The sequence below is a fragment of the Thermobia domestica genome, chromosome 7 (assembly GCF_964235325.1).
Source record: "Thermobia domestica chromosome 7, izTheDome1.hap1.1, whole genome shotgun sequence".
In the NCBI taxonomy this organism is placed as follows: domain Eukaryota; kingdom Metazoa; phylum Arthropoda; class Insecta; order Zygentoma; family Lepismatidae; genus Thermobia; species Thermobia domestica.
In genome coordinates, this window is record NC_137460.1 from 197102284 (window position 1) to 197174372 (window position 72089).

The window sequence follows — 72089 nt, forward strand, 5'->3', positions numbered from 1 at the left end:
GAGGGTACGAAGTTAGAAAATCTTACACAAGAAATGAAACATTATAATCTAGATTTTAGTAATTGATGGAGAAAGTTGGTAATTTAATGAGATATTTTTAATACGAAGACATAAAATGTTTTATTCAAACAATCAAAGGGAAAGTCATACTGTGTAGGAACAATTCGTGGCTAGGGCTTAGAAAAAGAAGTTATTTAAAGTAGAGTATGTTGATGATAGAGTTGTGGTGCTAAGACTTGAAGGAGAAAAACAAGGATAGTAGTGATATAAACATACGCACCAACCACTTAACACACAGCAGAAAAACTAGAGGAAAACTACGAGAAAATAAGAGGAGTTACAGGCAGGGAGAAGAGTTTTTTTTTATTTGTTAGAATTTAAAGTCTCAAGTTTATGCCTGGTTGGCTAAATGGGACGCTGACATACTCAGTATAGTGGAATCCGAACTCCTTTTTTCTTTCAACTGTACCCGCAATGGGAATCGAACACGGGACCAAGCACACCAAAGACAAGAGTGCTAGCCACTAGGGGAAGCGGGGATCTAGGGAGGAGAGTGGTGATTGCGTAATTTTAATGGAAGATTTCAATATAGTTTGAAAAAAAGAGCAGCTTGGCACTATGCTATGAAAACATTGTTAAGGTGAAAAATATTAAAGAGCAGAGGGACTAGTCAAATTCTGTAGTTTCAATAGTATGGTACTTGTACCGATTATGGCCCGGGTCCCTAATATGGCAAACCGACCATATCTATGCAGATTTACGTTGGTGCTACTAGATGACAATATAAACTATGTCCTCTGACCTGAGCAAATATGGTTACGCTTGTCATGAGGACAACTTTTATACTATCATCTAGTAGCACCAACGTAAATCTGCAGAGATATAGTGGGTGGGCCATATTAAGGACCCGGGCCATAATCGGTACAAGTACCATATTTGAGAACACGTGATTCAATCAGCGCAAAAGAAGAAATATGTGTGGAAATCCTCGATAGGATATCTGATAGATTATATTATGGTTGAGGATAGGTAGAGCTGACAGGACAAATTTATAGCTAACCTACATGCGACATCATTCCATGTGTTATTTCTCAGTCTACACGTCCTGTTGCACACAAAAGTATACGATGCGGGACACGAAACATGAATGTTTTATTGATTTTTGTCATCCGAGATATACGAAGCTTTTCACACAAAAATAAATTAAATGTTGAAAATAAAAAATAAACCGTCTTTCAAAACAATCGATATAATTATCATAGTCACCACTAATACTTTCGTAGATGTAATTTCCTCGCCCATAAGTTTCAAAGCGATATCTAAACAAATACATGAATAAAATAAAAATAAAATAAAATAAAATAAAATATTATAAAATAAAATACTACTACTACTAATAATAATAATACTATATTTTTGCATGCAAATTTTTTTAAAAAGAATTCTTATATGTTTATTTAAAAGTAACTGGAACATATTATATCTATTGGGTAAAATCTCCGGTTTCACTTATTTCATAAATGACTTGAAAAATCATCTGAATTGGATAGTCACACAAACCATCGGTAGTTATTTATCATTTCTCAATCACATGTTATGTACATCTAGCTGAAAGAAACACGTTAAATTAATCACATCTAATAATATGCTTTTTCTTGAAAAAATGTTCGCTATTTTCTCATTTTTAAAAATTTTATTTGGCTATTCATTTCCATTTTTCAAATAATTGGTTTTGCTCAATTCTACTCATCTTTTGAAAAAAGTCAATATTATTTATTTACAACTGTTATGGATATATTTCCAAATAGGAAAATAAATACAAACATGGTAATACACACATTTAAAACTCTTCAATTATTTTCTCACTTTTCGGATCATAAGTAAAACTATTCTGTGCAGTGAAGTCGCAAAACAGTTTGTATTTTCCGCTTCACCTTCTGTAACATTCAAATCAACTTCTATGTTTGCTTTACAGATATGTCTCTTCATATCGCTATATTGAATATTAGTCTCAGATAATGATTCCCTATTGTGACTTTTCTTTCCTTCTTTTGTCATACTGAAAATAATAATAATAATAATAATAATAATAATAATAATAATAATAATAATAATAATATACGAAGAGAAAGAAGAAGAAGAACGACATTTTTTCGGAAACTTGTGATTTTACAGTCTATAGTCTAGAAGATTGCCGACAACACACTGGACATTGCTTATATAAAAAGACCGATAAATGCTATTTATTTGCTCATTATCCATGTCTTAATTGCAAGGAATGAAAGTGTTTATTTTAGCTAATGCGCCTGGAATAGTTAAAAGATATATTTATGCACAATTTACTCTTCTTATATAACTGGATTATTAGAAAAAAACTTTTATTCTTGGAAAGAAAACAAACTATAGACTTCAGCGGGAATAGACTGAGGACCCCATGCCCTTCAGCTCACGTTGTATCTATTACCTTACTGAGACGCTGCTTTCAATGGGAATGATATATTGAGTGATTTGTCCTAGAATGCAAACAAATTTACATAAAATCTTCCTTTTATCGCTTTTTTTATTGTCTTCACTCTTTGTGTTTCTCGTATAATGCATCAAAAGCAAGTACAGTGTCTAGGAATACTAAAAACAAAAAAAAATCGATACAAGAAGTGATATGAGTTAATGTATTCATACCATCAAAATCTGCAAGGAGCATGATGCTATGTCGCGAACATCATATATTTAGTTGTTTGCCAGATAGTACACGGCTTTGCGTTTTCTTAACCCGAGATTACAAACCCTATTTTTTACCTCTTATTAATAACTATGCGTAAAACTGACGCATATATCCAAAAATGGGTTGAATATAAGGAAAAATGGAATAATAAAAAGATATTAATATTGAATGCATTTTATTGCGTTACAATACTAACATAAACAACTTACTATGAGATATGCATAAGCAGTTTCTTTGATTTATGCTTTACACTATGTTGCCATACATAATTATGTGCTAAGTATAAAAGCCAATTTAATTTTATGCTTATATCACGTACACAAAATTTTCTACGAAAACAGAAATATTTGTCTTTCATTAAAATGAAGATTTTCAGACTGTCCACACATTGTTATCAGTTTCACTCACTCTTCACGATAATTTTAACAGTTTGGACAACATTTCCTTTGATCCTCACCACTTGCATTTGCATTGGCTTCTTGCATTTTGTACAGTATGTTGTAGTGAATCGCCGTTTCGAGTAATGACACAGAAAACAGTATTTGAGGTTTCCTTTTCCAGTGACTGGCTCGGCTTACAGTTCTTCTGTTATCCAGAAGAGCTTCTTTGTTGTAACTTTAAGTTCTCTGCTTATCAGCATACGAATTATTCGTTTCTTCCTCACTCATAGTCATTCGGTAATGTAAAAAGTTTATAATGGAAAGGCCTCATAATTATAGCATTCTTTTCAACTTATGTGTGGATGTTGCGCCTGTTTTGCGCAGAAAGGTTCACAGTTAATCATATACTTGCATAAACATTACGTATTATTTATAACCTCTTAATACTAACCACGAGTAAACTATACGTACAACATATTTCTATAAATACTAACCATGCGTAAAATCGACGCACTAATTTATAAATAAGCACCTGTTGCGAGCTGTCCCGCTGCAAAAATGAACCATCACTTGCACGAACAGACAGCCAAATGCACGGAGCTAGCACTGCTAGTAGGTTACTAAACTGTGACATCAGGGTGGAAACAACACTAAAATTTTAGTGACTATGCGTAAAATTTACGCAGTGTTAGTAATCTCGGGTTAAACAAAGATGTTCTTTCATTCCATCATTACATCGGGAAACGTTGCCAAATTTTAATGAGGGTTCCTGAAAATGAAGGAGGAAGTCCGTTTTACACAACCATTTACCTTAAAGGAGATGAGGGAAAACACCTTTATCTTCCCTTAGACACAGTGGTACCCGTCACTCGATCTTCGTTGCATAATTCCTCAATGTATTCTGAATGATGTTTGCAGTTTAAGTCTAATGTTTGCTCGCAAGTGTTCCCGTTTTCATTGGTTATCATGGTACAGATGATCCTTCAGATCACTCCATAAGAAGTATCCTGGATAGTTAATATGACGAAACCTCGGACACCAAAATTTCCCAGAAATCATCCGATCACGGAAGTAACTGCTGATGATGAACGTGCATTAATGAGGCATCAGTTGCATCAATCGCGCTGATAATAATTTTCTATTAGTTCAATTTCGTAGAGTTGTTTTAGAAATGAATGAATAATGTTCATATATCGAGCTGTGTTCAATGCCTCTTCAAAACAACAAATAACTCAAGTCGCCCGTATAGGGAATGCATCACACACAATTTAAATTTTAGGGGCGTTGAGGGAAAGCTACCTGAATTAGGATATACGAATTTTCATATTTCCACATGCATATATTCTAAGAATCCACTAAGCCAGTGGAACCATCGTTCTCAGTAAGGGTTAATTCAGATGAAGTGGTCCAGAGCAGGTTGCTCGACCATCTCCGAAAATTATAAAAAGTGGAATGTGATATACTTTGTGTATGAGAAGATCAATAACACGAGGCACGTTTTCGGAGGTTCAATTGTTCCTGAATGGCGGCCATCTGAGTGCCATTTTCTCCAGTTGCAAGCATCTACGAAAACCACATTTCCTCGGACTTACTAATCAGAGAAACATAAACAAAATCGAATGTGTACAGAAGGGACCAAGGTACAAGGAGAATATATAATCGTGCGCCCAAATGAAGATTCAGGGTTGTAAACTAATACATTGTATCACCAGAAAAAGTACAGAAAGTGCACGTTTCAAGAGGCCGCATTTTGGAATGGCATAAATGTAGTAATTCAGAATTTATGGTGTGAATACTAAGGCATGTACAAGTTCTTCAGAAACATTCACAGCTTTGATACGACTGCTGCCACAGAGTTATAGGGGTTCAAAAGTTAGTATTTGATATTTTATGGCATTTTTGGGGCTTAATATCTCAGGATAGCAAACTGCTAGAAAGTTGCTGCTGCTGCTACCAAGCAGTTCTGTATGTTAATAAAATATTACAAAAAAAAATTATAACTGATATTACATGGAGAACAAAGTTAGGACAATGTTCAGAAAGCACGTGCGAGACGATGCCAAGTCGGTGTATGAATCCCTTTTACGTTATTATCGGATGGATATTCATTCTACTTTACAGTTTGAGGAAACAGACAGCAGGCGGCAGTGAAATCACGGCCCAAATCGTTCACGTTGGAGTTACCCATCTGTATTCTTTTTGGTTATCTATGGAGTTACCCTCTAAATGTCAGTCAGCCGCTTCGAGTATCCGTCAGTCGTTTTGCTACAGCCACAGTGGAAGGTTGTTTCGATGTGCGCTGAAAATGACGTCTCAGTGTTCTGCGGGAAATGCAACTAATGAGGAATGCCATAAATCTACTTATGGTGTTTGTGCAAAAGAACTAAAGTATATTTCGGACTTGCAAACAGAAAGTTAGGAAACGCTGCTTCGTCTGCGAATTGGCTGTGAACCTGTGACAGTGTGTAAGTACCATGAAATAAGTTATTTAGAGCAATATAACCATCTGTTCGGTCGTGTGTGTTGTGACCAAATGAACATTCATAAGAAGTCTATTGAAAAGGAGCTTCGAAAAATTCTTGTTGAATACATGCTACAAGGAAGGAAGTCTGGTGTTCAGTCAATACCAGGAAAAGCACTTTGTTCCAATTGTTACTCCGCAGTGTTTGCATCCAGTAAAATTAACATGGAAGATCCAAACATAAACAGCGATGTTGAATTTGTTCCGTCAACACCCGTCTTAGAAACATGAGATTCAACATGTTGTACGTGAGGATTATCGCCACAATCAAAAATACGAGACCTCAGTGTCGAGAAAAGGAAACCTAAGCTTAAACGCAAAATAAACCAAGTGTCCATTGTAGATGAAAACGACAGCGTACAAGTGTCCTGATATGAAATCCTGATACGTCAATTAAAAGAGAAATGTACAATTGCTACCAACCAAGAAAAAGTAAAACTCTTAACCCTTCGTGGTCACCCTGGTGTCTGACAGACCCCAGATAAATTAATTTTTGATCTGATGTTTTTCTGTTGTTTTTTTGAAAACTATTCCGAGCGTAAACTGCGTCAAATGCGAGCTGTGTGCTGTACAAGATGGTTGCGAAGTGTGTGGGGGTGTCCAACAGACCCCGGTGTGACCGGCACGTAAGCGTTTGTTTCTTTTGTTCGCTTTCTAATTCCAACCACTTTCCTTTATTTCTGACATTTATGTTCATGAAATATGGCTCAGAGTAAGTTAAAAGAAGATGAAATACTTGAACTTTTGCTGGCCAATAATGATGGTGACAGTGGTGTAGAAGATTTTAGTATTTTCTTAAAATACAATTACCAAAGCGTTAACGTTTTAGGACTAACGGCTCAAGTGCTGAGCCACTAGTTTAAACATCCGTAGATCGGCTCATAATTAACGATTTAGGTGTCTATCTCTTCAGGAGGGACAAAACGTTCCAATACTGTGATTTCATCCACATAAAGTGTCTCGGAACGGAAAGTTAGGGGGGAAATTGGATGTTTTCGTTCCCCTCTCCCTCAGTAATTAGGGGGAAAACTCTCTCCCCAAAGGAGCTACAAGTATAAAAAGTGGCATCAACAAAGATAGATGAATATACCAGCTAGTGATATCCTGTGTATGGCCATTGGGTTTCAAATGGATGAATCAGAGGGATATTGAATTTACCACTTTTCAGTGTTTATTTTTTTACACCTGAAATTTGTGGGACGCTGCCAACACAGTTATTTGCGTACGCCAGAAAAATAATATGGCATGTACGTCGTCTGTATATATATGTACGTGTATGTATATATAGTCGTCTACCCTGACGTTGGTAGCCCTAGCGACGTCCCTAATTAGCACAGAGATATGAACTATACCTCGTTGAAAAGCTTATGAGACACAGATTCTAACAAGGTAACGTTTGTGCCTGTCGTACCCAATCCGTATAAGAAGAAGAAAGTAAAATGTTATGAAAAATACAATTTTTGAAGTTAGTGGGGCTCTGGTAACACCAGGGCCGCCCACAGGGGGATGAATGGCCTGCGCCATTGAGAAAAATTTTGGGGGGGATTTTACCCTACTTTCGAACTAGCAATTTTACTGTCGGAATAGCATTAAAACACGATTTTGAGAAGCTAATTTTCAAAAATTTTCCGGGGTGAACCTCTGTACCCCCTGCTTCGATACTCGATGAATGAAGTACCGCGCAAGTAGTCATATGAAAGGAAAGGTTGGTTCGTTTTAAGAGAGAAGGGCCGCCCACAGGAGGGATGAATGGCGCAAGTTGTGCCATCGAGAAAAAAATTGGGGGGAATAAAAAATTGGGGAAGAATTTTACTCTAATGTCGAATAAGTAATTTTGTTTCGTCAGAATAACATTGGAATACGATATGATTTTTTTAAATCTCGAGAATGAATCCCCCTACCCCCTGCTTAGAACCTCTATGAATGAAGTACCGCGCAAGTTGCTATATGAAAGGATGGCGCCAAGTTCTGGTGAACAACAGTTACAAACACTCAAGGAATCACTTTCAAATTTAGATTTGAAACTTGCCTATGTTGTCTGTTGAAAATTATAAAGTAGTTTGACATAATTGTGAGCTAGTGGTAACCATACAGACAACAGCCAAGTTTCAAATCTAAATTTGAAAGTGATTCCTTGAGTGTTTGTAACTGTTGTTCACCAGAACTTGGCGCCTATATTTGTGATTTCAATTCTTTTTAAGGCTACTCGTTCTTGGTTCTTTTACAGGAATGTTTTTTGTTGTATATCACTTCTTTTTGTAGGCTGATTTCGAGAATAACCTTTTCTTTTGGTATCAAACTCAATCACTTGTAACTTGCGTCTTACTTTTCATGAACAAGGGAATTATATCAATATTTTGTAAAGAAAAAAAATAATACTACTAATTGTAAAAAAAAGAATACCTGTGCCATACACAGTGTGTAGAAGTTTTTATACCCTTCAATATCCTTACAGAACATATTTAGTATTGTACACTACCAAGACTACTAATAAAAGTAATGCCATTTTTATAATTACTACTGCCCCTACTACTACTACAAGCATTCTATAATACTACTACAGGAAATAAAAACAACAACAAAAATAACAACTACTAGTACTATAAAAACTACTGCTACACTGGGCAATTGTTTTTAGGGGACTTGAGTTTTGAGGAGGAAAGAGATTATTAGTTTTGGGGGGAGTGCGACATCAGCTTTGGGGGGGATGGGCACCCCTGGGTAACACTGATACTTGTCGCACTCACGGTAACACAAGAGTTATCTCGTTGAAATCTGTGTTCCATGAGCTTTCCAATCAGGTATGTTTATATCTCTGTGACAATTAGGGACGTACCTAGGGCAGCCAACATCAGGGTAGACCAAAATATTTCATAAAATATATACAAGATAATTCTCTTAGGAAACACGTTCGGAATTTTTTCTCACTTGGTATTCAATTTTCGCCCTTCATTTTTTACGTGATTGTATCCAATGTCTGGTGTACATGTGAATGTTTCCCTCCGCCCAACAAGTAACAGTGTTGCCAGCCTTTAACAAATTTCCAGAAACAAATAAATTCTCGTTTTAAAAATATTCTTCTTTTTCTTCTAAGGGTTTGGCACGGGTGGCACAAATGTAGCTGATTGAAGTATGTGTTACATAAGCTTTACAACGAGGTATCTCTGTGACAATTAGAAGGAGTACTAGGGCCGCCGACGTAAAGGTCTGTGATTTTTTTTGAAATCCCTGTCGGTCCTGAAAATGTTAATTTTACCGCCCTTCGCAAGATAGTGTATGAGAGTGTTTTCTTCCATATTTTGTGTAACACGTATTTGTTATGTTGGTATGTAATATGCATATATTGTGTTACAAATGACCCTAAAGTGTTCAGATTTTTAGCTTTTATGATAGAGTGAAAAAAACGTAGTTTTCCTTCAGATTGTTAATGAAAACTGTAATAAAAGTAACCAAATAGCTTATAAGTGCAAATTTATTGCTTATGGTAAATAAAACGTATCACAGAACAGTACAAAGGAAAACAATATTGCAAAAATATATTTCAAAAAATAAATATGATAGAAAAGGTGGTGGGATCCTGTGGATCCCAGTGTGACCTCCGTGTCACAAAAGAATAAGTGTGACCACGCAGGGTTAAGTATGCTCCCAACAACATGTCCTCGTAAGAAGATTGCAACTGAATTTGATGTGTCCGAACATCTTGTCAAGATTACTAGGAAACTGGTGAATGAGCAGGGAATTTTACTAGATCTGGGTACAAGAAGGGAGTATCAGTGTCACCAGAGACAACAGAAAAGATTCTCCATTTTTATGAAGACGATGATTACAGCCGTTTGTGTCCAGGCAAGAAAAATTATAGACCAGTACGTGAAGGAAGTGTGAAGGTTCAGAAACAGAAACAACTGTTATTATGTAACCTGAACGAGCATTACTTGACATTTAAACAGAACCATTCAGAATGCACAGATATTAACAGGGTTAAGTTTTGTGCCATGAGATCTAAATGGTGCATTCTTGCTGGTGGTGCGTGTGCATGCCTGTGTATGCATGTAAAACCAAAATATAAAGTTTATGATTGATGGGGCAAAACTAAACGTTGAATAAAAGGATCTTATTGTGTTACTCGTGTGTGATATTAACAGCAATGCCTGCATGATGCAAACATGCAAACACTGTCCACAAAAAGCTGCCATTCTGTCGATGTATGATGATGCCATGGAAAGTGAAGTTTTCCCTGACGTAATTCATACAAGCAATGGGTTACAGTTGATAGAACTGAACTGATTACGGTGTCAAACATGCGGATAAATTTCTTTTGAACATTATGTGAGAAACTCGAGGATCTGGAAAAGCATCTCTATATTTCCAAGGTTCAAGCACAATACCTAAAACATAAGAAAGACAATCTCAGTGATTCTAAGTGCTGAAGTTTCTCTCACTCAGTGATTCTCAGTGAAGTTTTGGCTGATTTAGTTGAAAACTATACATTCATCATCCAAGAGGCCATACTGTCCTATCATTGGGTAAATCAGCAAGCCACTCTGCATCCTTTTCTCTACTACTACCAACAGGGTGGAGAACAGAAGCACTCTTGTCTCTGCGAATAAGTGATCGTTAAGCGCATAAGACTGTGGCAGTTCACGTGTTTCAGCAACATCTTATCAGTCACATTCGAGAAAATTTACCACACGTAGCAAAGATTACATAATTTTCTGATGGTGCGTTTAGCCAGTACAAGACAAAAAGAACTTTGTCAATCTGTGCCACCATCAGGCAGACTTTGGGCTCGAAGCTGAATGGCATTTCTTTGCTAAGTCACACGGTAAAACTGCATCTGATGGTGTTGATGGTGTGGCGAAGAGAGAGGTTGCAAGGGCTAGTTTGCTGAGGTCAGTTACTGATCAGATCCTTACACTTTACGATATGTTTCAGGTTTGTTCAGAACACATCAAGGGGATCACGTATGTCTTTGTTTCCACTCAAGTCGTGTCTCAATATGAAGGTGAACTGAAAGATTGATTTGCGAGCTGTCAGTCCATTCAAGGCACTAGAGGCTTCCATCGCTTTACCCCCATTTCTGAACATACCTTGCGATGTTATGTTACATGATTAAGTGACGAATTTCAGGAGTTTCCTGTTGCCAAATGTGTGTTCGTAACACACTGAGAACTAATTCTGTTTTTTTGTACTGCTTTGTTGCTCGGTCAGTACTAACACACTAAATACCATCGTCACGCAAGTGCTTTCTTAACATTGTCCTAACTTTGTTCTCCATTTGGTATCAGTTATGATTATTTCTAATAGTTTATTAACATACAGAACTGCTTTGTGGCTGCAGCAGCAAATTTTAGCAGTTTGCCATCCTGAGATATTAAGCCCCAAAAATGCCATAAAAATGACAAACTACAACATTCGAACCCCCATAACTCTGTGGAAACAGTCGTATCAAAGCTGTGAATGTTTCTGAAGAATCTGTACATACCCTAGTATTCACCCCATAAATTCTGAACCACTACATTTATGCCATTCCAAAATACAGCCCATTGAAACGTGCACTTTTTCTGTACTTTTCTGGTGATAGCAATATTAGTTTGCAACCCTGAATCTCCATTTAGGTGCACGATTACATATTCTCCGTGTACCTTGGTCTCTCTTGTACACATTTCGATTTAGTTTCATGTTCCTCTGATTAGTAAGTCCTGAACAAATGTGGTTTTCGTAAACGCTTGCAACTGCAGAAAATGGCACTCCACTGACAGCAAAGGTGGCCGCCTTTCAGGAACAATTGTACCTCAGAAAACGTGACTCATGTTATTGACCTTCTCATACACAAGTTTTATCACACTCCACTGTTTATAATTTTCGGAGATGGTCAAGCAACCTGCTCTGGACCACTTCATATAGGTTGGCCCGTAAACAATTTGATTTGTAAAATGTCTGAGTTACGCGGGATGGACTTAAGAATCAATTGACAGTAGATAGCCCGTTATATCCCCATCTATATAACGTAAGTCCAGTCACATTGTAAGGTCATAATCGTGCTGTCGTTACAGCTTTCCAGTACGTAGAGTAGCTTGTCCGTTTTCTGAGATAAACGAATAAAATACAGTTTTTTCTTTGTTGCTTTTAACACGAGAAGCGACGTTATCAAACAATTCCTTCACCTCCTGATATTTGCTTATTTATTTCACTGAGAAGCTACAAGGTCATTTGCAACGTCTTAATACAGCAAATATTGTGTCCTGTTTAGATGCACGTATAACATACTCACACTGGTATGGTAGTTGGGTGGCAATGATGGAATTAGTTTTCCAATAGCTTTCCACTTAAAACTCAAGTGTTCTGAAAAGTATGACATGGTAAACAATTCAGCTCATATCATACAGAAATATGGACGTAAGACGTCAATAGAAAACCTCTCTAAATTATTTATCGTGCCAGGCATATTCAATGAATATCGTAGTGACATTTGACACCTGTATGTAGAAGCATTTCTCTTATTTACCGATATTACTAGGCGGCTTAATGGATTACACCATGACTTTCATCCTCTTTTACTTAAGCGCTGAAGCATTTTCTAGGATTTCTTGTTTCCAACTTGCTTACGAAAACTGCACACTACCACGGCGAATATTGCTTAAACTGTTCATTGCGACAACCCGCATCAGAATTAGCTGCTCCTACACAGGTGGTAAGTAGAAAAAGATCCATACGTTCTGAGAGAAAAATCACGATATTTACTGACTAAAATTTCAGGAATATGTGATCAATATTTATTTGCATCAATAAAAATGTATAAATATTTAATATACTACTTTTACGGGAGGCTGCTTAATTGTTCGTGGTCCGTCAGCAAGGGGTGTATGTAAAATAAGGAAATTATATAAATATACAGAACACATCTGTGCATGTTAATAGCAAAATTCTTATTGTGTTTTTAGGATCCTAAAGTAATTACGTGTGATCAATCAACAAAAGGTCTTTCCTACTAACAGTGAAATCGGCCCTAGATCCAAATATGGTCGTTATTGACCCAAAATGTTGCCATTGAACTGAAGCTACCTCCAGAAAATATTTGGTCCTCTACCAACACTTACAAAATTATCGTAGCAAACATGCTCAAAATTGAATATCTTTTGGTGAGAGTTTTTCGAAATATTTTGGACGTTTCACAGATTGTAAGTACTATGTAAGTTTAAATGTGCATTTTTTTTAAAAAAAAACAATGCTCATTTTCTGACTTTTTTCGTGTTTAAACTTGAAAAAGTCTTTAACCATGTGGTGAACACGTCACTGTTTCTTTTTTTCTTTTTGTTTTTTGTTTTGCAATACCCTTAGGTACAACATGTATTTCTTTCTCAGGGCCTGAAACTGATGACAATATTGTCACAAAGAAATACCCCTAAAAATAAATGTGTTCCTCGCACAGTTTTTTCACTATTCTTCGGTCATCAAGACAAACTTCAAATATTTTCTTTGCCAGAGTTCACAATTTTCCTTTCTGTTGCTTGACTTTGGTTTTCATCGATTGAGTCCCTTTCGTAACAAAAGCGCCAAATATATCTCCGTTCCAATTCAACTGTCCCTTGCACGAAAAATACAGACACTTCCTATCGCCTCCTCATATCTACCCGTTCTTGCTTAACATGCCGCATTCAGTAGTGGTCTCTGTTACGTGCATCAGGAAACGGCGTCTCACTACCGACGAACACTGTTTTCCCGCAACTAACTTTTTGAATATGTATTACCGGCAGCGAAAAAGCAAGCTGTACCTTCCATTTGTATGTTTTGTCAGGAATCGAAGTTACTCCACCTAACTTAATATTGAAGTAGGACTTGCAATTATTTAGACAATTATTAGAAAACAAAAGACGGGTTCTATTTTACATTTTCTTTTTACCCTATTTACCAAATTACTTTTTTGTTTCTTTTTTGATGCTGAAAGCTGTATTTCGTTTCTTCTTTTACAAGTATGTACACTAATGTCCAAAATTATTGTCGCATGTCTATAAAGATGTTGTTGTAGGAATATAATTTGATAATGAATTCACCGGGTATTACTTATAATGTTAGTATGTGTATAATCGGCAATGGTATATATGTGGCAAATTTCATGGGAAAAGAGCAGTACCGGTAAATAAGAACAACAAAACGAAAATAAAACTTTCTTGTCCATTTAGCAACATTTTGTTTTACTTATTCTAATTTACGTATTTATAATTATTTTCCTATAAAATTTACCACAAATATACATTACCAGATTATACACATAGTGTCAGTATTAAAAGTACCCTCAAAAATCATTTTCAAATTATATTGTTACAAGAAGGCAGTTATAGATATGCGACAATCATTTTGGACATGAGTGTACATCTTATTCCAGAAAAGTTGAATTATGATTAGTTTGAGGCAGAACTCTTCTAATTCCAACTTCAGGTATCTTCGGAAACATTTAATCAAAGATGACAGATTCGAGCCCCAAGGCAACCTTCGCAACCACGAAAATTTGTGCAAATTTGGTTTTCTTCTTTTAGGTATAACAAAACACGTCGAAATGTTACTAAGAGTAGTAAAATGTAATATTAATTGATATTTCTATTTCACAATATTTTGAAAATATGTATACATGTAAGCACATGTTTGCTTTTTCATTTATGTTTCTTTCACTAATTTTCGAATGCTTCCCAGTTTGATAAACATTTCCATTTGAAATTTTTTAATTAACTTCTGCTTTGTGGAATCACTCACTTATCATGAGTTCCTCAAATATTGAGCCTCCGTGGTACATGCACAATGTGATAGCACAAATCTCTAACTCCGAACTCTTTCTGAAAGAGATGACCTTGGGTCTTAGCAAAATAAATTGAAATTGTAGTTTTCCGTGCCATCATTCGTGACCTCTTTGGTGTATCAGTATGGGATAAAAGTTACCATTCGTTATTTCCTAAGAGCTTTTGAATGTTAGCCAATTTGATATACTTTTAAATTTCAAAGTTTTCACTTCCTTTTCTTTCCTTGGAAATGTTCTTTTACGTATGGAAACAAACAAGGTAAATCTGGCATATGCTCACATGTATCCGCAGTTTTGAAATATTGTATCATTTTTTTTTAATCAATGGCAGTCTTTCTACTCTTAATAACATTTGAACATGTCATCTTATACCTAAAAGAAGCAACATCACATCTGCACAATTTTTCCCAATTGTAAAAGTTGGCTTTAGGCTCGAACCTGACATCTTTGGTTAACTGTTCTCAAAGATATTCAAAATGGTACTTAGAAAAGTTTTGCTTCAAACCAAATACAATCAATGCGCTCAACTTTTCTGGAATAAGGTATACATACTTGTAAATGAAGAAACGAATTAACAACGAAACACAGCTGACATCATCAAAGAGAAAACAAAACAAACAAGTAAGTTGGTAAATATAGTGCACAGAATATCTGAAACGAAACGCGTCTTTTGTTATCAAATAGTTATCCAAATAATTGCAGGTCCCTCTACAATAACAAGGTAGGTGAAATAACTTCGATTCCTGGTGAAACATGCAAATGGAAGCAATATTTTGCTTTTCCGCTGCCTGTAATACATTATTTATGGGAAAATAATATTCATCGGTAGAGAATCGCCGTTTTCCGATGCAGGTAACAGAGAGCGCCACTGCATGCGGCCAGAAAAGCAAGCACTGGTAGGAAGGATGAAGCGGCACGAGATGTGTGTAATTGTTGTACAAGAGTCGGTTGAAGTGGAAGCACTGTTAGGAGGATATATTTCGCGCTTTTTTTTCGTAATAGACACAATCAAAACAACCGAGGAATAAAAGAAGCGGAGGGAAAACAAAAGAAAGGAAAATCGAGGACTCTCTCAAATAAATTTGACGTTGAGACTCATAAAATGGTGGACAAACTTTGTGAAAAAAAAACACATTTTTTCTTTCAGTTTTACTTCTTTTTGACATTTTTGCCATAACTTTCAGACCACGAAAAACTAAGTTGTACCTAAGCGTATTACAAAATTTGTAACAAAAAAAGAGCGACATATCCCTCAACAAGTAAAATGTGCATCGCTGTTTTTGAGAAAATGAACTTCTACACCTACATTGTGTCTGCAATTCTGGAATTCATGAAATTTTCAAAATATTTCGACCACTCCTACTAGAATTTAAATATCTATCTATCTACCTATCTATCTATCTATCTATCTATCTATCTATCTATATATATATATATATATATATATATATATATATATATATATATATATATATATATTCAACTTTGTTCAAGTATGTTACGAAAATTCGGTAAAGGATGGGGTAGGTTATCAAACATTTTTTTGACGTTGTTTTAGGTGAAGGGTAACATTTTTGGTCAATAACAAAGCTACTTGGAAGAAGGGCCGATTTCACTATTTTACTTGTACTAAGAAGGGCTATTTTACGAACGATCATTTCTGTTTTCACCAAGGAAAGCCACCGAAACGAAATTACGAATGAGGAAATCAATGAAATACTAATGGAATGTACTCCATCAAAAGCAATGACGAAGAAATGGGTGATAGAGTCTGGGGTAAGGATGGAGTCGTGCAAATGAACTAGCTTGATCATATAATGCAGAATAATACTAAGAAAAGTGAAAAATAGGTTAAAAGAACAATGCAGCGAAATAAAAAAAAATATATGGAATTCCTTCTATCAGGTTAATGTCCCTTTCCATCGAGCATTGCAAGGACAAGTGACACTGCACGGTCTAGGAATTCAATACTTAGATTATGATTATTCCTCATATCTAGCAAGTGATTATAAACTGCACTATCACGCGTCGCTACTTGTGCTTTCTATGAGAGAGGTTCATCGGTTATGCTACGATGCAGGCAATTCCTAGACTCAAAACTATTGTTATCTCCAGCAGGCAGAACTTTTGCGTGCTCCATTAGTTATTATAAAATATGAGCTGTAAGTTGATAATTCTATTAGAAACACGCGCAACTTAGACGAAACAGAAGAGTTCTAGTTCAGAAAATAATATTAATGATACCCCTTTCTCAACAGTATATTTAAAATTACTAACAAACTAATGAACTTATATTTGAAATGCCTCCTTGAACATTTTTTTAAAAACAAAAAAACGCTTACTTAAGGTTTCAGTATGGAAATAAACCTCCGAAGCCATAAAAATAAGGTTGAAAAGGACCTATAGACTTTACGAATATAGTGTTTTATGTAACATAGATATATATTATTAATATTTTCTTCTGAAGGTACGCTAATCACTTTACGTGGAACTAGTAATTATGCATAACGAACTGTGATTGTATGTTGCTAGTACGTTAAGAAAATTACCCTTATGTAATTAGCTATAAAATTACAATATACTGGAACGTCTTAGAGTGTTTGTTATCCATAAGTTTAATGACATTCTAAGTATAATGAAGGATTGTCTAGTGTAGCATAGTATTGAAGAATATGGTCTCTAGTGTGTAGTAAAGGGACATTTGTAATTCACTTCCAGCAATAGAAAAAAGAAGCGCTAAATATACGAATACAGCGAAGCAAAACACACGAGTTTGTATATGCGTGTGTGTGTGTCTGTTTCGCTTCATTGTATCATAAATATATTTTATTTACCATTGTAGATTATAGTTTAAATTTAACAAGATGAGGTAACTTATTATTACATATTATTGACATTATTGTTATTATATTTACACAGATCAATTATCGATAACTTCCACATCAGATGGTATAGGTCTTCAATGTGATTGCCAATTATTGTGCACTAAAGCTTCCGCTACCATCCTACATTCAACGTAAGTACAACTTCTATGAATCATAAAGTCGTAAAATAAATGAAATGAAATCTTTGAGTTTTACGTCCCACGGTTATGCCGGTTAGGCTAAAGGACACGGTGATGATGAGTAATGAATAAAATGGTGGAATAAAGAAAGTGTGAGGAAACGGTGGAACCCCGAAAATCCCACGCACACGGTGTTTGTCCACCACAAAATTCACTTGGCGGGGGCTGGGATCGAACCCGGGATCCCAAGCACCAGAGGTGAAAGCTCTACCACTGGGCCTCCGCGGCCCCTCATAAAGTTGTAATAGTGTTAATTGCTCTCACGTTGCTTATCGAGAGGTTAAACAAAGAGGTGATACGTCTGAATAAGTGTTATATTTAATATTTTTTAACGTAAGTTAGTAACTTTTGGGAAGCTAGTACTTATTGTAAAGGAAATTTGTTAATTCGACAATATTTAAGATCAAAATTAACTTTAGCTAATTAGCCGGAGGATTCCTATGTATTGGAAGATCAATTTTTTTTATGTAATTCCTAACAGAATTCACATTAATTAGTACACGTGGATAAATAGTTACCTGGCACATGCACGCTCTGTAATATTAAAAATTTACTTGGTTATCCTCTTCTCTTTAAATTTATTACACGATGCGTAAAATAAAACTTCGTGAAGTACGGTCAAGTTCGATATTTCGTCAAATGGATGGCAATATTTAACTTACATTAGAATGAACAATATTACAAATCCCCAGAAATAGTAAGCATACATATTTACTTTATTATGCCATTTCAAATTCTTAGCGCGATGATTGAAATATAACATTTTTTTCCAAATTTTTAGAATTATGATTTATTAAATATGGACGGGTTTATATCGAGATTCATATGGCTTAGTTATCTGAATAATCAAAACAAGGAATAACAAACACTGAAAAGAGGAGATATACATATTCGTCCTCATTGTATTTTAATGAAGAAATGTAATATGTGTGCTGCGTGAGCTTCAGCTGATTCAAATAATTAATGTATTTACAAATCTTAAACACGCTAATAGGATAATACGTAACTTAATAAACGAAATGAGTGTTGGATTCTACATAGATAAAATATGAGTATCGTGGAGGATACTATGTGTTTCTTAATTTTGTAATCATTTGCATACTCATGTATAAACATATCAGATATGCCATTTATATTCGTACATCCTTGAAATATTAAAACTAATAGATCAACTAATAGATAGGCTTCGTACGACATATAAATTGAGAGGGGGCAGTGATTGTTTTTTAATAGAGTACAACGTAGCATATATTTTTCATGTGGCATTATGTAGGTTTTATAATGATAGTGTTTGTCCCGGAAGTGCATTTATTGTTGTGATTCAGCTCCTACAAACTATCACGCCTTTCTGCTTCCTATCAATTTTGTGATAGGCCAAATGTTTATAACTCAATTCACTATTCAATCTCAGTTCTTAACCACAATCACGTACAAATCAACTGGAATACTTATTCTATAAATGAAAGCAAATAAGACAATTCTAGGCAGTTCATTAAATTATAACTTACTAGAATTGACTGAGATATAACATTCAACACTTCAAAGTTCTGGACAGACTAGGCTTTGAATTAAACTACTCCTTAAAGTAGCAAGATTTTGCAGTACTAGTTTCTCCAATCTTCATTAAATGTGTCTTACTGTGATTAATAATTAGTGTATTTCTCAACAGAGTGTACACGTGTAACAATATTCTGAAAGAAAGAATTTCGAAGTCCGATACTATCTTCACTAGCACATTGAGGTAAACATTTCATAAAATTGTCGAAAATCATACCTTGTGAAACATCACGTATAAAATACAGTCTATTTGCTATTGAACAGAAATCTATTCAAGGCTAGAGAACGCAATGAGTATATTTCATCGATTCCCTAAACTGGAAGGAAATTGCAGGGATTAGAATATAGGAGGAGAGAAAGAAACACGAAGATAAAATTTCTACAGCTCAGTACCAAGGTGACAGAACGTGTGAGAGATATACGTGATAGTGTGAGAAATATAAAGAGCAACTAAAGTCCAAGATATCTTTCAGTAAAGAATTCGAAACTAATAGGGCATACAAGGTGGCTAACTATAGCCAACCTTGTATTGAGATTGCATAATTCGGCGAAAGATTCTTCAGTTGAGCTGAACATTAGCAACATGCATTATAAAATCGTACGCATCATTTTGGTTTGCTTTAAAAACAAATTTATCTCTAAAATATGCTGTGAAACATGTGTTTGTAGTCATTAAGACATCACAATGTCTACCGGTACTCTGATTAGGAATTATCGATCTTTTAATATAGCGGAACCCGAAAATCTTTTTTTGGAATGGCGGTGCCTAGTCGTATACACATAAGAGAATTAGCTTCTAGAATATTGTAAAAGGTATTATTCACCCATCATTAAAAGATTAAAGACTTTTCAAGCCACTGACTGTACAGAATTGATATATTGGTAAACCTGTAAACTTTCTGTACTTCAAATAGTGGCTCATGTAACAACGTAGATTATTTTGTCATTTCTAAAGAAGTACGAAATGCCAGAGCTTGAATATGAAAAATGCCCATGCGACATGAAGTAAAGAGAAATATTCGTGAAATTTTAATCAGATCCTCCTATAAAACAGTACAGCTCCTTAAAGATTGATTATTGTATTAGACTACGCTCTTGTCTCGGTCTGTAATGCCAGATTTCAGTAAGCAGTATGACTCAAACTTATGACATAAATAGAAAAGAAACAAATTTGAAACGCTTTGAATGGTTGGTAAGGGTGTGTAACCATTAGAAGTGCAGTCACCTCCACTGCTTACTTGTGGATCATTTATAAGTTCAGAAATTAGCGAAAAGCTGTACGTGCAAATAAAATTACCAAATATGTTTTTTTTGTGTGTGTGTGTGTGTGTGTGTGTAAAGTTTTTGATTATTAAGTTGGAATGTGCGAACTGTAGTTACTTTCAAATTTCGAGTTTCCTTTCCTTGTGTGTACTGTCTTATACCCATGAAACAATGAAAGCCCTATTAGGAATATAAGAATTGAAATTTTGACCTCAACGCGAGAACTAAAGATACAATCAAATTTCGATTTTCGTTTCTCCTGTGTATTTTTCATTCCTCTGTAAAACGGACTGCTTTTTACAACTACGTACAAAAGCGAAACTGTATTTTGTACTCGGTGCTTGAAAAAGAGTACAATTTTTTTCAAGTTGACAATGCTGTGGTCTCACTGCGAGAACTGGAGATATTGCAGTTAAAAAAAATATATGTATACAGTTACATGTTTGGATAGACATTCCAACCTTTCCGCAATATTGGATTCAATTTTATCAAATCTACCTTCCCTGTTACTTGACTTAAAATATTCCATAAAAATAAAAAAATATACTGCTTGAAAATTATACAGAACATATTACACATCTCGTTGAATAATTAATAACTTTTCACAACGTAATAGTACAATTCAAACTGTACCACATGATTTGCCGGTAGCAAAACACCCTACCCGGTGTATACAAAAATGAAAATAACAAAAATTACAGTAATATGGAAGAAAATTTGGCCGGTGTATTCCCTTAAATTGTTTGGTGTTCTCAATTAATTTCAGACTAATTGTTACTGTTAGCGATGATGATTGATATTTTAATAAATATAAATTATATATTAGATATAGTATATTTTTACAGTTTCTACACATTAATTATCAAGCGTGAACAGCCCAGGGTATTACTCTTGTTCTTTGTTGAAACTTCAGTTACTTTCACTTTTAAATGTTCTGTATATTAATAAATTCCGTGTACTTCGCAAAAAGTACTTCTAAGCGATTAACATATAAAGTACTTATTTACTATTTCAAATTTTTAAACTGTTTGATATCATCAATTTTCTTCGTCGCTCTTCATAATTAACCCTTAACTGGACGGATGATTTTTATTACATAATTGGAAGTATGTGTCTGAGACGCACGGAACAACGACACTTTGGTTCCCTTGGCAAAGTATTTCATAAATTTATTCTTATTATCTAATAGTATGAAATATGTTTCAAAATAATACAAATGCAAGAGCAACGTAAGAAAAAAGAACTGTTATTAAAAAAAACTTATCTTTTTCATTAAAATGACATTTTGTAACACACTTTTTTCTGTGAACAAAAGTTTTCTTGAAAGGACAGTAAGTTTCAAAATTAGGTGCTTCTCGCAACCAAACACATCACCCAATCTTTCCTGGAACATTCGAGATACACTGGCTTTTCACAGTTGACGCACCTATGTGCTGTGTTTCTATTCTTCTGATAAGGACAAAGGCTACATTTTCCTTTGCGTTCCATTTTGTCACTTTTCCTCAACTGTTGCTCGTCTTCCTTGTTCGGCGTTGTCTTCCGGAGAACATTCTCGATTGTTGTTGCCAGGTGTATCCTCAAATTATGAATCTCCAACCTCCATTGAAGATGAGATCTGATTAGGTTCATGGTTAATTCTTTCACAAATGTGTATCTGGAAATATTGGCTTTTTTTAAAAATAGAAGTACAGAATGCAGCTGTTTATCGTACTTATATTTAATAACGTGAATATAATGTCATCAATGTTTTACATTTTCTGAAGATAATAGTAAATTAGATTACTTGCTATGTAAATATTTTGTTTACTCTAAAGCAACTTCTAGTATCGAACTAATTTCAAAATATTTGTCATATATGTTATGTATTTATTAGTAAGAATCAATTTAAAATTTTAAAAGGCGTTTTTTCTTATTCATAGATCAACAATGCAAATTATTTTGGTTTAGATACATAAGATATGTTGAAAACTCATCTTGGATATATCGCATTTCAAGGGGCCACATTTTATCATCTCTTTCAATCTTCAATAAGAAAGCAAAGGTCTTCGTTGTGCTCATCCAACCGAGGAATGTCGTTGGAAGCAATCAGATAAGAAATTTTGCAGATGTCCACTCAGCCGTGGACCTAACACTTCTTGTTATCTTTCCATCAGCGTTTTTCTTCTAAGATCACGAAATCACTAACTAGTTCATTTTTAAAATACTGATTCCATTTCACAGGTAGTTAGGTACATAAAGACACAATTATATAGGTATATTAATCTCCAAACTTCACTGCTATTCCAGTTAAAGTTGTCTAGTATATGTTTCAAATAAATATTCTTGCTTTGAATTTCTTATTGCTGATCATTGGGAATAGTTTATAAAAGTCTAGAAATGTATGGACGTTCAAGTTAGGGCTTTACGTAGATTGACATAGAACAAAAAACGATAATACATGGCTAGAAACTGTATTTTTAGAATTGAATCAAATTCTCAATAAAATATATCATCTCTACTCTTAACATTCTTCTAAAACCGAACGTTTTTGAAATTTACTAGTACCTCTGGTTTCATTATTGATTTCCATTAAGCAAAAACGGCGAGAGATACCGAGAAATGTTTTCCTGGAATCGATTAAACGTCCCAACAATAATACATGCTATCTACTCCGTTAACCTTCTATTGAAACCGGGAGTGTTAAAATCAAAAATTTCTAATTTTAACGTTGATAGTCGTACCATAAAAACGGTAATAGATAGGGACGAACGGTTTTTGGAAATCGGTTCAGCGTTTCAAGGAATCATATCATTTGCGCTCGTAGCACTCTACAAAACCGGAAGAGTTTAATTTTTCTTACTTCTTCCAGTTTAAAATTTGATCACCGTAGATCAGAAACTGTAAAATATAGCGAGTAATGACTTTCTAATACAGGGCCGTCATTTGGGAGGGCAGGGAAGCAATTGTTCCTACTTAAGTTTGAGAAATACATTTTTTAAAATGTAGCCTATACTAATATACAACAAAAAACGTCAGGCTCTTGTCGGAACATAATCTTGCCTCTCTGACAGAATATGAAATGCCGCCACTGTTCTCATATGGATTCAATGTCCCAAGAAAGAAACGTATTTATTTCTCTATCTTCTAACTTTTACATTAGTTATACTTGTCTATATGACAAGCTGTTGTGGGCACTGTAATAAGACAAAAATATTTACTTTCACAATTTATGCACGTTAATCACATCTCAGGTGTTTTAATCTAAATATATAATATGTATTGCACTTTCTAGAAATCAGTTTTCCTTAGTTTATTGCCAATTAGACTAGTGCATAAATTTTGAGTTCCTTTTTCAAATCGAACCATTGCTTTTTTTTTCAATGCCAACTTCCGTCTGCTCTTGTATTGTAGCTCCGGAAACTTGGGCCCTCTTTGATACTTCGTATTGCAATTCACATGCTTATGTCCAATCAAGTGCGAAAAGTCTTTGTTTTACGCTTCGCAGAATTTATTCGTACGTGATAGACAACATTCATTCTATGCTGGCAGATATAATGCCATTACCGTTCGGTTCCTCAATTAAATTTAGTTACTGAGTTCGACAAAAGACCTCCTCACATAAGTCAAAATAATCTATCAAGCCTATCTGCTGTTCCTCATTCTTCAGTATGCTCTGCAACACGTTCTACATTACATATAATTTATATCTCAGGCCACTTTCAACTTGGTTCACTGCTAGAAATGCTAAGCACAAATCATTCCACTACGTGTACGCACTGATTTATCTTCCTTGTAAACAGCTCGTAAATCTAATGCTTGAATCTTCCTCCACACAAACTGCGACAAAAGGTAGAAACAGCCTTTCACATTTACACTCGGTCCGAAACTTTTTTTAAAGCATTTATTATCGCCATTTCGAAGCCCATCCAATAGTCAAGGAGTCAAGTATTATACTTAGAGAAACATATTTTTGATACTATATATCTCTTATCTCTCTGAATAGTATAAATTTTAGCAATATTGGGTAGGGATGGCCAAAAATTTTCGGATCCGGATATCCCGGACCCAATGAGATCCGGATCCGAATCTTGTCAGATCCGGACCTAGAACCGGACCTCGGATCCAAATCTCAGATCCGGATCTCATATCAGGATCCGAAATTCGAATCTCAGATATTGATTCGTATCCAAACCTACATCTGAAATTGTGATGATAAAATTGAATATATAAAATTCGTAAAACTTTCTTTCGGATTCACTAATATAGTAGGTTGCTGTGCTTTTAAATGTTTCCATAACACGTCTGTGCTACCTTTGTTCTTTATTTTATTTTAACCTTGCAATGTTCTTTACATGTTGCACTTTCTGACGAAGTCTAGTAAAATGTTTCCAAGTTTGATTTCTCCCCATTTCAAAGTATAGTGAACTGTCTGAAAACTGATGTAAATGGTAACAAATTCTTCTGTTTAACTCCTCTTCAAAACTTAATGTTAGCTTCACATTGAAAATGTTTATTTTATTCTTAGAAAATAAACTTTACTATTTTCTCATATACGAATGAAATATCTTTTAGATAAGGCCCTTCTAATCGCAGGATTACTAGACAAAACAAACGCTTTATTAATTGTAGTTTCTGACTCACTAGAGTCCAACAAATGTAATAATGAATATCTTTCACTTCGAAGGTACAACAAAAAATAAGACTGGTTGGCGTGGAACAACAGTAGATTTTTAAACACACACGAGAATTTCAGGAAAGCGATATGGTTATGTAGTATTATTAGTATTAATAAGTGTTCGTTGTGTGACTTTATCGCGTACTTTATGGCTTGCCCTTCTGAGGTTGGGAGTTTGTTGAAGGAGTAAATGTAAAAGAGATTTCTATTATTTTTCTTCACCCTCAGGTTTCTTTTATCATACATGGCAGGACGTAACCAAAACATATTCATGCATCGTATCATTGAAGCGTTTTGTGTTTTGTATATTAAAGTGTTCTCAAAAATATTTAACATATTCGCATTTCTTCATGTGATCTCAGGTTCAATTCTCGGTGGAAACACACATGAGACCATTGGAAGCTAAAACAATATAAAAATAGTATTTAAAAGTCAGGAAATTGATATTAAAACTTGAGCTATCTGTTGGGACTGTAAGGCCGTAGTTAAATTAACCCACACGTTTCGTAAAGATATATTATGTCGTTATTATTTATTTACTATAAGCTACCAGATACATCCTCAGAGGTCACTTTACACTGTAGTAATCAACAGATGAAAACAACATTGGAAAAGGAATGAAAGGAAGGTCTCCACTCCAGAGCCTTAGATCAAGGTATTAACCTAGCATTTGCCAAGTATTTTGAAACGGAAAATTTTCCGATTCTTGAAAACATACTCCACTTATTCCTACATCGTTGTTTAGCCGTGATGTGAGGTGGAAAATTTTCTTCTATATTTTTCCGGAAAATTTTCCGTTAACAAATATCAGTAATAACAGGGCCCGGATCTTGTTGACCTAAAATTTTCTAAAAGGTGACCTATAAAATGACACTAAAATTCCTGTAAAATGATCCTAAAAATCACAAAAATTGACCTTAAAACTTGCGTTTTCTTAAACGTTTATTTCTTTAAACATTAACATTTTTTAATATCCATCGGATTTTTAATTAACATTTCTAACTCATATTCAAAAAAAATTCTTTCAGTTAGTTGCAGTCGATTGATCACTTATTTCTATTGATCAGTTCATTGTACGGCATTGTAGGTCCTAAGTATTGAAAGCGTCAATTCACTCCCGAGTTGAAATTAAGAACCACTCTTAAGCAATAAAAGTTCGCAAGTGTACACTACATGAGAATAATAGATAAAAACCTGTTTAGAAGCTGTGTACGCCTTCTAATCCATTTTAGTTATCCACGTGATCACATCCTTTGTGGTCAGCGTTGCCAGACTCACAGCTCGGAATTATTCCAAAACCTGATCGAATTTATGCTAGGTTTGGTCAAATTATGCTAGATCCTCATAATTACCACTTCAGGAGTTAAAAAAAAAAAGAAACGAAGTTGAGATACGATAACGTAACTTAAAATACGCAGAGCGCAACAATGCGTGGATAGAACTCAATACTTCACTCACAAAAGCTTTAACTCAACTAAACTAGTGCAGTCGTTACCAGACTCAATGACGTATATATCGTATAAATTAATGCAAAATGTTTGTTTACATATTTTGAAAGAAAATTACCTCGCAGCATAAGCGGAGTTGGGAATTGTCTGCTGGGGGACAGATTTTTGGTCGGTCTCGGACCTTTCATTTCAGGAATAAAGATGGTCATGAAGTCAGAAATAAAGATGGTGAAGTTGTCAAAAAGTTGGGGAGAGAATAGCCCCCATAGCTCGCCCATGCCTCGCAGTTAGAGGATTAGAAAACCCTGAGCGGAGCCAAAAAAAAATAAAAAAAGCCGTTTCTAACTTACTTCGGAAAATGAGACTGACTGTATGGTTTACCGACTGTACGAATCAATGAGAGAGGATACATTTCTGACGTTCTTTTGCTTACCACGACCAACTTCTTTCTCATCTCCAGGTTTTGCGGCTTTTTGATAAACTTGCTGAAATTATGCTAGATTTGGGCAGGATGCTAAAAGCAAGATGCTACATGCTAAAGACATGCAAATTATGCTAGATCTAGCATCATTATGCTAGATCTGGCAATGTTGTTTGTGGTCAACAACCCAAAACTATCTGTTTGGCCACCTACCAACCCCCACCTTTCGTTAACCAGCTACAGCTTAGTTTTCATTAGCTTGCTAACAATGCAGTTTTTCCACCCCAATAGTCAGGAAGCATGGAAAGAATTATTTAACTTCATCTTTTTCACACTCGTAGTGTTCATTTTAAGATTTGCTTATGAAGAAAAAAGAGAATAAAAAGACCATCATAAGTGACCTAAAAGTCACCTTAAAATGATCTGAAATTTCAAAACGGCAAAAAGTGACCAAAAGTTGACCCTAAAAATATATATTTTTAGAACCTAGAGTTGATGGATAACGTTTTTATTTGAACTTGCCTTGTCCTATGCGTAACAGAAAAAAGTTGACTTGTCAACAAGATCCGGGCCCTGGTGATCAAGTAACAATTCCTCAGTATTCATAAAATTGATTGAATTTATGTATAGAAATGTTAAAAATGGAAAGATCGTTTAAAGAATCTGAAAATTTTCATGGCTCACACACTTTTCAGTACTATGTAGGAACAAGTGAAACAATGTTTCATAAATCGAAATATTTTGTGTCTTGTATGGAAAAATTGAAGAAATTTTTAGAGTCGGAAAATTTTCATCATTTTGAAGCAAAAAGTAAAACAACTTTTTGTGAATCGGAAAGTTTTATTGCTCTGTAGAAGCAAATGTAGGGAATTTTCATGAATCGGAAAATTTTCATCACGATGTAGAAACAAGTGAAAACACTTTTCATAATCCGAACAGTTTTGGATATTATATATAGTGATGTTAGGTGAAAAATTTTCCACTATATTTAACTGCACATTGAGATATACAATTCCTGTAGAGGAAACTTAGACAGCAACAAATTATAATTTTCCAATTAGATTTCGGAAACCAGAAAATTTTCTAATATTTCAAGTTGGGAAGTAAAAATTTACATAGTGTTTCTCTCTCTCTCTATCTCTCTCTCTCTCTCTCTATTATATCTACTTATTTCTAAATGTTGCAGAGTGTAAATCTATAAAAGTAGTAAAGCTATGAGAAAACCGTCTTATGCGTATTAAACTGATGAAATCTAATATTGTAAGATCAAAGGTGGATTCTAAGGGAAGAATGCATTGAAGTTTTTGAAACATTCTTGAAATGAAGAATCATTAGATTTTCATTTCATGAAACTTTTTAAGACAATATTTATTACCAATAAATTCTACGGCTAAACAACGATGTAGGAATAAGTGGAGGAAGTTTTTATGAATCGGAAAATATTCATGACTTTTAATAAATTGAAATTTTAATTAATAGAATGGGATATTTGTACTCTACGAACTCATGTTCTCTGCTCTTTGTATGCACACACACACACACACACACACAGAGAGAGAGAGAGAGAGAGAGAGAGAGGAGTTGAATTGAGTTGGTTTTGAGTTTAACGTCCCTTTCACCAGCGAGACTAGATAAGACGGGACCAAGGGACCAACTGATTAACGTGAAATCCGAACTACATGAGCTCCCGCTGGGAATCGAAGCCAGGTCTTCCATGCCAAAGGCGCGTATGCTAACCGCTTAGCAACGAAGGAGCTCACAGATGAAGAGAGAGAAACACTGTGTAAAAGTTTACTTCCCAACTTGAAATATTAGAAAATTTTTCGGTTCCCGAAAGCTAATTGGAAAATTATAATTTGTTGCTGACTAACTTTCCTCTACAGAAATTTAGTTTTGTAGCTGAATGTGCAGTTAAATATAGTGGAAAATTTTCCAACTAACATCACTATATATAATATCCAAAATTCTCTGACTTATGAAAAGATTTTTCTACTTGTTTCTACATCGTGATGAAAATTTTCCGATCTATGAAAATTCCTTTCACTTGTTTCTACAGAGCAATAAAACTTTCCGATTCACAAAAAGTTGTTTTACTTTTTGCTTCAAAATGATGAAAATTTTCCGACTCATAAAGAGTTCTTCAATTTTTCCATATAAACAGAAAATATTTCGATTCATGAAAAATTGTTTAACTTGTTCCTACATACTACTGAAAATTGTGTGAACCATGCAAATTTTCAGATTCTTTAAACGATCTTTCACTTTTTTACATTTCTATACATGAATTCAACCAATTTTATGATTGCTGAGGAATTGTTACTTGATTACTGATATTTTTTTAGAACGGAAAATTTTCCGGAAAAATATAGCTGAAAATTTTCCACCTCACATCACTACATATATTGTTACAGATGGCTGTGAATGCTGTTGTTCACTCTGAGAAATGAATCTTCTTAATAAATCTCTGTTAGAAGCTCCATCAGAGTGAGTATGCTTTGCTGAGTGAGCGTCAGTGAAATGGACATACGATTTCGCCGTCTAAAATGAAATAAAAATCATAGTGTAAACTGGTAGTTAAGTCAGCAGGCGACAAGAAAATTGATCAAACGAGAAGACACCATTAGAGACACATGATCCTAGGTTTTAACCCCTATGGTCTCACTGGCCTCACTAACTGCCTCCAATAAGAATTAGATATATTAGTACAACATGTGGTTATTTTTGATCTCTTGCGTACTATTACATCCAAAAGTTTCTTTCCTTTTACTTTTTTAATTCAAAGCTTTAAACATACTAAATTTTAGTGTTCGATTCGTGAGAGGAAGGTTGGGATATATCCGCTTGTATTTTTAGCCTACTTCTGGTACTTGAACCACATTGAAAAATTGTATTTTTTGTCATCTAGCATCTCCTTTTCTAAATTCCATAAATCGTAAAGTATTCCAGTAATCTGTTGTATGTTTTCATTTGAACAATCTATTTATATACTTATTCTTTAACTCTGTTTTTATAGGTATTGCATTTATTTGAATCTGGTCTCTAAACTTACATTTAGATAATCAAAATTCAAAGTATATACATATATTCAAACGGATGTAAATGCTCCCCTAAGCCATCTCTTGGAAGCGAGAAACAGTAGTGAGAAAAATCTACCATATACTCATATAACATGATTTTTGATTTACTAATTGATTGTAGAGTTAATGGGCACATAATTATTGATGCATTTGTTCCCCGTTACGAGGAATTTGATTTTGTATGATTATTTATATTCGCACCAATTCCTCCGGATATAATTATAGATCAGTGTTAACCGGGGAAACAAACTTCAGTAGTGTTTCAGATCCACTTATGTCCCGTCTCGCATATAAAAAAAAGGAATATGTATTTATCATATATATTAGACAATTTGAATCGAAATAGCAACTTGAGCTTTTGTTGCTTACGAGTTTAAAACTCATATAAACGAATTTTATATAAATCTCAATGCACAGATTTTTTTGTTTTAAATATCTAATTTATAATTCAATTTTGGAGATTTATTGAGCTGAGCGAAGCGAAGCTCTTATACTCGGGTTAGCCGTTTGGTTGTCCGCAAACTCCTCCTAGACCGTTTGGCCGATCTCAACCAAACTTAGCACGCTGATAGAGTATGTCGTGCTGAGTGACAACATAGGTTGAAATCAAAAATCCGATGTACCATCGAGGAATAATCACCAAAAAACGCTTCCTCCTAGACCGTTTGGCCGATCTCAACCAAACTTAGCACGCTGATAGAGTATGTCATGCTGAGTGAGAACATAGGTCGAAATCAAAAATCCCATGTACAATCGAGGAATAATCACCGAAAAACGCTTCCTCCTAGACCGTTTAGCCGATCTCAACCAAACTTAGCACGCTGATAGAGTATGTCGTGCTGAGTGACAACATAGGTCGAAATAAAAAAATCCGATGTACCATCGAGGAATAATCACCGAAAAACGCTTCCTGATTACGTAGTTTAAGCTCGCTCAGCTCATTTCGTTGCAATCGGGTATATCCATTGCATTCCTAGTATATAATTGTGTCTTCATATACCTCCCTACCTGTGAAATGAAATCAGTATTTTCAAAATGAACTAGTTAGTGATTTCCTGTTATTTTAATGCGTGACAATGAATCACTTCCTTGAAGAAAAAGCTGATCGAAAGATAACGAGAGGTGTTGAGTCCACGGCTGAGTGGACACCTGCAAAATTTCTTATCTGATTACTTCCAAAGACATTTCTCGGTTGGATAAGCAAGGGAAGACTTTTTGCTCTCTTATTGAAGATTGAAAGAGATGATAAAATGTGTCCCCTTGAAATACGTTATATCCCTCATCTTTATGAAAATCTTCATGTATTTATTATTTGCTTTTACATGTATTTTACTACATTCTGAGATTCCCACTCGTATATCCTATTCTACAGTTAATACATTATTATACTAAGTAAAGGCTTTTGGTTTAATTGTATTCTCTTTTAATATTGAATCCCATGATTGACAGACCCAGTATAGTACAAAGCATGTTCTGGTCCATATCCATGTAAACACACATCTGTAAATTTCTCCAACATATCGCTAGAACAAGCAAATTTGTTCTTTATAACGTTGGTATATAATATTTGGTTCTAATATTGAAACTTTTCCAAATAATGTTGTTTTCTCATACATCTTACCGCTCATATAAGATTTTGTAAGTTTATTAATGATTTTTTTACGGAGGCAGTTCCATTTCTTTTGCTTTTGTATTTAGTCAAGGTAACCATACAGATACGAAAAAACATAATTAATACATCTAATTGCTTTTTTTGAAAATTATTTTTATGTCCGCTTAACTACTTATGATTTTAAAGTACTTCTTAACTCTGTTAAACTCTCTGACACAACCCCAGATGAATCTACAAACCTTTAGTGAGTTACATTATTTGTCATGTTTTTACATATACAGTATATATATATACATACATTGTTTAGTATTAGTTTTACCTTATATGTAACATACCCGAGTTCTAATTGAAAGACAAGAGTATCAAAACAACTTAATTCTAAATACATAGTGGAACCAAATTCGGATTTCTACATTTTAAGTGGCAATAGCTATCTAGTAAACCACTAAACTTTGCATTTACAGGATCATAATTTCTTACTTGTGATTTATTAATATTAACTTTGGTAATCATTTACATGATTCGTCTTTATATTTTTAATTTATGAACTGTGTCATTTTTATTTTTAAGCAGTGTACGTGTTTCGTCAACAGGCTTAGGTTTTAATGATAGGTGGCAAATGATTAAATATTTTCTGATAAATATGATAAGTATTTGAATTGGTATGAAAGTGTTTTTTTTTTTCGTTTTGGTAAGTAGTTTCGTTACAACTTTCATTTGAAAGGTTTTAATTTGAATTATCTTTATTCTGTATACTTAACTTAATCCCAAATGAAAACACGTGTAACCTTAAAAAGCTAAAGTCTTAATTTGTCTTTGATTAAAAGCTATTTAACTTTCAGTTTTTAAAAAGAAAACTATACTTAATTTTTATATCTGCACATGTTTTCAGTTCCAAAAAATTTTAATCATTAAAATCATGTTATTTGTTTCTACTTTAATGGGTGTATATGTTGTTTTTAGTAAGCAGAAACGTCTTTTTTAAGTGGTTGTATTTTTCTTCAAGTTTTGCTATGATTTGTTTAACTTCAAATTGTTTGTTACGGTCAATCATTTAAGTCTTCCTCAGTCGGAAATAACCTAGCATCACATTTAGTTTTTATTCTATTTACTTTAACTACAATATATTTGTTCATATTCTAGTATTCTACTTTAATTACTTTAATGGACTTTATCTTTAACTCCAATATTAGTAACATTATTATTAATTTTTCAAAATTCGAAACTATCTTATTTATTCTTTAGAAAATTTTTGTTTCGTGGTAAGTATAATACTATTAGGAAATTCTATTAGGGGATTTCAATGCGATGGTAGGTCCAGAGGATATTTTCAAACCGATTATAAGGAACATGTGTCTGCACAAGAAAAGTAATGACAACAGTGCTAGACTAGTGAATTTTTCAACATCCAAAAGCATGTCGTGACGAGTACAAAATTTCCAGATCGCAACAATCATAAATATACTTGGACCTCACCAGACGAAAAAAACGCATAATCAAACAGATTACGTTTCAGTAGACAGAAGAAGACAATATAGCATAATTGATGTTCGGTCGTTTAGAGGAGCTGATTGCGACAGTGATCATTATCTGGTAGGAGGAATATTTACAGAGAGATTATCGTTGAATAAAAGGAAATATTCAATCTGTGAAAACGGAGAGAGAAGAGAGTTGGATAATATAGGAATACCAAGTTGAAGTTCCGAATTGATTCTCGTGTTCAGAAAGTTCGGAGTACACTAGTGTTGAGCATACTTGCACTCAAATTAGAAATAGCATTAGAATTTAAGCAAAAGAAAAATTCGGACATGCGGAAATATGTAGGAACAAACCATGGTTAGACCAGGAATACATAAAACTAGAGTAGAAGAGAAAACAGGCAAAATTAAATTGGCTATAAACTCCGAATGAAATAATTTTACACAAAATTTCGTAGCCATCAGACAGGAAAAACTTACAAAAGTTTTAAAACAAAAAACGCGATTTTCTGGAAGCTATAATTATGGAAATTGAAGATAATGGTAAAAATAAAACATTTTTCGGGACATGTTTAAGGAAATCAAAGAATATAAGAACAGCTGTCAACTTCATGCCTATATATTAAATAAAGCTGATGGAACAATCTCACTGACATAGATAGTATCTGAAATAGATAGAAAGATTCGTTTGACGAATCGCTTAACAGCAGCCAAATGCTAATGTGTATGGAGAAAAGGAGATACAACCGCATAACCGTATATTCAAGAACCCAACCGAATAGAAGTAGAAAGCGCGTAAAGATTTTTTTTAAAGGACAAATCTCCGGTTGTAGGCGAAATTCGGTCTGAGTTAATTTTATCTGGAGACTAAAACTTGTGGAACAAGGTACACAAACTCACTCTTCTTATCGGGAATTTGGAAGAATTGCAACAAGAGTGGAAGGAAACTATCATTGTTCCAATTCACAAGAAAGACGACAAAACTGGCTGTAATAATTATCGAGGCATTTCTCTTTTGTCAGCGTCCTATATTATTCTCTGAAACATTCTATATGCAAGAGTGACACCATAAGTAGATGAAATTATTGGAGATTAGAGGACATCGAGGAAATTATTCAGTAGAAATTAATCAGCTATCGACCAACATTTATCATTCGACAAATACTTTAAAAGATGTGGGAATACAATAACCGGTACATCATCTGTTTATTGATTATAGAAAGTCATTGTTAGAATAGAAGCATTGTACAACATTCTTACAGAATTTGGGATACCAAGAAAGGCTAATTAGATTAATTAAGATATGTTTAAATGAATGCCAAAGTAAAATGCGGGTAGGCAAATTTCTATCAACGAGTTTTCACGTCTAGAATGGCCTGAAACAAGGAGATGAGTTGTTCCCATTATTATTCAACTATGTTCTGGAATACGCTATAAGGAAAATCAAATACAGCAACCAGGGCTTAGAATTGAGTGAGATTCACCAGGTTAGGGCATATGCTGATGATATAAAATTAATAGGAGATGATAGGAGAACAACACAAAGAAATACAGAGATCTTATTAAACGCTTGATGGGACGTTCGTTTAGAAGCAAATGTTGAGAAAACTAAATACTTAGAATTTAATCGGGATCGTCATACTTCAAATTGTGAATTCGTTAAAATGTCGACTAATACATTTCTAGTGGATACTTTCAAATATTTAGAATCAATATTAACGGAGCAAAATCATATTCACGAAGAAATTGAATGACGACAAAAAGATGGGAATTTGTGTTATTATTCAGTTAAAAATATCTTCTTGTCGCGAATTCTATCAAGGAACTTCAATCTTAAACTATAGAAAACGATAATCATGTATGTTGTTCTGTTTGGTTGCGAAATTTGGACACTTACTCGGAAAGTAAAACATAGATTGAAAGTATTTGACAAGAAGATCCTGAGACAAATATTTGGGTCCATCAGAAACGGGAATGTGGAATGCCGGAAACTTCATAACGAGGAACTAAATAATTTATAAGTTATACCAAACACTGTTACAAAGTTCAAGAGGCTCAGATGGGCAGGTCATGTAGCTAGGATGGAAGAAACTAGGAACGCTTTCATATTCTTAAGTGGGAGACCAACCGGAGAACGACCATTAGGAGAGCCTAGGTGCAGATGGAAAGATTATATTAAGATAAATCTTGCAGAAATAGGAGTACAAAATTGAGATTGGATCCAGTTGGCTAACAATAGAAATCAGTGGAATAGCTTTTGTGACCGCGGCATTGACTCTCCGGATTCCATAGGCCATAGGGCCACTTAATAAGTTAGTTAGGTGATATAGTCAATCAGCCGCTCTCTCGCTAGTAAAGAATAACCTAGAATACTTTTGTTTTATTTAACGTACTTCAAATTCGACTACATTGCACATTCAAGGTGTTCATTTATTATGTAGCCAATATCCATAAATCCCCCCATCCAAACAAATAAGAAAGCTCATATGGACATAAGTCCAAAACCGCGTTGTTTCAAATTTATACAATGCTAAAAACGAGGAAAATTTAACTTTGAGGCTGCTTAGCTCGAAAACTATAATTCATACTAAGGCGTTTAGTAGAGTGGGGTCACTTGGGCGAATTTTTTTCCTACTGCGCATGCGCAAAACCTTTACGATGATTGGCTGGCGCAGGTCACCTGACTCCGCCCCCGGTCACGGCCCCTTCATGCTGATTGGCTGGCGCCGGACACGTGACCTCGCAATCGCCCACGGCCACGCCTACTTTGGCCACGCCCCTGGCCAAGCCCACGGTCCAGCCCACCTTGAACCGTCCAACCACGGTCTTTTATGACTACCATTTTAGGAGTGCATTTGTTCCCTTTTATGACCTGCGCACCTCGGCTCATGCCGCGCTGATTGACCTTCGCCGCCCCCCGCCCACTGGACTCACGTACTGCGCACCTCCGGATATGGGGGTTTGCGAACTGGCCACATTGCAGTGGAGACTATGAACACATTCCATAGCAGATAATATATAAGATTCGTTCCCTTTTTTGAGCACTTTTAACATAGCAGAAATTACACAGAGACTACGAACACATAGCAGATCGATAACACATTCTCCAACCGCCTGTTTAACATAGCATATATTACATAAGACAATATAACATAGCAGGGGTGTACTCGTTCTCTTTTATGAGTACATTTTAAGGGGTGGGCTCGTTCCCTTTTATGAGCACTTTCAACATAGCCGATCGATAACACACCAGAGCTAATAAAAGAACATGGCTTATATTAACTCCTATCTTAACATTGCTGTGGAGACTACGAACACATAATAGAGCAGATAATCTTTAAGGGGTCTACTCGTGCCCTTTTATTGCCACTTTTAACATAGCAAATTTATAACACATTTTCCATCCACCTATTTAACATAGCAAATATTACGTAAGAATATGTAACATTATGGCTTATTTTTCAACCCCTGTTTGCGAATAGCAAAAATATAAGGGCCTGTATTCGTTCCCTCTTATCAACCGCTGTGTAACATAGCATTCGTCAGTTACTGCATGCCGCAAAGGTACTGATCATCGTAGTAAAAGGTCAAAATCGAAAACAGTTTTTTAATGGTACAAAAAATATAAAATTGCCCTTCTTTGATTTTCTTCTGATTGGTACAAAAATAAAATAGATTATCCAAATTTACTCTTTCGTTTATTTGGGGTGGTACAAAATTCTACATAAATATTGAACTAGTTAAAATGGTCCTTCTTCGTTTTTTCTACAAAATTAAATAGCTCACTCATATTTATGCCTTCGTTTATTAGACTAGTTTAAAATGATATGCAATTCGCAGCTAGTTAAAATGGCCTTTTTGCTTTTTCTGGTTAATATAAATTTATTCCTTTGTTTGTTGAAATAATACAAAATGGTATAAAATACTCAGCTAGTTAGGATCATCCTGCTTTTGTTTTTCAAATTAAATAGCTCACTCAAATGCATTGCTTCGTTTAATTGATTTTGAGTTAGTTAAAATGATCCTTTTGAGAGTTTACACAAATTATAAGTCACTCAAATTTATTCCTTTGTTTATTTGAATACTCCAAAATGGTGCAATTTCTTTGTTTTTCTCGGTTGTACAAAACTAAATACTGCATTGTTTATTTGAGTAGTAAAATTATATAAAATATTCCTTCTTCGCCTTTTTTTAGGTTGGTACTGAACAAAATATACCACTCAAATTCTGAGCCAGTTAAAATGGCATTTCTCAACGGTACAAACTTTAATAGGTCACTTAAATTTATTCTTTCATATATTTAAATAGTACAAGATGATATAAAATATTCAGGTAGTTCATTTTTTTCTGGTTGGTATAAAAAGTACAACAACGAAATTATTCTTTCGTTATAGAAATTATGAACTTGAGAAAATGATCCTTTTTGGTTTTTTTCTGATTGATACAGTAGTTCAAAAGTTACATAAATTCTGAGCTAGTTAAAATGGTCAATTTTCGTTTGTTTAAACAGTACATAAAGATATAAAATTCTAAGCTATTTAAAGTAGCCCTTCTTCTCTTTTCCAGTTGGTACAAAAGAAAATAATCCACCTAAATTTTATTCATTCTTCACATCTTTTTTGTGGTTGGTATAAGACTAAATACTCTATTCCTTCATTCATTGTAGTAATACAAAATGACATAAAAGTCTGAGTTAGTTAAAATTAACCTTCTTCGGTTTTTTGTTTATTTGATTAGTACAAAATGATATAAAATTCTTAGCTATATAAAATGGCATTTCTCGTTGGTACAAAATTGAATAGGTCATTCAAATTCACCCCTTCGCTTGTTTAAATATTAGAACATGGTCTAGAAAATTTAGAGAAGTTAAAAATGGCATTTCTCATAGGCACAAAATTGAATAGACGACGCAAACATATTCCTTCGTTTATTTAATTAGTACAAGAAGACATATAATTCTCAGCTAGTTAAAACAGACCTTAGCACAAAAAGACACATAAATTCTAAGCTAGTTGAAATGGCATTTCTCGTTGATAGAAAATTGATTAGGTTCCCTTTGTTTCTTTATATTCTCAGATAGTTAAAATGGCATATCTTTGCTTTGTTTTTTGTTAGTCCTTCCAAATTATTTTTTTGCTAATTTTAAATAACCCAAACAGGCACAGAAATTCTGAGCTTGTTTCAAATGAGATTTCTCGTTGGTACAAAATTCAATAGGCCACTCAAATTTATTCCCCTTCACTTTTTCTGCTTGGTACAAATTTTTTCCATCGCTCCGTTTACGAATTATTAAATATTTGAACTTTTTGGGGCATGGAGTAGTTGATGGCTTGTTACTAATTGTGGAAACGGTACCTCAATATGTTGCTTCGTTTACAAGTTTGATTTTTGATCTCCATGGTAAGTACCTTTAGGACATGTAGTAGTTGATGACCTGTCACTAAAATGTGGAAACCGCCCCTCAATATGTTGCTTCGTTTTGGAGTTTGACCTTTGACCTCGATGGTCAGTATTTTGGAACATGTAGTTGCTGGTGACCAATTACTAAGTGTGTAAACACCACCTCAATGTGTTGCTTCGTTTACGAGTGATTGAGTTTATGTGCCATACAAAGGGCGTATCTCACATAAACTATAAGAGCCAGGTAAAAATAAATATAATATTCGTAATCAGCATGGTCGAAAACCCCATATACCGACTTTCATCCAAATCCGTTAAAATTGCCATAGAAATGGCGTATCCTACATAAACTATAAGACCCGAGTAGAAATAAATATGATATTCGTAATCAGCATCTCTGAAAACCCCTATATACCGAGTTTCATCCAAATCGGTTTAAATTGTCATAGAAAGGGTGTATCCCACATAAACTATAAGACCCGGGTAAAAATAAATATCATATTCGTAATCAGCATGTCCGGAAACCCCCATATGTCGAGTTTCATTCAAATTGGATAAAATCGTTATAGGAAGGGCACATCCCTCATAAACTATAAGACCCAGGTCAAAATAAGTGTAGTATTCGTGATCAGCATGGTCGAAAACCTCCATATGACGAGTTTTTTTCCAAATCAGTTCAAAGGGCGTATCGAATCGGAAATGTAAATGTTTCTGCGCATGCGTGTTATTTCTACTAAATCGGATTTGGCATACGCAACCAAGTGTGTGTGAGTGTGTGTGTGCGTGTGTGTGTGTTTTATCAGAACCGGAAGTGGGGGGTAACAGGTGTGTATACTATGTTATTTAGGGGAAGTAAAATAGGTCATAGTCTTTTAAGAAATACTCGTTGCACGTCGTCTGCTCCGAGGGTGGAAACAGTACCTCAATACGTGGCTCCGTTTTCGATTTTGACCTATTACCACGATGGTCAACACTTTTGGGTAGGGATGGTATCGAGACGAGACGAGACGAGACTTTGTACAGTCTCGGTCTCGTCTCGGTTGATAAATAGCTGTCTCGGTCTCGGTCTCGTCTCGGTCAATAGATGCTTGTCTCGATCTCGGTCTCGGTCTCGAGGACCAAATCTCGGTCTCGTCTCGAAAGTCTCGAAAGTCTCGAAATAAACAGTGTGAAATTAAAATTGTGAAAGTATTATTATCGTACAGTTTGTCGTTTCCGCTTCTTATTTTTTGCCTTCATTCCTGACTATTATGGTACGCTGTACCTCTTCATAGCTAATTTGCTAGCGCTAATGTTTTCCATGCGTGTGTTCCAGGTTCAATCATCTGTGGGCAGTGACGGCGGTTGGACGTTAAAAGTGGGGGGGAGGGGCAAGACATTATATCAATGTTAGTTTTCCTGGTTGCTTGTAACACTTTGTTTGGCGAAGGTTGTATAACTAATAGGATACTATCTTTTTCAGTTAAAATACTGTATATCGTATTTCATATTTTATTAAGTAAATTGACAAGAGAAACGCAAGTAGACACTAGCCCTTTGTACTCTTAAACAACGAAGGTGTAAGAAGGGATTTGATTCCTTGCTCATGAATATCTGTGTGGAAAATTGTGTGATCAGATTAGAGGCATATTTAATAAATTTGCAAAACAAATAAACAGAAAGGATAATATTAATCAAATAATCATAGTAATGAATAATGGGGCTTGTTTTGCAAAAGTTATATTGAAACTGGAAATTAATGAACAACTTGTTTTTAATTCCACGCATGCTATTATATAGTTATTACTCTTAGAATGACAGTGAATACTACAAGCATATGCTACGACATTTAAAGAAATACTTTTGCAGCTTCCCGAAACAAGTTCGCTGCCATTAAGTACAGTTTTCACTTTATTGGAATATATCAAAACTCAGCAATACTTAGTGACTCCACATTTCAGTTATACAAAATAATTCTAAAATCTAGAATTATGCTAAATTTAATAAATTGAATTGTATATACAAAACTGTATATGTACACCCCTAAACTCCTATATTATACTGCAAAATTAATATTCCTTACTGAGCTCCTTCGTGGCTAAGCGGTTAGCGTACACGCCTTTGACGTGGGAGACCCGGGCTCGATTCCCCGGGGGGAGCTCACGTGGTGCGAACTCCACGTTGATAATTAAGTCCACGTCTCACATAACTTTGCTGCTAAACAGAATGTTAAACAGAAAAAAATCAAATCAAAATGTTCCTTATTATTAGAAAGAACAAAATACATTTTAGGAACTGTCGATTTTTGTGCAATTAAAGAATAACTTGTGAAGGACTTCTTTTCTTGCGAAATGTTATCTCAATTAGTAGCTGACTAACATATCGAGCCCTTGCAAGAAGAAATTAAAGTACGCTCTAATTGTGGCGCTCCAATAGGTTAATTTTTGGTCCATTTTTAGTAGCAGTTCAAACGCAATTCCTGTAGCTTTCTTAATTCTACGGGAAGACAACCAATAAGTACTCATGGAACGACAAATATTTTATGGCACCATTTTTATTCTATGAACCAATAATACATACAAAACTTTATATTTCCAAATGAAACTATATACATTAATGGGTAATTTCGAAAAAGTGGGGGGACAACTGCCCCCCTTTGTCCCCCTAATCGCCGCCCATGTCTGTGGGTATATCATATCTGGGATAAAACCCTAATAGTAACCCATATTTCACTTTCTAGCAATAGACTTTGTCTCAAATAGCCTCAGTACTGCCTCTACAATTAAACTCTATTAAATTAACTCCAGTACTATATAGTAGTTTATTTCCTTCCTTTGAATCAGAATTGATCAATACCTCCTAACGGATAACACAACACATAGCAGCACGAAAGTATTAAATCGGACCGAAATTGAAATTTTACAATACCTCATTTATTGTCCAATACATTCTGCTTTGACTGTCATTTTAAAAACAGAATATAACATTCATGATCTTAACAAATAGGGTAAATTATTACTACAATATATTTTGTTTCTAATTGATCAAATGCTTTATTAGCGTTTCATATATACGTATTTAATTTACACTTTATAACACGGACTTACTGAACCTTGTGGTGGGAGTAGTGCTCTCAAACGGGTCGGGTTGACCCGACCCGACCAGTAACCCGACCCGACTCACATAACAGTTGAGTTCGACATAGTTGAGTTCGGGTCGGGTTACGGGTCGGGTCGGGTCAGGTCAACTCGGGTCGGGTTATCGGGTCGGGTCAGTCGGGTCAGCTCGGGTCGGGTTGTCAGGTCAGGCTAATCGGGTCGGGTTGTCGGGTCGGGTCAGTCGGGTCAGCTCGGGTCGGGTTGTCGGGTCGGGTTATTCGGGTCGGGTTGTCGGGTCAGGCTAATCGGGTCGGGTTGTCGGGTCGGGTCAGTCGGGTCAGCTCGGGTCGGGTTGTCGGGTCGGGTTATTCGGGTCGGGTTGTCGGGTCGGGTCAATCGGGTCAACTCGGGTCGGGTTGTCGGGTCGGGTTATCGGGTCGGGTCAATCGGGTCAACTCGGGTCGGGTTGTCGGGTCGGGTTATTCGGGTCGGGTTGTCGGGTCGGGTCAATCGGGTCGGGTTATCGGGTCGGGTCACTCGGGTCGGGTTGTCGGGTCGGGTCAGTCGGGTTATCGGGTCGGGTTGTCGGGTCGGGTCAGTCGGGTCAGTTCACTTTCGTCAACTGAGTGTAGGTTGAGTTTAAACTCGGCTGGAGTCGAAAGCTGCTGTTTTTCACTAGCTGCCTAATTAAAAATAGCAATTTTCAATTGATTTTATAGAAACCATAAATCTATTTTGAACACTTGCAGCTAGTGTTTTTATGATAAATGCTTATTTTTGTACTTGTGTGTACTTTAATTTTTAAATGTGGAAGATTGATTTTACCAATCGACTGTAATATTAATATCTACGCCAATATGGAGTCTGGATTTAGAACAAAACTAGAAGTTGTGCCTAGCGAACAATAGTAGATTTGGTCGACTTGTTTTCTTCTCATTGGATCAACTTCGATTGGAAACAAAAGAAAGGTAAAACCAGTTACGTAACTTGTTTGTATTTGTCCAGGTTTTAAGTTTTCAGTTTCATATTTTGTTTTATTTAAAACTTCTTTTTTCTGAAACATTATTCTCGGCTTCCAATATTCAGAGGATGTGGTTATAACAGCTTAGTTTGCAACTACCAGGGCTTAATTTTTTGAAGGAGATAAAAAGAGTTGTGTTTTCCCTTCCTGCAAATGATAATAAAATTATGGAATGAAATTTATTCCCAATAAAATGTATTGTCAGAGTGCTGATCTTTAGTTAGTAATTGGTTTATACTAGTGCTCCTTTACTTATTTTGTTTCAAAGTACTGACGTGACGTCTACCATATTGACTAGGAACTGCTGAAAAATTCGTAGCCCAACCCAGAAGGAGTGCACGTGGATTGGTGAAGTTTTACTTCTTCTTCTCTTCCCCCGAGAGTCAATATACTACCTTGTACAGTGCTCCAGCTTTTGCAGAAAAGTTAAAAAAATCTAGATTTCCTCGCACCACTGTCCTTAGCACTACCCCTATCAGATCTAAAATGGCGTCTTTCAAGTGTTATTTAAGTTTGGGAAATAAGTACACGTAATAGTTAGACGGAGCTAAATCTGCGGAATAAGAATGATGATCTAGACATTGAAATCCTGGATTATGCAATGTCAGTTATGTTCGCAGGGGCTTGATGGACAGGTGTATTCTCCTGAAGAAACAGAATTCCTTTCTTTTCATTTTCCGCAGCGTTGAACTTTGAATTTTTCTTTCAGTTTTGTAAGTAATGTAGAGATTCTGGATTAAATATCTGACCATTGAGGAGGTAGTCTACCAGTCCATACTTATACCAGAAGAATGTTCCAAACAGTTTCTCAACCTACTTCTGTGTCTTGAACTTCTTGGGGCGATGGAGAAATGAGTGCTACTGCTCCATTGACTGTTGTTCCGATTCAGGATCATAGTGGTACAACCATATTTCATCTATGGTTACTATTCGTCAGCGAAATTGATCAGCATTACGGTCAAATTGGAAGAATACTTCTCTTAATGCCGTTACCCTTTTATTATCCTGACATATATTTTGGGAACCCATTATGCCGAGAACTTGCGCATACCCAAGCCATTCTGAATTATGCTACCGACGAGTTCCAAAGAAATGCCCAGAATCCCTGACACAAGTTTTTCTGAGAAGGTAAAAACTGAGAAAGCGGGGTGCAGACCTCAGACTATAATAAATATAAATAGCTTAAATTATTTTTGTCACACAAAAACTGGGGTGGCCTAGGCCCTCCGGCCCCGGGCTATATCCACCACTGGCTGAAATGCTGCAATTTTCAAGAATAATGTCACAAATTGCATCCATGATTCCAGGAAGAGTCATTGCTTTTAATCATCCTGGATGTAAAGCATAATTTGTTGAGAAATTGCTACGTTTATACTAAGCCACTTACTTCTTCACCACTATATATAACGGAGGAGAGTCCCGTGGTGTTTCACTGATTTCCTAATTAATTTACTTCGGTGACTTTCCTTGGTGGAACAAAAATGTTATAACAGTAAGAATCTGGATGTTAGTGAAATTATCTGTTTGGGCACACATAATCACTTCAGAGGCCTGAGAAACAATAAGAATTTCCTTATTAATATGAAAATTTATATTTGTACATACAGAGATATGTTTTTCTAAACTACGGTTTCATTTTTCTACCTAGTACCTACACTCCTTCTGGATTGGACTACGACATTTTCAGCAGCTCCTCGTAAATTCTCTCTCTGGCTCTTTCTCTCTCTCTCTCTCTCTCCATATATATATATATATATATATATATATATATATATATATATATATATATATATATACAGTGACGTACTTAGGGGGGTGGCTTCCGGGCTTAAGCCCCCCCCCCGAAATCTTACTTAGTATAGTAAAGTAAAGTAAATATCTTGCAGAATTTTCACATTTCCAGGCAAAGCCCCCCTCCCAAAAGCTAGCAAAGCCCCTCCCGAAACAAAATCGTAAATACGCCACTGTATATAAATATAAATATATAAATATATATATATATATATATATATATATATATATATATATATATATATATATATAGAGAGAGAGAGAGAGAGAGAGAGAGAGAGAGAGAGAGAGAGAGAGGGAGAGAGTGATACGTAGCATATAGACGAAATTTATGTTTAGGCTTCGAAAGTTTCATTGAAAAATATTTCATGTGCAGACGTTATTTATTTGTTAGTTACAAATTTTATTTGAAATAAGTTTAATTTATAATCATATAGATCTAACATAAAAACAGCAACGAAATACACAATGTAATGTAAAATAAGTCAAACGTAATAAATAAGTTATTTTTGGTATGGCAAATAGCCGCCCCCGAAAATGTATCTGCCCCTCCTTTGCCCCCCTAACAACTTAAAGCTGGCGTTGTCACTCGAACAATATGGTATGGAGTTCTTGCATACTATTCATTGTTGGCGGAAAAATTTCTTCGTTTACTTTCTTTTCTCCATATCAAAGGATTACACCGAAAAGTTTACAGAAATGAAAATAAGCTTTTCATTGTTGCATTGTTATGTTCTCAATGATTTTGCATTGTAAATATTGGCTTTAAAAAATAACACAGTATGTTAAACTTTCAGTTAAAGAGAATTTCCAAAAATTGTGCTATATATTTTAAATTATGCTTTATGCTTTATTTTCTAAAATAATGCTTTTAAAACTAGTTTCCCAATGTGAGTGCACTTTGGCGTTCACCCAGTGTCGTGACCATAGTGCTCTCAAACGGGTCGGGTTGACCCGACCCGACCCGTGACCCGACCCGACCCGACTCGGATCGGGTCGGGTTACGGGTCGGGTCAACTCGGGTCGGGTTGTCGGGTCGGGTCAGTCGGGTCAGTTCGGGTCGGGTTGTCGGGTCAGGCTACTCGGGTAGGGTTGTCGGGTCGGGTTATTCGGGTCGGGTTGTCGGGTCGGGTCAATCGGGTAAGCTCGGGTCGGGTTGTCGGGTCGGGTTATTCGGGTCGGGTTATCGGGTCGGGTCAACCGGGTCAGCTCGGGTCGGGTTATCGGGTCAGGTCAATCAGATCGGATCACGGTTCGGGTCAGTCGGGTCGGGTCGGGTCAGTCAATTAAGGTCACGGGTCGGGTCGGGTCGGTCTTCAACCCGACCCGACCCGACCCGTTGAGAGCACTAGGTGGGAGCTAAGACACTCACCTTTGTTATGTGTGGTCTTGGGTTGAATCACCAAACAAGTTAGATTCAAAGTCCGATATTTCGCATAGTTCGCGTCTCAATTTAAGTACATTCTGTTTCTTATACGAGATCGTAAGGTCGTAATGCATTACTATGCATATATTCAGAGCCGTAACTAGGCAGGAGCAACTGGGACAGTGTCCCGGGGTCCTCACCCATAAGGGCGTCGAAAAACCCAGTCAGGCTTACAAAATTTCTACTCTGAGAAATAAGGAAAGGATAATACGTAAGAAATTGAAGAATTTAGTGCTATAATTTAAATAAATTGTTATGAATACTGCAGATCTATCTCTTTGTACGCTAGGGAAAATGTCGCCTCTCGGTGGCGACGAAATCAGCTTTGTGGGTCCATAGAGTTATTGTTACTCATCTAAGTAGGACAAAACAATAATTTGTTTCCGTTTGGAAATATCTAGTTTTACTCTTCGTACTACTCTTCCCAGTAGCTTATGTGAAGTATAAAAAGTTTTAAAAATTATTTATTTATTTTTATTTTATTTTATTTATTTTTGCTCTGATTAACCATAGAATTTCAATGATGTCACGCAGAGACGTAAGCAGACTGCAGCACGTTTGACTACAGCAGAGCCGTAAGCAGCATACTTAACTACAATTCGCGTGGTCCCAAGTTCGATTCCCGGTGTGGGTACAGTTGAACGACCAAAGTGGTTCCACTATAATCAGTAGCTCCACGTCTCCTTTAGCCGCCCTAGCATAACTGTGGGACGTTAAACTAAAACAAGTTAACCCAAAAATTAACACAATGCGTATTACTAACTGTAAGTCTTTGAATAATTGCATATACACTGAAGAAAAAACCCGTCCAGATTTTAGGAGAAAACGAGGACAAGACAGTGGTGTCAATCTTAATACTGGGTGAAACGCCCTCATTTCTATGGCGACATAGTCAGTAAGTGAGAGCGATGCTTACTGTTCTCACAGGAGTAATTGGTGCTCTCACTTACTGACGTACGTAGCTACATGAAATAAGGGTGTTGCACCCAGTATTACAAATGACGCCTGTATATATATAAAAACAACATCGACGATTGGGAGGTGATTCCTAACACCAAGATAAGACAAAATGCTTCCTTTCGGAGTTACACGCTGCCAAAAACATGAAAAAAAATGAATTTTAATGTCCCACAGCTCCAGTGGTGGAGCCAAGGGAAGGTCAGGGAGGCCAGGCCCCCTTGCTCAAAATCTTGCCCCCCTAGTGCCCCCCACACAGTGATATAGCTATAGGTTTACAAACGCTAAGTGAGTCGTAGCCACAAGTGAAACTACTACCAAAACATCTCTCCACAGCAGAGTTACCAACTGCAGAATACCGTATGTTGCAATAGTCTGCGTTCCGAAATGAAATGAAATCAAGATTTACGTCCCACGGATATGCCAACTAGGCTAATGGTGACGGTGACGACGAGAGATGAATGAAATGGTGGAATGAAGAAACTGAGAGGAAACGGGAAAACCCCAAGAAAACCCACGCACGTGGTGTTTGTCCACCACAAAATTCACTTGACGCTAGCTGTGATCGGACCAAAGGTGGACGCTCTACCACTGAACCACTGCTCTGCGTTTCGAGTAAAATAGCTCTACTAGTTTATATTCGTAGTAAGCAAGATCTAATTCACTGAAATCTGTAGGATGCATGCATTGATCTCACCACCTGAACTACCTTTTAACCCTTATATCTTATTGACGTAGTTATCTCCTTTGTTTTCGACAAAGAGCCAGAAAGAAAAGCAAAATCAGTCGGCATTCTCATTCGCTTTAATGCTGAAATTTATACTAAAATATGAGACACTTACTTACAAATAGCATACACTTTAGTAAAACATTACACTTGAGTTGGACGAAAGAAGTGTTCGTACATTACCTATTACAATACGTACAGTAAGTGGTTAATTCTCATTGACTATGGCGACATAGAACAAATGCATAGTAATCATTAAATAATTTGGTACTACTACTACTATTACTACTACTACTACTACTTTATTATTATTATTATTATTATTATTATTATTATTATTATTATTATTATTATTATTATTATTATTATTATTATTATTATTATTATTATTACAGTTTATCTACATAATAATATAAATAACTACTTATATTATTATGCGGTATTAAAACAAATCTGGAACTTGTGATATTTATTCACTTCCATCATTCCATCAGGCAAACTGGTCTGATGTGTGCAAGAAGGAATGTTTTCGAGCTGGTAAAATTTGAGATGACTACTGCCTATAACCTTGAGCTTCGCCTTATATCCAATTCTATTATAGCAGTCAACCTCCGCCGTCACGTCTAAGTGGAGTAGTCACCTAACCCTTGCTCATGTTCGGCAGCAATCACGAGCACTAGGTTTACTCACAAAGGATGTCGCGGCATGTTCTGCGAACAGCTTGTTGTTTACAGTTTCCATTCAACTTTCAGAAGTAATGTTCCTCTGTATACAGTGGCGTCGGAAGTATTTTTCAGCTGGGGGGCAAACTGTTTCTTGAAAATAGACACGGGAATGTAACATAGGTAAGATAATACGAATATATGTTTGTAATGTAACAATAATTTGATTTGATTGGTTAATAATAATAATAATAATAATAATAATAATAATAATAATAATAATAATAATAATAATAATAATAATAATAATAATAATATAATAATATAATGAAGCTGTAAACAGTTCGTGAGAGTGAAATTTCCATCTATTAGAGACATCTTAGTTTACATCTTTAGATTAATTAATTCCGCGTGAGTTTTGTGCTGGATTTTGGTCTGGTGCAGAAATTTTCAACCACTGAAGTCAGAATTAAAAACATATAAAATTGTAAAATTTGTACTGCTCACAATGTCTGTAAGTACAAATTTTACCATTTTATATAGTGGTACATATTTTTAACTGTATTGGACATGGTCACACGGACACTATTAAAGAATCTTAAAGCTACTTAAATCACTTGGAAATGAATAAATTATATTTTTAAAAATCCAGTTCTGTTGTTGCAGTACACTGTAATACTAGAAATTGCTATTTAGAACTACAAACTTTGTAGCACTTTGTAGTAGAAAGTAATTTGTACATTATAAAACAGGCTACATAATTAAGTAAACAAAAAAAAAAAAAAAAAAATAAGAAGAAGAAGAAGAAAATATATATTTTTCTACCTACTTGACTTCGTACCAGAAATGGAAAAATGGAATTTTTACTAAAGACTTCATAAAATTTATATAGAAAATTCAATTACACTAATTATCCAGAGTTATTTGTATTTTTTACTACATTTAATTCAGTATATACAGTTTGTTATTACATTCACCTCTCTTCCTAATCTCATTATATTCACTTCACTTCATACTAATAAAGTAAGACACAATTAATAAGAAATAATTCAAGTTTATATTGAATTTTAAGTGCTATTTTTTAATTTAAATAATTGGTTATAATACGCATACGTAATTCTACATTTATTTCTTTTCAAAACTGACCAATAGTATATTTTCTTTCGCTTGTCTTTGATATGAATTCTTTTGCAATGGTGTTTAAATCTAAGTCTGGTCGCTACATATATGCAACAACAGCAGATGAGCCAATTTTTCCTGCGTCATGGATGTCCTCAAATAGCTGAATGCTCTTTCGCAAATGCTCAAGAAGCTGGCATAGTGAGAACGAAAGTCCCTAGACGAACAACTTGGTCGAGAAGGCTGCGAACAGTTGGGGTTTCAGCACTAATAGTTTTTAATATTCTGGTGGTCGTCAGCGACTCAGTCATCAAACTAGGTGGAAGCAGCCTGAGCTGAGCTCATAACCTATCCAGGTTAAAATCCGACGAGTGAACTCCCAATTCCTGCTTCAAATATTCTCTTGAGCGAGGCCCACCAGCATATAAAGCTCCTTCAGAAAGTATCTTCTAGAGTTTTATGAGTTGTTTTAGACCTGGCTGATTGAAACGACGTTGCACTTCATTCAACAAATAGTCAATGATTTCGAAGTAAATTTTTGGAAGATCTGATACAGGTTCTAGGATAGCTGCTATAGAAGGATTATCAGTCTCCTCCAACCTAATTGGTGTTCTCTTTGATTTTGATGAAGTGGGCAATTTTAAGTGTAGTCTGTCTGCATTTTCTTTGCTCCCTTATAGATGTTTTCAAATGCACTGTCTGTTCGTAGGTTTCTCAGAGTGTCCTCTAGGTAGAGTTGCTGCTGCTCTTTTAGCTGCAGAAGCAGAAGCTTCAGAATTTTAAAGCACTTTTGCCAGTTGTCCGCAAGGTACAAAAGCACGTATACTGACTATCAGAAAAAAAATCGTTCCGAATTTGTTCATTCTTTTCGAATACCCTTTTAGAATTACTTTTTGATTATCATTTGGACCACTTGTATTGCTGATGATTTTTTCCCAACGTGATTTGAATTCGTTTGTAGTAGATTGAAATCTGATTAGAGATTTTCGCCTAACACACCAGCGAGTAGGACAAACAGGCAGCAAATGTTTAGGATTACTTTAGTTGATAGTTTTACAGGGTTCAAGAACAATGTCGGCGTGCGTATGTTGTCTATCGTTTTGCAGAATCCAGGTTGATGTTTCAAACGTCTTTCACTATGGCCCGCACGTCACACAAAGATTCGCATTTCGTGCTACTTCCTGCTATAGAAGATCTAATGCATGATTATTGCAATGAATGTACCCATCATGATACTGTTCGCGTATATTTTCTGCATTCAGGTTAGGTTCGTTAGAATATCTTTGATCGTGAATTCTGTTTCCGATTTTGTACCATGTGGGGTGAGCATTTCCATAAATATTTTGTTGGGTTTGATGAATCAGAGTCAATACAGCGCACACAGAGACAACTGTTCTTCCTTTGAAATATCAGTGTGGAGTCGGCTATGATTGCATAAAATGGAGACTCTTTAACTTCTGCTACCAAGTCTCTATAGTGCATGTCCCATAATCTTTAAAATTTAATTCTTTCAATCAGCACTAAGCCAGTTATCCTGTCGATTAATCCATTGGTTGAGAACAGGCACATCCATTTTTCTTTCATCCAGGAGTGACATTAAATTATATCCGTACTATGCAAATGTCCACTGATTGCTTGACTACTGCGAGCTAAATATCTAACACTACTAGTTATTATAAACATTGACTGTCTTCCTTATTCTTGTCTATAAACTTGGTCTGAAAGAAGAGCTAAAACAGGTGTTCTGTTTCTGCACTCATATCTTAACCCTTTCACTACCACTACCACTGGGACATATGTGTCCCACGATGCATTCTCAGAAGACCCCTGGTAATTACCACATTTTATTGCTATGAATCGATGTTCCACTGGTAAAGAGAAGCCTGCTATTGGCTCACAGAATTCTTATTAACATTATCAAATAGACAGTAGTGGAAATGAACGTGAACAATGAAAGTGATAATGGAACAGATAAAAGTGAGGAACAATGTCCTGGTGATAAAGCAGTGGTTTCATGTACTGTAATTTGGAAAAGGATGCCGAAATGTAAAATATTTGTAATCATAAATACGACCCAATTCTTTTTCTGACAATATACGTTTCATAATTAAAAATACAAGATGATCATTCATGTCAATACCACTGAGACATATAGGTCCCACGTAAAAATATCAGAGGGGTACATAATGTCTCAGCCTTCCCACGTCAAAAAACGAAACGGTGGAAAATGTTTATATATATATATATATATATATATATATATATATATATATATATATATATATATATATATAAAAGTTTGAAAACAACTTAAAATAGCCATATATTAATGTTTCTCACTTTGAAAAAATGGTAGTGAAAGGATTAAACGAACGGAACGACAATAGATTTCGCATTTTTCATATGCTCTGAATTATTAATCCTACCTTATACATTTTTCCTCCTCACTATAAAACTTACTGCACTCTGCATATTGTTTGTAAGAACATTAATTTAACTTTATGGAAAATGTATTTAGGCCCTAAATGTCCTGCTACTCATTTAAACTGTTATATTTTTTAAACTTTAAAATCTCGCTCGACGACTCGTTTCATATTGCAGACTTACGATTACTTAAACAACAATTTTTAAAGAATTTACAGTGTTTTAAAAATGTACACCAATGGAAATAAAGAGAATTTTCAATTCTTTTTCCTAATCTTTCTGCCTAACATGGGGACAGAAACAGCGCCCGGTCCCTTGTTTCAAATTGAAAGATGAATTTGGAATAGATCTTTTTTTCACATTACTATAAAAAGCAAAACTTAGTTCATATAATCAGTGTTCTGTGATGTTTTTATAGTCTAAGAGTGAGGGGGCAAAACGAGTATCTTGCCCCCATTGAAAATTTCAGGAGGGGCAACTGCCCCCTTTGCCTCCCGGTTCCGGCGCCCCTGTCTGTATAAATATGATAAGCAGACTTGTTTCCTAGTTCGCTTTGATTTTCTTAACGACTACTAAAAAAGAAGTAGTTATCATATTTCTGTTTTTAAGAAATAGTGCTTTGGATAGGATAGGCCTAATGGATAGAATAAGATATGCATATTCAATGATTTTTAAATTATACAGTACATTTTAGCTTGTGATTGAACCTTACAAGTTTTGTGAGTATATGAATCAAGTTTTTCCATTCATTGAAGATGCCCCCCTCAAAATTTTCGTGGTCCCTTCATTGGCCCCCTTGAAAAACATTCTAGCTATGCTACTGCATAGCTCCAATACTATGGGATCTACCGTAGGCGGGTCAAGACTTCAACTAAGAACTAGTATGTGCCCTAGCCAAATATCCATGTATCAGTATCTTGCGGTACTTCTGCAGCAGCTTTTACAGAGGTATTTGGTGAGTACTTAAAATTATATGCCCTTAGCCAAACTCCTTCTATGAAAATTGTTGCGTGAGTACCCAGGATTCTGAAACATGTATTTTTGGATAGGTCACATAATAGTTCCTAAGTAAAGTCTTGACCCGACTACCGTAGATCCTATAGTATTGGAGCTATGGACCATTAAAGTTCATTTTTTCATGTTTTCGGCAGCCTTTAATTCCAAAAGTAAGCATTTGTGCACCCAGTTTGGTCTATACTTTTTGTCTTATCTTGGTGTCAGGAATCACCTCCCACCCGCTGTTGATATATATATATATATATATATATATATATATATATATATATATAGAGAGAGAGAGAGAGAGAGAGAGGGAGAGAGAGAGAGAGAGAGAGAGACAGACAGATAGATATAGATAGGTAGATGGAAAGAGAGAGAGAGAGACGGACAGAGAAGGCTACATCAGCAGTGGATTTTGTTTCGGGAGAGGTTTGAGAAACGGGTAAGAAACATTTGTGCTGTACGTGCAGTGCAAAAAAATGGTCACAAATTTATTTCGTGAGAGGCTTGAGCCTGATAGGCACCCCCTAAATATAGGACTGTACATCAGTCAACCGTTCACATATTATCTAACACTGCGACGAAAGAAATTTTGAGTGAAGACAATTTTAATTTTTATCAATATTCGAGACGAGACCGAGACTTTCGAGACTGACCTAAGTCTCGTCTCGGTCTCGTCTCGATTTATAGAGGCCTGTCTCGGTCTCGGTCTCGTCTCGGTTATATAAAATCCGTCTCGGTCTCGGTCTCGTCTCGGTATATAAAAGCCCGTCTCGGTCTCGGTCTCGTCTCGATAATTCGAGACGAGACCGAGACGAGACAGAGACTAGTCTCGGTCTCGGTACCATCCCTACTTTTGGGTCATGCAGTAATTGACGAATGCTATGTTACATAGGGGGTTGATAAGAGGAAACAAGTAAAAGCCCTTATATTTTTGCCATGCTTAAACAGGAGTTGAAAAATAAGCCATAATGTGACATATTCTTATGTAATATGTGCTATGTTAAATAGGAGGATGGAAAATTTGTTATAGTTCTGCTATGTTAAAAGTGCTCATAAAAGGGAACGAATACATCCCTTAAAGATTATCTCCTCTACCATGTGTTCGTAGTCTCCACAGCAATGTTAAAATAGGGGTTGATAATAAGTCCTGTTAAATAGGAGGTTGGAGAAAGTATTCTCTGCTCTAATATGTGTTCTTAGTCTCCACAGCAATGTTAAAATAGTAGTTGATAATAAGCCATGCTCTTTCATTAGCTCTCCTGTGTTATCGATCTGTTATGTTCAAAGTCTCTGTGTAATTTCTGCTATGTTAAAAGTGCTCATAAAAGGGAACGAGCCCACCCCTTAAAATGTACTCATAAAAGAGAACGAGTATATCCCTGCTATGTTTTATAGTCTTATGTAATATGTGCTATGTTCAATATGGGGTTGGAGAAGGTGTTATCGATCTGCTATGTGTTTGTAGTCTCTGTGTAATTTCTGTTATGTTAAAAGTGCTCATAAAAAGGAACGAATCTTATGTATTATCTGCTATGGTATGTGTTCGTAGTCTCCACTGCAATGTTAAAATAAGGGGTGGTGGCCTGTTCGAAAACCCTCATATCCCGAGGTGCGCAGTACGTGAGTCCAGTGGGCGGGGGTAGGCGCCGGCCAGTCAGCACGGCATGACCCGTGGTGCGCAGTAGGTCATAAAAGGGAACAAATACACTTCTAAAATGGAGGTCGTAAAAGACCGTGGTTGGACGGTTCAAGGTGGGCGGGGCCGTGGCCGGGGGCAGGGCCAAACGTGGGCGTGGCCGAGAGCGGGGCCGTGGGTGGGATCAGAGCGGGGTAACGGTTCCAGTGCCAGCCAAGCAGCGTGGCCGTGGTCGGAGTCACGGGTCCGGCGCAAGCCAATCAGCGTGAAGGGTGCGGGGCCGGGAGTGGGGTCACGTGACCTGCGCCAGCCAATCAGCGTTAAGGGTTTGCGCATGCGCAGTAGAAAAACAGCGCCAATGTCCCCACCCTACTGCGGTTAAAGACATATGAGAGAAACTAGTAAACTCTATCTAAATCTCCATGTTTCACACTTAGATCGTATCGGCACAACGAATTTTATGGAGGAAGTTGGGGTATCGGAGTCCTGACTTAAGCATATATAGGAAGAAAGAAGGTACGTTTTGATAGAAAATGTCTAATTATCAGTATATTAATCTGTTAAGACATGTACACGAGTTTTATATATTGTAAATTTCACATTAACGCTAATTTTAATACCTGCAATTTTACAATCTCACACAGCACAGTTTAACATCAAACAAAAGTGGTTAAGAACACTTGCAAACCAAGTTCTAACAGTTGATATCATTTGATAAAGGTGATACAAGCAAGATAAATATCATACAAACGAAAATGATAAACAAAAATTGCAGACATACAGAAATCATAAATGCTGTGAAAAGGAACATCAGGGCAAATTATTCAAAAAGACTATTTACTAAAAAGAGAGGACGTAACATGGTATCCCATACTCAAAATATTTCGCGTATAATGTAACTCACGAATTGTCGCATTTATTCCATTTTCCTTACGTTTATGGGTAAAATTCAGTTATTATTATGTGGAGATAATAGAAAGGTATTCAGCTAAGGTGATATTTCCAAAAAATGTAACAAAATAATACAAACATCAGCAAAAAATAAAGCTATGTTTGGTTTTGTGTATACTGGTAATCATACTTTCGAGGGATTTTTGCAGTAGGAGGGCACAATTGCGAAGGAAAATTGACAATAGGCAGTGAACGAGCTGGCGGAAGGAACTGGAAAGTGGAGTACAATATTTAATTTATTGGTTTAAAGCTAGTGCCTAGATTGTCTGCGAAATATAAATTAGCTTCTGTAAACAAGATGTCGTCCGAAATTATTGAATCAAAAAGGAGAACTCTTCTCTTAAGGTTTAAAGTGATAGACACCATCGTTATGAGCATTATTTGTTAAGAAAAAGAGAGGAAGCAAAATGTAGTCTCCGTGGTTAGGTGGGTAGAGTGGAGGACTAGTAGTTCGCATACTATTTTGACACTAGATCGAGTCCTATCTGATCCCATCATTCTTTTACAAAACATTATATGAAGCGTATGATTTTGATGTTAATAAGAACCGTAACAACGTAATAAGGAAATAACTTGTCGACAGTATCCTTTAATTGACTTATTTATTCAGGATTCGTGTACTATTGGTCATAGCGTTTGCTTTCAGTTAATGCTGTTGTATAGCTTCTTTTATCCTCTTTTCTTGGAAAAGGAGCAATTTTGTCTCCAATAAAGAGTGAAAGATATATACAGACACAGGCATCTAAGTACCGAACGTGATTTTTAGTTATGAAATGGACAAGTTTACCGTTATTAAAAAGAGAGCTATAGCAAATTATTGGAGGTTGCTCTTTTCCTTAGCTTTTCAGCATATTTAAAATATACATTTTCTTTATGAGAATATATTTTATAACGCAAGCTGTGCTCTCACATCCATTAAATTTAGCTATTGAGTGAAAGATGATGTTTTATATTTTAAAGCTTTTGTTGCGTGACTCAGCAATATACCATGGTCTCGCTTATCCGACCTTCGTTTATTCCACTCACCGTATTATCCGACATATCATTGCAGGTAAAAAGACTTATTATTGCAGGAATTTATCTGCAAGAAGAGCTTCAAGTTGTAGTCTTAGACAGTTTCTTGATGCTCTAGACTCTATCTCCTAGCACGTCCGTCTACACCATGACGCATATGTCTATCATTCAGTGCAGGACGTATCCAGGTTTTCTTTTCAGAGGGGACCCAACACGAATTCTCCTAAGCAAGCAACTCTAATGTTTTAAAAGTATCAATAAAATATCAATGATAATAATAATAATAATAATAAAATAATTCTTTGGGTCAAAATTTAAAAAAAAAACTTAAATACATAACTCTTTATAAGAGTTGATTGGTAATCATTAAACTACTTTTTAGCGGGCAGGCTTGCTCGCTTAAGTGCGTCTTCGGGGAAAACACTTGGATGCAGTGTTGATGTTATTCCGGGTTCATAAATTCATGCCTCTTTTTTTCTTCGTAGCTTACGAACTTTGTTTAGTATGGGTAAATGAATAGTTGAAGAGCCAAAACGCCACGGACGTAGTCAAAGTGTAGGTCCCTGGGGAGATCCCCATATTACTTCCAACTATTTTAATCTATGGAGGTGACTATCTATAGTACATTAGAATCGACATGAAGTTAATAGAAACACCTTGAAAACTGTGCAATGAAATGGATTAACAGGTACTGAATCATCTTTGTCCTTAGAAAGATCTAATGCGATGTAAAATGGAGTCTTGAAAATCGTAAATGGTAACAAGTAAAATATTACACCACCTCGCTGACAGTGCATCACTACACTCCTTGAGAGAGGATGAAGGCAGAAATCTACACCGGATTCCTGGATCGTAAAAGGACATTCAGATCCGTTGCTTACGCAGATGTTCACCTTCATTCTGATGTACTTCAAACCATCCATCAACAGTTTGAACTATGTGAATAGACCCATCATCATGTTAAAATAAGGAGTTATTGCAACAACAATATCTAGACTATAGGATACATATGGTCCTATAGAATGGCGACATAATCACCGCCAGTTACGTCACCGTTAACTGTCAGCACAGAATCCTTTGAAACCTCGATATTGTAACCCTATAGTATCACAGAGTCGTTTTACCTTGGGCAGAGATCAGAAGTTTCATTTGGCATCCACCCCATATAAACCCTACTCGTGCTTTAAAATAAGCTGAATGATAACTCATTACAGTATATCACATTCATCGGAAGTCCATGTTGAATGTTCGCCATTGACGTTTTGGTAAGCCGCTATGGCGCCTTATCAACGGTTTTGCCCGTGCAACCCGACTCCGTATTTCCATGTCCATGTGACTCGCAGCAGACTGTAATTGTAAAGACAGCTATTGGGACTGCTGCTAAAGTCCTTCTGCCTCTTATACTCCAGTCGCATGATAATTTACAGCGATAATCTCCTTTAATTCTCTGTGGGACCTGTCAGAGAAAGGTTTCTTCGAATTCTGTCCCTTTAGCCGATGTGGTGTTTTTGTGTTTGTAGCCCTTTGACACTGTCCTTCGCTACGCACCTAAATTATTTGCCACCTTTGTTTCGGTCCGACTACATAACCGACGGCAACAATACCTTTCGAAATCACAGAGGTCACTTACAATCACCGTCTGCTTAGATCACGGAACACTGCAGTTTTACTGTTAATCTCATAGTTTTGAGTGTGGTCTAGCACATCGCTACCAACTGATCGTTAACTATCTGTTGGCAAAAATACATCTGGCGTGTGTCCATTAAATTGATAACGGTATGTTGGTGTAATGTTCAACGTTGTTCTAAAATCTCGAAGACCAACATCGCTTAGTGAAGGCGTATAAAATTTCTCAATGAAAATCCAAGTAAACGTTCCCCGCAAAAAATAGCAACAGTCATTTGCTGATTACGTAACCATCTAAATGATTTTTTTTTACTTACAACCATCTCGTCTATTCGCGTTGTTTAGGACTTAATAAATTGAGGGTCAATAATGAAGACAAGACATACCTATCCAACATAACAGATTTTCTTGGTTCGCACTTTGATTTTTTCAACTCCAAAAAATAAATTACAAATAATAAACATGTTACTTTTCCTGCAGAGTCTAAGTATTGAATAATAAGGAGTGTCTGGAGCGTAGTGCTTGAACCGATTCTATCATTTTTCTTACCTTCCCGTGGCGCTGCCTTGATTCGACTTAATCCTAAACGGATTATTCAGAAGTCAAAATCGAAAGATGTTCCCCATTTTTCCAAAACACCCTTGACCGATTACAATCTGCCCCACGTGTGAGGGGACAAGCTAATGAACAAACTAACTGATAACTGAATGTAAAAGCCTTATGAAAATATAATGAAACGAAATATTTAAGTTTAACGTCCCACGAATATGCCGGTTAGGATAAGCGAGACGGTGATAATGAGAAATGAGTGAACTGGTAGAATGAAGAAAGTGGTAGGAAACGGGAGAATCCTGAGGAAACCCACGAGTACAGAATTTGCCCACATGGCGCGATCTGGGAACGAAACGGGGATCCCAAGCACCGGAGGTGAACGCTCAACCACTGAGACACCGCGTCTCCAGATTTATAAAAAATCTTTCCTAAACTTACATCTAGCAAAATCAATTCTTCTTATTCCAGAACTTTAAAATTTCCCATATTCATAGTTTACTTCTATGGTACTTTTGATATGAGAATGATGTGCCTAAAACCCTAACACAGGTAGTTAATACATTTGTTTGCTTTAGTCAGATTTTGGAGTTTTACTTAACAATCAATCAGTTTGGATATGTGATTTCAGTGTTTTAGACATTTCCTTAAAGGTTTCACTCCTACAGCAGTTTGCAACTAACACCAATTAGGTATCTCTCTCGATATTTTCATAGGTAATGGCTTGGTCTCTACCAATACATTTCAAACAATCAACTATTTACAGTGTCCCACTCCACTAATCCGAACTGCATTTAATATCCAACAACTCTGCACATTTTCAATATTAACTCTCTAGTAGGTTAAAACAGAGCATTTTCTATTTTCTTTCTTCCTTGCTATAACAAAAGTGTTCTTTAGACAACCAAGAAATGATGACTCTATACTACATGATGTTGCATACGGCATTCTATTTAGCATATCATTTGACAGTTGTACACTTTCCTCGTATATTGAAAGCAACAGGGATTAAGTCCTTACACACTTACATCAGAAGTAAACAAATCCTTTTTAATTCGTTGAATTGTACCAATACACTAGGTCCAGAGAGCTTTTAATTTACTGAAGATTATATTATTATTATTATTATTATTATTATTATTATTATTATTATTAATCATCATAATAATAATAGAAATAAGAATAATAATTTATAGACTTAGGTTTCCCTGAATATTAATCAATATTTGACAAATTATAATATTTTGAAACAAATGTGTTCGACGTCAAGTTTTCATAAAGTCGTCCATCTCTCCTATAAATAATTACAGAGGAGCCACTGTAGCTCAGTGAGGAAGTGTTCACTTTTCTTGCTTGCGGTCCTTCATTCGATCCCAGCTCGCACCAAGTGAACTTTGTGATGGACAAACTCCATTTGCATGTGTTTTCTCTGGGTTCCCCCGTTTTCTCCCACTTTCTTCGTTTCACCATTACATTCGTTTCTCATTATCGCCGTCTCCTTTAGCCTAGTCTGTGCAAACTTGGGTCATAGAATTTAAAGATTTCATTTCAAATAATTCCAGCACAAACAGTTGCAGGAAGTATGTAATTTCGAATAAAACAAACTACTCTATAAAATTTTGAGTATTATTATTTTTATATATAAAATTCTCGCGAACCTTTTTTTTAAGTCGAAGGGTAAGAAGACTAAATTCACTCTCTCATTATTATAGATTCATTTCAATTGAAGCAGTTGAAATAGTTGAGAAAGCATAGAAAACCATAGCATATATTCTAGTGTGTCACAACCGGTATAACACGGCACACTGGCGTGCCCAGCAGAACAAACAATCTAACGCAAACTTTTACCTATTGTTTACATGAAGATTTTTCCACTTTATTCTACTTATTATTATTATCAACGATTCTTCCATGGATCAGCTATCCGTATACAGTTAAGCAAACAAGTATCACATTGTGAGAATAAGTGTATTTATTTACTTTAATAGTAATAGAGAGTTATATTTTCTATTTTCTACCATGAATAACTGCATCCGGTCTATAAATATGGGACTAACAACAAAGGAACACAATTTGCTGACCACACGCCACCCCAATGTCGTAAGGGCCAGAAGTCCTCTTCTACGTCTTGGCACTATAAGATTTGTTGCCATCAAAGAGAGAGAGGTAGAAATAATTGAAGTCCATTGCACTTACATCGTTTAAGGAATAAATTATGTAGATAGCAGTTTCGTTTTCTGCCTATTATTATTATTATTATTATTATTATTATTATTATTAGTAGTAGTAGTAGTAGTAGTAGTATTGCTTACTATTTTACATTTCTTAGGAACTTGTCTGCCATATGTATGGAATTCCATACACGCAGCTCTTCCGTGCAGTGCCGAATGTATGATTTTCCATACACAAACAATATATTCCAAATTTGTTGTGTTCGTTCTATAGGTGTGTTTCTATTTAGATGCATATACATAGAAGTCAAAATTTAATGTCCACGCCACGTATATAAAAATCATAAACAAGGAAACTTATGAACAAAGATATTTACGTTGCTAAAACGAACTGCACAAGTAAATAATTAATGGCGGATTGTTGCCAGTGGTGCACAGGTGATAACGGTTAACAGTTTTAAATTTAAACAAATAGAGTTTCCATTAAGCACGAATTGAACTTATAATGTACAGTGGGGATTGCTAAGGACTTTGCTGGTTTTGTTACAATATTGAAGCCAGTCAAATACACTGCAGACCTGTCCCCAAGCCCTCGTAAAGTTCAACAGATATTTCGTTTTAATGTTCATTTCGTTGCAAACCTATATAAGCCTACGCACTTCAATAATCAATGAAGGTGCAGACTATTCATGTCTTACAGTATTAAACTCTCTCATCCACTGTATTCTCCTAACATGTCTCCCAGCGATTCCATTTTTTGGTGTCTCAATCACTTCCTAGTACGATAGTTTTAACTAGGGACCACTGATTAACCTGGTATTTTATATTTCACTTTTTACGTTTGAAGTTGACAGTCATTGTTTGAACATTTCACTCGCAAATATCAATATTAAAAACGTTTCTTCTGCATTTACGTAATATTGTATTATTTCTTTGTATTATTGATTAGCTTAGTTAGGTTTGTTTAAACAGTTTTTTTCTTTGCATCGACGTATCACCTATACCTTAACTTGGATAAAAATACATTATCTCTAACCGGAAATCCAATCTAGAACCAACGCACTTGAACCATTTGGCCACAGCAAGGCACATTTAAAAACAAGTTTCGATTTTCTTAGGAAAATTGTGATTAGGTGTAACATTTAAAAATTTATTTAAAAATGGGTAAGGATGAAACGCACTGAATTTTCTCGCTTGAATTCCCTAAGCTGACTGGTTTTGTGCTGCAGCTATTACTGAAACATTTTTCGGGAAATGCGAATAAAATAATGTCTATTGGAAAACGTTGTTCGAAGCAACTTAGTTCCAAAATTAAAGTACTCATGGGTTATATTTCCATTAAAAATGCCTTACGCTATATATTAGAGTTATTAAGGAAACAGTTGTATATGAGTTACGAGCAAAAGCGTCTCAAAATGTTCAGATAAAATCGTCAAAGAAGGCATTCCCAAGAATAAACCATCCCTTGTGGTTCTTTTCAGGACAAACGAGTTATTCTATTTATGAAATACGAACAAAATTGCCTAAGTCGTTCTCGACAACATCATAGGGTAAAGCGTAGTCCTAAAAGTAATATAGCACTTCTAGAATTTAAGAATGATGGAATTATGTAATATCGATAGCTTATTTATGAAATGTGAACAAAATTGCGTCAGGCGTTAATTTGAAAATCATCGTAGAAAAGTTCACCTTACGAATAAAATACAACTTCTGAATGTTTACATGTCGAATGAATTGTGTCGTAAGGTTATTAATTATGCATTTATTTATGAAATGTGGTTTTAGAAATGTGTTCGAAAAACGCATCCCATGCCGTAAATTACACCTTATGTATTTTTTCAGAGCAATGACTCATAGTACGGTGAAAAGTTAATAAAATATATATTTGTAAAAAAAATAAGAAAAATCTTTACAGTTGTTATTGAAACAGCTAATTAATTTTATATTTTCAAACTTCAGTAAAATATCTTATTTTTAGGTGTCAGAGAATATAGAATTGGAAACAATAAGCTGTTATAAAAACTTGAAATGTAGAATTCAGCCCAGATATATTGAACAGTATGGCCTCTATTTGAGTGCATGTAAAAGCGTGATGAAATGACAAGGGACAGAAGGACAGATATCGAAAAATCACTTTTCGACATGTAGGCGCATGAGACTTGAATTCATTGAAATCTCTAATTCGATTTTTATCACTATCACTATAATTTCTTCTTTCGTCGCACTAACGTGAAGATCAATACGCCTACACCGATACGTAAGGTGATAATTTGCAATCATGAAAATTTAATGAGTTACGTTTAATGCGTTGTCATGCTAGAAAAAACTTATGTCTTTTCTTATATCATTTTCATATTTGTTTTTCACGGTAATATATAAAGTAGAAATATGGTATGATTAACGTTCATATTCATGCTATCTTATGGAAACATTCGGGTTCGTATACATAGATCTGTATAATTTAGTTTTGTTCAATGAAAGCATTCTTTATTTCTTAATAAACTAATGATTGCGTTTCTTGCAATTGTGGATATGAAAAGAGGGAGAAAGAGAGAGAGAGAGTCAATTTTCTAAAAGGATAAAAATACAAGCACACACACACACACGGACGATAATTTGACATCAGCTTTTTCCATTCTTTTTTATCATAACAATAAGCTATTCTACTTTATTCCATGTACCGTCATGTTTGGTACTAACAAGGGGTAAGACTGTGAAGGCTGTTTATGTGCTTTTCCTATTCCTGGGACACAAACCCGCAGTGAGTTGGACTGCTGTTCAAGAAGAGTAGCCGAGGTAACATACAAGATTATAAACAGAAAACAATCCTTGTTACCAATAGTATTATAATACTGAATAAATACGTCGATTGAATGATACTATCAACAAATTATTTCGTTATTATATTCTTTCGGTTCTTACTCGTATTAACATGAAAATTATACGCTTCCTATAATGTATTGTTAAAAAAAGAAATTAGATGTGATGGGATTCGATCTGGTGTCAAAATATTATAAGAACTACTAGTCCACCACTCCACCCACATAACCATGGAGACTACATTTTGCTTCGTACACCTTCTTTACAGAACCTAATGTATATTTGGCAGACAATCTACATTAGCTTTAAACCAATAAATTAAATATTTTCTCCACTTTCCAGTTTCTTTCGCCAGCTCGTTCACTCCTTAATGTCAATTTTCATTCGAAATCATGCTCTGCTACTGCTAAAATCCCTTGAAAGCAGGATTGCCAACATACAAGAAACCGCGCATAATTTTGTATTTTGCTTATATTTTTATTATTTTATTATATTTTTGGGTAATATCTCATTATCTGGATATCTTTCTATTATCTCCGTATACTAATAACTGAATTTTACCCATAAACTTAAGGAAAATGGAATAAATGCGAAAATACGTCAATTACAGTATACGCGCTTTTTTTAGCACGTGTGTACATTCACTGACATCTCACTTTTGTATCTAACAGTAGACACGATAAATATTGCGAGTAAATGGTGATTAAGGAAATGGTAGAATGAAAAGTTATAGGAAACGGCAGATCTCGAGCAAACCTATTAACACGATGTTGTCTGCTACCAATTTACGTACTACAACGTGTTAAGAGAGTGTACATGTTTGTTATGCGTACTGCACTGACCAACAATCCAGATAAGAATAATTGGACGGACTCAGGGTAAAATGTAACAAGTCACATTTTTACAATTTTCGGTTTTTAACACAGAGTTGTAGTAGTTTAAATGACGTTTTTTGTATGAATAGCCCTATGAAAAAAACGTGACCAAAAACAACTCTAAGGGACGTGCAAAAGGGAATAATTAAGCTACAATGGAATACACACTGGGTAAAAGAGAATAAGATGACACTCCTGAAAAATGAATAAAAATGACTTGTTACCTTTTACCCTGAGTCCGTCCAATTATTATAAGAGATGGTCGATGTGTCATCTGTGATCAGTTCATATTTAATGAAATGGCAGATATGCATCTTATATATGGTAGTCGCTATGGGAAACCACATGCAACACAACTACTATATAATGAATATTACCAAAATCGTGTTCTTTCCAACCTTAACAGCTTTGCTGCTATCGATAAGCCATGAATATGCTACATATAATTCAGTGGGAACCATCGAACAATTTTGACACCTGATCGGGAAGAGACAGAATTCTTAAGATAATTAAAGAAGATCCTTATACCGATCCAAAAAGCTTAGCAACGTTAGAAAGTGTTTCACATGGAACCGTGTGGAATGTGTTTCGCAAAACAACTGCATCCCTACCACTTGCAAGATGTGCAAGGAATTGAATAAAGAGACTATTGCCCGCGAAGTCACCTTTGGGAATGGTATCTTAATCGATGTGTATTAAAATCTCTATTTCCTTCGTTAATCATATTTAGTGATGAGGATTTCACGCGAGACTGTGTTGGCAACATCCACAACGAACACCAATTGGCAGAAGAAAACCCTAGCGCAAATTTACCGACCCTACACCAACATCAGTCCTCGATTAATCTGTGGGCTGACATATTGGGGGACGAAATTCCCGCGTCTCTCAGGTGAAACATACCTGCAATTTCTACAACGAAATCTACCTGAATGGTTGCAAAATGTTTCTTTCTCTAGAAAGTAACAACTTTGGTTTATACAGAGTGGTGCTCCAACATATTTTCTGCGAGACGTTCGTTTATTTTCTGATCAGTACTTCCAAGGGAGATGAATAGAGCGAGGAAGACCCATATAGTGGCCTCCTCGCTCCTCTGGCGTAAATCCTTTGGATTTATATTTGTGGGTACACCTCAAATGTATACTGTACAAAACACAAATAAACGAAATATATGAATTGCAACAAATAATTGGTGATAGATTGTCAAAGATTCATAATACACCTATGCGTTCCAATCGTGTACGTGAATCACTGTCATTACGTGCATCGAATTGTATTACGGTGACGGATGACAAATCGAAAAATTCTTATAATTATTATTTTTATCTGGATTCAGGTTCAGCGTAGTACGCCGAACAGATATGTAGGCTCTTTTAATACGTTATAGTACGTAAATTCCTAGTGGAGGAAATTATGTTAATGGATTAAATCGAGATCTCCCAGTTCCCTTTTTATTCTGTCATTTCTTTCATCATCGTTTACTCGCAATTTCTACCGTATCTAGCATTGGATAGAAATACTGAGATATCAGTGAATGTACTTTGCTACATCCGCTCTTCGATAAATATTTTTTTACGAAACCTTTGCTGTGATGATCTTTTTCACAGCATTTTGGATTTCTTTATCTCTGCAATTATGTGTTAATCATTTTTGTTTGTATGGCATTTATCTTGCTTAGATCACAGTTATAATGGTAACAACTGTTAGAACTTGGTTCGTAAGTGTTATCAACCACTTTTAAACTGTACTGTGTGGTTGCGTGATTGCAGATATTAAAAGTAGTGAAAATGTAAAATTTACAAATTACAATACTCATGTACATGGCTCAACAGGTTAATAAACCGATAATTATACATTTTATATCAATATACGCCTTCTTTTTTCCTATAGATGCGTAAATCAGGGCTACGATACCCCAGCTCGCCCTATAAAATTCGTCGCGCCGGTACGACCTAACTGTGAAACATGGATATTTAGATAGAAAGTAAACTAGTTTCTTTTATATTTATTTAACCGCCTTATATATGTGTTATAATTTTCGAGCTATTCAGCCTCAAAAAAACACTTTCCTCGTTTTCGGCATCGTATAACTTAGAAACAACGCGGTTTTGTTGTATGTTCACGTGTTGTTTTTATTTCTTTATGTAAGACGATTTCAGCAGTGGCGGTTGGCTGCATAATAAATGTACCTACCCTGCATATTTATCGTCTTGTTTTCTACTTTGATCTGTTGATATAATTTTAATATTTATCTTTCGTTCTTCCTCTATAGTTCCTTAAAATATATTTTTTATTTAATTCAAAAATAAAGAATCATTCTAGTCTCTTCATGTTCGTTTTTCTAACACAACATCTAATTTTCGTATGACCCGCAAAATCGTTATGGTTGTTAGCATCTTGACTTAGTGTTGTGTCAAACTTTATGTGAGAGCATTGTATGTGATTATGTTCATAGACTAGATTGAAACATGGTCTCAAAGAAGCAAGTTTAATCATGAGCTTTCATTTTAGAACTTAGCCGCTTCCCGGACTATATCTAATATTTGCGTTTAGGGATAATATGTATGTAAAGATGGCTTCACCCGATTAGTCTACAGTCCTTTTAGTTAACGTGTGAAAATATTAATATGAATTAAAAATTACCGAGCAGGCTTCAGGCACAAAATTTGAAATTAGCTTTAGGAATCAAGTGATATGAATTCACCAGAAACGAATGTAAGGAAAATGATCTTATATCGTGTCTTGTAACAATCTATACGATCATAAAATGATAAAATATTCCATTTTAGATGAAAACCTAATCCAGAAAATTTAAATTCTGACAATATTACGATGAGAACTGTCAACGTCAAAATCCTATGTGGTAAATTTAAGAAAAATAAAAAACTTAGTCATAGAGATCATTTATCATTTTTAACAATTTTCAAACATGTGCTTGACCAGTGAAGTATTCTAAATTGAACACATGCCCTCTGAAGGACAATGGATCGTAAACTCAAACATTTAACCTATGCGATGAACTATTGTAGAAATAAATTGGAATTTCGCATCACACTTTAAATTTAAGTCTTATTGTTTCTATATAATATCAATTTTTTGTCGTAATAGTATACGGTGCTAATAAACCAATTTAGACAATGCACACACTAGAAAATATTTACCATTTGTTATAAGTTTCAAAGTTAAGGTGGTACTACGTATCCTTCCGAAAATTTAAAAGAATTGCATCAACTTCCTCATGTCTTTAAATGATGATTGAACTTGTACCTAATTTTTATAAACATGTGTTGCAGTAAAGCCTTAACAAATAATGTAAACTACTACAATAAAAAGCACTTGTTAAGTATACAGCAATGTCCATATTTTGATAGATTCCTATCAATAAAATGGAACAAAATAAGCGAACCAAACATACATAGACAAGCAATATTTGCTAACTGAAGAACATTTAACAAAATTGATTTTTTTTACAATTTCCCAATTGAAATAATTTCTTATACACCCCTTACAAAAATTAAAGTGTGGTGAATTAATGTGCGTATGTATAATAACCGATCTCTGCACTCAACTATATAACCATAAGTTGTATTGATGTAATCGAAGAAAATATGTTATTTCAATCATCAAACACTTGATGAACACGGAAGCAATACTTATAATTTTGGTAATAATTTACACTTCGAAAGGAACAAATGGTAAAACGTAATTTATAGATGTGTTTGTTTGTGTCGTAGATATTTTAAAATTAATTTCATTTTTATTTAATTCATTATTTCTCAATTAAGGATTGGTTTTCCAATTGCTTCAGAAAATTAAGAGGGTTCTTTATAGTCTTTTGCGTCTCATGAAATATATAGCCCCGATACTCGCAAGCATAATCTATAAGGAATTTAAGCCTCATCAAAGGAGTTATAGTAGGCCAAAAAGTTTCCAAATTTGATTTTTGGCCAAACATAAAGTCATAAAAGGGAACAATATGAACTAAACAAACTTTCCTGATCTATGCTACCGTACCGAGTTTTAAATTTGGTATTCTCCAACTCTTAAGGGGAACTGTATTACACAGTTTGCCATAGGGTGAGCTAAAAATGGTATTAAAATTAATGTCTTTTTCTATGCACCTCTGAAATAAGAATCTAAGTCTCGTAGCAGAGGCAATTAAACTAATGCGGAGAGCTCTTTTGACATAATATAAGGCATGAAGATAGACTACTTTCATTATATATATACCAGAAATTTTCAACGTATATATTGCAGATGTATATAGACAGCAATAGGTCATACATTTCAAGATATACAAATTATATTTGTAGCTACAATATATAAACACCTCCTAACGATTCAGATAGGAGAGTGAATATTTCGCGTCACACCAACACCGGTTATTTAGCGTTCCATGACGTAAGGGGTAGTATTTTCAGTTTCTTTAGCCCTTTGTAACATTTAAATAATGTTAAGATATATGTTTTGTATTGCTGCGGTTGCTGTACAAAAGGATAATGAAATTAAGACATTGGCAAATGCAATACTTTTCATGGGCTTCAAAATAAAAAAAAAATGAATTTTGCAATTTCGTTAAAACCTGGATAGTTGTGCACCAAGGTGGAACGAAAGAAACAAGTTTTGATTTTTAATTTGTAATAGGACGGAAAATTTGCTTTTTGGTGTAGATAAGATAAAAGTGAAATATGAAAAATATTGGAGCACGTCTTGAGGTGCCGCAAGGACAATAAATTTTCATAAAAAAGCAATTTTCTTTAAATTTTGTTTTTTTTAAAAAAAAAAGAAGTTATCAAATATTTTTTTTAAATTTCAAATACTGTCAAATAAGGAACTTTATGTCAAAAAGACACACACACACACACACACACACACACACATATATATATATATATATATATATATATATATATATATATATATATATATATATATATATAATCTTTTGTATTAAGTCTTGAGGTAACGTAAGACCAATAAAATTTTGTAAAAAAAACACTTTAGAAGCTAAATTTAGTAACATTTTGCCAGTAGGAGTTGGCAACAGTGTTTCCGAGTGGTGACAAACTCAGATTAGGTGTCAGTAGCTTTGCGGAGTTCAGTTGAGATGGCGTCTATTGTGTAACAGTACAACGTAATATTTTGTTAGTTTGTGTCCTACTTTATTGTTGTGAGTTAAAACGGCTCAGTCTAAACAAATGTTGGAATGTCCTATTTTTCGAAGATTTAGTGATCTGTGTGAAGTTGTACTGCCTACTTATCAAGATGTAATGAAGTGCTACTGTTTTATTAGACATAACTTTAAAAGTTGCGTCAGGGAAGTATCCTACTGTAAGTGAAATATGTGAGACTTTAGTTCCTAAAATAGAACAAATATGGTCAAGACCTTCTATTCCCACTGTTTCTAACCTTAAAATTTCACAATAAGACCAAAAATTGACTCATGTGAGAACATGCCAAAATTTGATTTTTAAAACAAAGTTTAATGTGTCAATGAAGTAGAAACAAACATATTGGAGCTGTAACATTTGTAATCATTGTGGGTATTTTAAACGATAAAAGTGAACTTTCATTGTCTATAGAAGTTTATTATGATATTTTTACGTGTATTCTAGTAAAAAATATATGTAAATGATTCCACGAGCTTTTATTTCAACCTCATTTACTACTATTTGTTACAGCAAAAATTGTTCCCAAAAATTTCAACATCAGCAAAAATACAATCCTTTTCACAATAATGTTTTTAAATTATATTTTGTAATTAATATTTTTTTCCAATTCTAATACCTATATATGAACTTACAACTATCTTTTGTAGCATTATATGTGCCAGAAAACCATAAAAAAATAATTTACCAAAGTTTATAGATTTTCATTTTTAATTTCTTTTTACAAATATTAAGCTTTTTGCGGCACCTCAAGATGTTGCAGTATAACAACCAATTTTTTTCTTCTTTTTGAAACTTAACGGCAACTTTCCAGCACTATTATAAAACTTAAAAAATAAAAAAAAATAAAAATGACCATTTTTGTTCCACCCTATTGCCCAGTAACCAAATGGCATTGCTACATGAACTTCAAGTTTTCAATATAATTTCCCCAATAAATCTAACGTAGTTGACATGGTCATGAACGCATATGAAAGCAATCTAGATGTATCATTTCAACTGTACAAATCGTGAACCAATAAAACAGAACAAAATAGTTCATTTTGTTGACATTTTTTGATAATCATTTGTATAACATAAGTTGTAAATATAGAAATTGGTAAGTGTCTGTGTTTATTAAGAAGATCTATTAACTAATAATCATTTTGCAGTTATATTGATTGTTTTGTCTTTAAGCACCCATGGAACTAATGAAGCAAGTCCCGGAGAATATGTTGAGGTTACGTACAATGTCTATATAAGCAAGATGAGAACACGACTAAGAGTTCTACGGAATATGCTGGACAACATAGGTAAAGATAAACTACAAATATACAGTGGATCTATATCGCGTAAATGTTTTTTTTTTTTTGGGGTGTAATAGTCAAATCGAGAATCGTCAACTAGGTAGTTAAGCAGTTTATTTAAAATAGAATTCAATGCATATTGGTCTTGTATACTACACATACCCGTTTCTTCTTTTTGACATGGAAAACTTGAACTCATGTTTTAGTTGAGATGTTATTAGTGTACCTCGCATACTTTAAATAATAAGTAATTTTTACAGTCATCAACATTTTTTTCTTGATTTTCACAACTTACGTAACTATAGGAAATGAAGCCTATTTAATGGCTACTGCATACTTCAATGGTCTATAAATAATGTGTGTGTAACCTTTGATATACCATCTTTTCGATCTATTTGATATTTTCTGTTATAGATATGTACCATTATAAATAAGAGTGTTTTCCCATCAGGTCGCAGGGTTAGGACACAAAATTGTTCAAATATAAATCAAATTACATAATATATTAAGAAAAAAGTTTTGGCTCCATAGCTGAAGGATAAGCATATTACATTCAGGTGGGGAATTGCTTTCATTGCATTATCACCTATGAAAGATTCAGATTGCCAGTATCTCGATTTGTTTCTATTGAGATAAGAAACTCTGTCTAATCGAGAGTACAGATTAACTTTTTTAAAAATTATTTGAAAATCACTACTGTATCCCATTTATCAGAAGAATAATTTCAAAAGTAGTAGAGAAATGAGAACATGTATTTGTTGAAGAAGTAAGTAAATGAACGGAGAAGTATTACCTTTAGTGTAAAAATGAAGGTGAATGAGTCTAAAAAATCTAGAATTTTGAAAGTTACCTGACAAAGAGATTATCAATCTAATAATAGGATTTACCCATGTTTCGTGACATTTTAGCATTTCATTCCTACCTATTTTTTTGTTGCTTTTTAAAAAAGCAATGTTTTGGTTCTTGACCATGATTCTAGTTCAATTCAAGCTTGCTCTTTCTTTTGTATCCATTACTATATCGTAAAAATAAAGTTATCACTAATTACTATTTAGACCCACATAATTGTCTTTCAAGCGAGTAATGACAATTAGTATGATTTCAGGTTTATTTCACAATATGTTCTATAGATAGAAAAACGACTCTGGGATTAAAACATTTATTATCTTAAAATTGTTAGAAATAATAACAAAGAAGGTCCGCCAGCGAGTGGTTAACTTCTCTCATTAATATAAGTTAAGTAAGAATCACTTCTTATTAGTGTAGTCGTTTTACTAGACCTCCAGGTGGAATCCTAATACGATTAATCACTAATTACTCGCATTGTTCGAAACTCGATATTAGGTGTTGGAATTTCTAGTGCCATTTGTTTATTACTTTCGTTCTTTTGCTATGATAATGA